The sequence below is a fragment of the Lutra lutra genome, chromosome 6, assembly GCF_902655055.1.
Source record: "Lutra lutra chromosome 6, mLutLut1.2, whole genome shotgun sequence".
NCBI lineage: Eukaryota > Metazoa > Chordata > Mammalia > Carnivora > Mustelidae > Lutra > Lutra lutra.
The window spans coordinates 135,875,139-135,947,227 of NC_062283.1; the positions used below are offsets into that span (position 1 = coordinate 135,875,139).

General features: G+C 34.4%; 1 long non-coding RNA gene across 1 annotated transcript; it reads right to left on the reverse strand.

Moving 5' to 3' along the window:
* Positions 1-25,991: 25,991 nt before the first annotated feature.
* On the reverse strand, positions 25,992-49,517 carry LOC125101866 (uncharacterized). The gene is made up of 3 exons (XR_007127960.1): positions 49,331-49,517; positions 28,043-28,196; positions 25,992-26,014 (listed from the first exon to the last, which is right to left on the reverse strand). It is a non-coding gene; the product is annotated as an uncharacterized LOC125101866 (long non-coding RNA).
* Between the last annotated feature and the right edge of the window lie 22,572 nt (positions 49,518-72,089).

The following is a 72,089-nucleotide window of genomic DNA, read 5'->3' on the forward strand; positions in this document are numbered from 1 at the left end:
AGAAGTGTAGTTAAATACATTTCCTTTTTTAAGTGTTATTTATTATTATTTATTTTTTTAAAGATTTTATTTATTTATTTGACACAGAGAGAGATCACAAGTAGGTGGAGAGGCAGGCTGAGAGAGAGGGGGAAGCAGGCTCCCTGCTGAGCAGAGAGCCTGAGGGGCTGGATCCCAGGAGCCTGAGATCATGACCTGAACCAAAGGCAGAGGCTTAACCCACTGAGCCACCCAGGCGTCCCTTTTTAGTGCTATTTAAGATGTTGTGTTTTTGTTTTTTGTTTTCTTTTTGTTTTCCAAATTTCGATAGCCTATTTCTGATATACAGGAAAGCAACTAACTTTTGTACTTCTGTATATTTACTATATATTGTGTGACCTTGCTGCAATTGCTTCCTAGTTCCAGAAGGGTTTTTCTTTGTTTATTTAGTCAATTCTTTGAGATTTTCTACACTGGTAATCATGTCATCTGCAAATAAAGTTAGTCTTATTTTGTTCTTTATCTTATACAGATGAAGGTATGATCTTTATTTCCTCTTTGTGTCTATATTGCTTTGAATATTGCCAACTGCTTTTTCTGCTTCTATTGGTATGAGGGTATGGTTTGTTTTCTTTAGTTTGTTGATATGATGAATTGAATTAATGGTTTTTAAATCAGATTTAATAAATTTATAGACCTGGAGCTAATCCCACTTTTTATTCATTATTGGATAAATTTGCCATTTTTTTGGGCAAATATTTGCACCTATATTTATGAGATCTATAGGCCTGTAATTTTCTTTCCTTGTAATGTCTATAAAGTTTTTACATTAGTGTAATATTGGCCTTGTGGAATGAATTACAGTGTTCCTTTGGCTTTATTTACTTAGAATGTAGAGAATTGGTATATCCTTTTTAAATTCTAGGTAGAATTCATCATTGAAACCATCTGGGTCTGAAGTTTTATTTTGCTTTTGAAGATTATAAATTTTTGGTTTGATTTTTAAATAAACATAGACTTAACCAGATTAGGTGAATTTTGATAGTTTGTGTATGTCGAAGAATTGGTGCATTCTATCCAGGTTATCAAATTTGTTATCATAGATAGTTATAATATCCCTTTATTACCCTTTTAATGTCAATGAGATCATAGTGATGACTCTTCTTTCACTTCTGATATTAGTAATTTTTTTTATTCTTTCTTTCTCTCTTTCTCTTTTTTGGCCTTGCTAGAGGCTTATGGAGAACACACTGGGAATATTTCAAAATGACTAATTTTCCCTCCCTGCCCAAAACATGAGGGTTTTTATTGGCCTTTCAGCGTGGGCTCTGGTGGTATTCCTGAAATTAAGACCCATGAGAGTGCAGAGTACCTGCAAGGCTGGAGACCCCAGGCATTTATGTTATTGTTATGTTATTATTATGTTATTGTTATTATGTTATTACGTTATGTTATTATGTTATCATGTCTTATGTTAGTCAACACTCAGCTTCTAGCAATTCATCAAAGTTACCATTTATTTATTTTTTTTTAAGATTTATTTATTTATTTGACAGGCAGAGATCACAAGTAGGCAGAGAGGAGGCAGAGAGAGAGGAGGAAGCAGGCTCCCCGCTGAGCAGAGAGCCCGATGTGGGGCTCGATCCCAGGACCCTGGGATCATGACCTGAGCCGAAGGCAGAGGCTTTAATCCACTGAGCCACCCAGGCGCCCATCAAAGTTACCATTAAAAAAAAAAAAAAAAGATTTATTAGAGAGAAAGAGAGAGAGAGAGCACAAAAGTAGGGAGAGGAGCAAAGGGAGAGAATCTCAAGCAGACTCCCAGGTTGCTCCATCTCAAGATCCAGGAGATCGTGACCTGAGCCAAAACCAAGCATGGCACATTTAACCAACTGAACCACCCAGGTGTCCCTCATCAGTGTTACCATTTAAGAGTTGCTACTAGTTTATGAGTCCAGCACTTTCTCCAGGTAAGTTTATTGCAGCTGTGATTCTTTGTATTTGTCTCCTTCTCCAGGTTTCAAGTGGTTTGTCCTGTGGCTTCAAATCTCTGATAGGTTCCAGAAAATGTACTGATTTTGGGGGTGCCTGGGTGGCTCAGTTGGTTAATCATCTGCCTTGGCTCAGGTCATGATCCCAGCGTCCTGGGATCAAGTCCCACGTCAGGCTCCCTGTCCGGTAGGAAGCCTGTTTCTCCCTCTCTTCCCTGCTTGGGCTCTCTCACTATCTTTGTCTGTCCCTCTCTCTCAAATAAATAAAATCTTTTGTAAAAAAAAGTTCTGATTTTCTATTTGTTGAATTTTCATTCTTGTATGGTTTAAAGTGATGACTTCCAAGACTCCTATATGTGAGATCTGGCCGTGGGACAGTATTTTGGCTTATTTTGCAGTGTATTTATATATATTTTAAAATATTTGCTTACCTAATCAAACAGCTGGGGATCTGAGTCATCTTAGGACTGTGTCTTCTTTATGGATTTTTAAATTTAAATTAATTAATTAACTTTTAATCATAGATAAAAATGACCTGAGTTGTTCCTTACTAGTAATGTTTGACTGTATACTTTACATTGTTGATAAGATATGGACACTTTCTATCTTTTGTTTTCCTCTGAGTAATGTTAGCTTTTATTTAAATAGGTAGCTCACTAAATGACAAATCATTCTGATCTCCTGCAAGCTTGTTTATATGTTGTATTAGTGCATATATGTATCAGGATCAAGATGTTCTTACAGCCCTTCTTATTATCACTCAATACAGATATTTTCTGTCCCTTGTGGATATTATGAAAGCTTTCTTATGGTTTATTCACGTAGATCTACCTGCTGAGTACCTAGTTCTATGGCACATTTCTTTTTTTTTTTTTAAGATTTTATTTATTTATTTGACAGACAGAGATCACAAGTAGGCAGAGAGGCAGGCAGAGAGAGAGAGAGGAGAAAGCAGGCTCCCCAAGGAGCGGAGAGCCTGATGTGGGGCTCGATCCCAGGACCCTGGGATCATAACCTGAGCCGAAGGCAGAGGCTTTAACCCACTGAGCCACCCAGGCACCCCCACATTTCTTAAATATAAAGCACACTACTTCTGGTATTTCAGCTCAGTGATCAGTGTGTTTGGGAAGTTTTAACAAGATCGCTACATTCTGGCAGGGGCAGTTAACCAATGTTCTTTAGCACCGCCCAACCTGTACAATCTCCCTCTTTTTAAATTTTATTTTCCCAACACATAGCAACAATTCTACTCAATCTGCAAATGTACAAGAGAGCCCCTAGTAAAGGGCTTATGGGAAAATCTGCCCTCTAATTTAACTCCCTCCTTTCTAATGTTCTTTTTTTTTTTTTTTAAGATTTTATTTATTTATTTGACAGACGGAGATCACAAGTAGGCAGAGAGGCAGGCAGAGAGAGAGAGAGGAGGAAGCAGGCTCCCTGCTGAGCAGAGAGCCTGATGTGGGGCTCAATCCCAGGACCCTGAGATCATGACCTGAGCTGAAGGCAGAGGCTTAACCCACTGAGCCACTCAGGTGCCCCTCTAGTGTTCTGTCTTAACAGATTCCAAATGCTTCTACTATCCTGAATTTTGTTTTCAGTCTTCTTGGATAATGATAATTTCCATGTTCAGGTTTGATTCCTGGGCATAGAGAAAAGGATACTTATTGCAGAAAACAGTGACCCTCCTGTCCCAAATGGAAATATGTATGTCTATCAAATGATCGTGAGTGAAGAAATTGTGGTATACAGTTGACCCTTTAACAACATGGGCATTATGCTTGCTGACCTCTCAAGCACTAAAATAATTGTGTATAATTTAACTCCCCTAAAACATAACAACCTATAGTCTACTGTTGTCTGGAAACCTTACTGACAACATAAATAGCTGAATAACACATATTTTGTATGTTACATGTATTATATGTTGTATTCTTACAATATAGCAGGCTAAAGAACATAAAATGTTATTAGGAAAATCATAGGATGGGGGTGCCTGGGTGGCTCAGTCATTAAGCACTTGCCTTTGGCTCAGGTCATGATCCCAAGGTCCTGGGATCAAGCCCTGCATCGGGGCTTTCTGCTCAGTGGGAAGCCTGCTTCTCCCTCTCCCACTCTCCCTGCTTGTGTTCCCTTTCTCACTGTGTCTCTCTTTGTCAAATTAATAAATAAAATCTTTAAAAAAATAACATATTAAGGGGCACCTGGGTGGCTCAGTGGGTTAAGCCACTGCCTTCGGCTCAGGTCATGATCCCAGGTCCTGGGTTCGAGCCCCGCATCGGGCTCTCTGCTCAGCAGGGAGCCTGCTTCCTCCTCTCTCTCTGCCTGCCTCTCTGCTTACTTGTGATTTCTCTCTGTCAAATAAATAAATAAAATCTTTAAAAAAAATAACATATTAAAATAAAAAGAAAACCATAGGATGAAAAAATACATTTATAGTACTGTACTGTATCTATTGAAAAAAAAAATCCCATATAAGTGGCCCTGCATAGTTCAAATGCTTGTTCAAGAGTCAACTGTATACGCATTATTAAGATGAATGAATTTGATCTTTTATGTATTTAAATGAGGAAGCATTATGATGTAATTATAAGTGAAAATGCCAGATGGAATAATAAGCCAAGTATGATACCATTAGAAATTTAAAAATATACACATACACAAACATCCCAACACAAGTAGAGAAATTTGTTGAATGATATAATCCAAATGAATACATACTTTTGTACTAATGTATGTGAACTCTGAACCAGTAAGGCAATATTTTTTAATGAATTAGAGAACTCTTTGGTTTAGTAATGTATACAGAATTTATCCTGAATTGTGCCATTTTAACAATGAAAGTGAGTGCTATTTATCAATAATAGAGCTTGAAAAATGGGCATAAACTAGAGTTGTCCTGGAAAAATCCCAAGACGTATGATCCCACTACATGTTAGGTCTGTTTGTTATGGGAATGAAGTTTATTACAAGTACTCATGTGTATCCAGTTCTGTCCTACTGTTGGTGCCATAGTGGCCTCTCACCAATTTCCAAAAAGGAAATTTTAAGGCACTTTTTTGTCATTTTAATATTAACATAGATATATTTCTTTAGTCAATGTTGGCTTTGATTATTTTTACCATTACTTTTTTGCTCTTTGTTTTATGCTCATTGATAATGTCACCATTTTAAATCATACAGTGTGGTCACATGCTAAGACCAATAAGCATCAATTATCAATAAGGATAAATGTAGATGGTAAAAAAAAGCTACACAGTCCTTTTAGACACATGTGCTTAATATGTTCCTTTCCAAATGCATTTCTCTATACATAACAGAAATCAGCATACTTCCAGCAACATAAGAAAGGGTTTCTGGTTCCATATGCTTCTCGACAAGTAAAATCACTATGTCTCCAACATCTGGAAAACAATATTCAAAATATTAGAACTTGGGGCGCCTGGGTGGCTCAGTGGGTTAAGCCGCTGCCTTCGGCTCAGGTCATGATCTCGGAGTCCTGGGATCGAGCCCCGCATCGGGCTCTCTGCTCAGCAGGGAGCCTGCTTCCTCCTCTCTCTCTGCCTGCCTCTCTGCCTGCTTGTGATCTCTCTGTCAAATAAATAAATAAAATCTTTAAAAAAAAATATTAGAACTTAAACTACTTGACCAATTTAATCCTTGGACACATTGTAGCTAGCAAGTGATTATCAGATAAGGAGTACCTATGAATAAAAAATTATATATTCATATCATTTAAAAGAATATATGAAAACCAATATATGGATGTTGGTATGATAAATAAGTATTATGACCTATAATAAGTGTTGTAGGTGAGGATCAGAGTAGGTAGGTCTCAAGAAATAATTTTCATTGGTTGAATTTGGTTTTTAAAGAATTGATAAGGGAGATCTATGGAAGAGGGGTTGCATAGGCATTAGTGATGGGAAAGTTGGCTTTGTGGAAAAGGGAACAGTTGTCAGTGATGACATCTATCACTTGTTACTTTCTTTATATGACCCAGGGAATCTACTGAACACTTTAGAGGCACATCTGATTTAATTCTTTTTTTGTTTTGTTTTGTTTTGTTTTTTTTATTTAATTCTTATAATAACCCTACAAATTATGAATTATTCCCATTCTACAGAAGATTTCACTAAATGATTTGCTTGAGTTCACATAGCATTCTGGAAACATCACCAGGATTGAAACTCAGGGGCGCCTGGGTGGCTGGGTGGGTTAAGCCTCTGCCTTTGGCTCAGGTCATGGTCTCAGGGTCCTGGGGTCGAGGCCTGCATCGGGCGCTCTGCTCACCGGGGAGCCTGCTTCCCCCTCTCTCTCTGCCTGCCTCTCTGTCTACTTGTGATCTCTCTTTCTCTCTCTCTGTCAAATGAATAAATAAAATCCTTTAATAAAAAAAAAAAAGATTGAAACTCAGGACAGTTAGGCTCAATACTCTGGTAGCACATGAGAAAATGAGGATGTGCAATAGAGCAAAATAATTATAGTATTTATTTGCCTTGTTTTGTTTTCTGATACTCAGATGCTTTCTCATTCATTATATGCACTTTTCTTTGAAGTTCAATTGTGTTAAGTTTTTTTTTTTTTCCCCTCAAACATATTTCCTTCTTTTTCTTTCATTTCAAAAAGAAATACAGGCCAATCAGATCTTTGGATCAGGATCTCACATATTTCTAGTATCCACTATGTCAGGTCACATAAATGACTCTTCATTAAATTTGTTCTGTGTGTTTCTGGAATAACACATGGATTAACCCAAGAGTTACACTTCCATTGCCTAAGTAATTTCTATTTGTACTACAACATTTAGAAATATTGGAAATATTTGAAGGGAGTATTTAAGAAGATCAATCAAACAAGCTCTACAATAATGAATGCCTGAGGAACATGGGCATTAATCATGAGTGCAGTGGTTTCTCCATAGAGGATGGAGAGTAGAGATTTGAACTAAATTGCAAAAAAGAAATAACACTATTTTAAACACTTGCCTAATAACATAATCCAAGGACAAATTAGAGCAATCTAATATAAAACTCCATGATATTAAAGAATTATTTTTGTATTCAGTACTCTCCTTTATCCTTTCCAGGTGAGAAACCATCAACTGAGAAAATGATATAAGATAAATTATAATGTCTTCTTAGAAAATATGTGGCATTCATGGTAAGCTCACCACTGTCTTTAAAACTTGAGCCTGCCAAAGCAAAATAAATATGCTGAGCAGGATTAAATCTGAACACAGATTGAAGGTATTAGGCTCCTCATTTTGATACATAAAGAAAAATAAAGAAATATGGATTTCATATTTCCAAACCAGAAGCATATGAGAGAAAATGTGACTGTTGTCACTTTGCAAATCTGGCTTTTTTTTTTTTAAATGCCAGTGTCATTTTCTAATCTTACTCCTCCTATTTGTAAATGATACAACTAGAGACATCTAATTATCCTAGAAGTGGCATAGAAAAATATCTTAAAATTTTTAAACTATCTGTGCATATAAATGTAGTAATGTAATAACAATGACAGCCATAATGATTAATAGAAACTTACATGGCAAGAGACAAGATATATAATGATGCATAGTTATGAAATGCTATGAATGTTTTTTTTCTGAGTTCCATGGCTTGCTCAAAGGCATTGTGCAAGCATGGACAGAGTTTGTTAGAGAGAGAGAGAGAGAAACATAATGACAACAATAAGGCAGTAAATCAGAAGTTTAACTTTTGAAAAGAAAAAGGAAAAATTAAACTCAATTGATTTTAAAATTTTGATGTTGTTTTCATGAATTTTCAGAATATATAATTTTTCTAAGTTGTTAAGTAGATGAATTTGAAAGGAACTAGAGTTAACTGGTTCTTATATTTCCTTTGTAGAAAAAGAATGATAAATGCTACATAAAAATAATGGGAGAAGTAAAAAAAATGCGTATTAAAATAAATTCAGTGTTTCACATGCACATATGTATGTATATATGTATATGTGTGTGTGTATACATTTGTGATTGTGTGTGTATATAATTATGTGTGTGTAAATTTCACTATTGTTAATTTTTGCTCTTATTCCTCTTAAAAATCACAATTTTGTAAAAAGCATTGTTGTTTTATTTCTGCCTTATATATTTTTTAAAAGATTTTATTTATTTATTTGACAGACAGAGATCACAAGTAGGCAGAGAGGCAGACAGATAGAGAGAGAGGAGGAAGCAGGCTCCCTGCAGAGCACAGAGCCTGATGTGGGGCTCGATCCCAGGACACTGGGACCATGACCTGAGCCGAAGGCAGAGGCTTTAACCCACTGAGCCACCCAGGTGCCTCTCTGCCTTATATTTTATAATTCCTCAACAAAATGATATTCCACCGTGTTCCACTTATACCTTTTTCATGTGTCCGATCCCATCCAACTTAATCCTTACGTTCTCCTTCTAACACCAATGAATCCTTTACATTGAAGGAGAGGCACTACAATCTATGTCTCTGTTCTCATGTTCATGATTCTAAAGAAAAAAAATGAATGGCTTAGTCATTTGCATGTAATTATTGTATTATATTAGCTATTTCCACAACCTATTCTTTTAAATGACACATAGGTTCTTTTCTCCTCTCTTAGCTTTTCACACATTTTTAATATTTTTACATTTCCAAGGCTGGAATAAGAATTGGAATTTCAAATATTTCCCCAGGTATACTTATGCATTTGTTTTTATTCCTTCCTTGTTCTCCCATCCTTCCCCAAATATATTTCCTTGACTTCTCTGACTTGTGCTGACTTTTCTTCTTAAGAAGTAGAGACCATCTAGTACTCATTATAGATCCTAACATAATAGAATCCAGCTGAAAAGGAGCATAATGGAATTCAAGCATTCATGATAAGGGACAGAGAAGTATAATGAAAAGAGCACAAATTTTGTAGTTCAAGACAGAAAGCTAACCTTTGTCATTCACTGACTTTCAGCAAGTAATTCAAACTTTGTGACTTTTGCTTTCTCAATTTGAGAAAGCCGAATAATAATACATACTTCAAAAGATACTTCGGTGAATCCCATGAAAAACATAACTGCTCAATAAATGAGAGTTAATATTATTATGTAATAAATATGGACTTTATATTTAAATTATTTATTAAAGTTAATGAAATCTCATTTATAATATGACACATTAAAATATTTCATTATATACATTATATAACCCTATATATATATAATGTATGTAATTATATATATACTACAATATTTCATTATATATGTGTGTATAGATATATATATAAATATATAATAAGCATAGTTATTTATCTGTTTATACACCACAGGTTATTTATTTGTTCATCTGGGGATGGGCATTTGGGCTTTTGCTACATTTTAAAATACAGAAATAACAGTGTTGATCCACTAACAGTTCAAGTCTAACTGAGGAGACTGATTTCTGGGTGTCTGTTTCTGTCTCTTTCTTTCCTGTATTCACTAGTAGAAACATGTGCCAGTAAATGAGCCAGACTTCTACCCCAGAGCCAAGCATAGTAAACTAATGAATTTCAATGGTGGTTTCAGGGTTCTTCCCTTTTGAGAACTTACTCTGATAAGTACTTAAGCATTAAAAAAAATTCCTATCTTGTCTTTACTGACCACCTATACCTTTCTATTCTTACACCAAATTCTATTTCCTTTCACTAACCTATCTTCCTTTTCAAGAACTACTGCCCTAGATAGCAATGATTACTGATTAAATTGTGAGTCTCAATTGTGCCAGACATTACAAAGAAGCTTGAGAATCACCATCAAAACTGTAACTTTATAATACATCTTTTAAAATGTAGGAATCTTTTACTTTTACAGAAATGAATGTATCGACTTATCTACTCAGAATTTAATGGTGTTTCAAAAGCATTTCAGTTTGAATGAGATGAGAATGTGGTGTCATTTTGGGTGTGTGTTTGTGTGTGTAACAGTATATCATCTTGAAGCCAGTATGAAACGACTGTTATCACCATTTGATATTTACTTGTTCTATAGGAGTTGAATGATAATAAAATTAAAGAGAGAGAGAGAAATATTGTGAACATGATAACTCATATTTTTGGGGAAAAAGGTGGGAGTTTCTATTAAATTCTGAGTGTAAAAGTTAGACACACTATCTGATCCTCCTGTTAATTATACCTGGTGTACTTTACCTTTGTATGATAACACTAACATGAACAATGTCAATTAAACCTAACAGATTTTGAATTTTATTTTTACGTCCAATGTTCTTGAAGATTTGAATCAGTTGCAATAGAAAAGTATACTTTATTTTAAAATGTTTTTGTCAAAGTTTTTTAAAAAAATTTTCTTCTTTTAGAATGTGAAAATCACTTCAAAATATTTTGAAGATATGTCATCCAAGTAAATATTTAGAACACTGATGTAGTATATATAGTTTTACCACTTACAAACTACAGTATCTTTTTAAAAAACATGTTTTTAGCAATTAACTTAAGAAGGTCTTGGAAAAGTATTATTGCACCAAACACATCAAAGATAGTTGAAATGATATATTAGTCAAATGAAAAAAAAAATGTTTGACAAAAGACAAAGTTTTCATTTCAAATTTCAGATTTTATTAGGAACTTAAAAGAGTCCTTGACAACTTATTTTTTTTCTATAGACTTTAGTATCATCCATATATAAATGAATAATGAAGAGAGATACTCATATATTTATTAATTTTTCTTTCTATTAATTTTTCTTTCTATTAATTAGTAACTCTAATAAAGTTAGAATTTACCAAGGGAGATGTCTCCTAGGAAGAGATATATGAATAATTGCCTCCCCTTAATGTGCACTTTTTCTTTTTGCAAGAACTTTTTCAAATCTTCCACTCCCCTCAAATTTCTGACAGAGAAGCCCCTATTTTACAGATAAGCTGAAAGCCATCAAAACACCAAATGCTTAATATTACCTCTATTAAACATGTAAGTCTGCTTTATTAATTTTACCCACCATTACCCTCTCTGCTGATAAAAGAGAGACATCTTTTTCTCACTGGAGTTTTGCAACCTGAGACCTCATACCTCTCTCCACTACTGCTTATCCCTTCTCTATTGTTCCTGCTTTTAACTTGTTTCTTTTTTTTTTTTTTAAGATTTTATTTATTTATTTGACAGGCAGAGATCACAAGTAGGCAGAGAGGCAGGCAGAGAGAGAGGAGGAAGCAGGCTCCCTGCTGAGCAGAGAGCCCAATGCGGGGCTCAATCCCAGGACCCTGAGATTATGACCTGAGCTGAAGGCAGAGGCTTAACCCACTGAGCCACCCAGGCACCCCTTAATTTGTTTCTTTTAATAATTTTTTAATATAATCAAGTATTCTCATTCAAGCATTGTAAAGATATCAACCAAAGGATTAGTAAAAATAATTAATATAATAGTCCTTCCACCTGCTGCTTCATCTCACCCTACCTCTTCAAAGTTGACTCTTTGTAAGAGATCTATATTAGTAAATATTTCCAAATATTTCCAAAATCTCCATTTTGTCACCTATTGCTGAACCCTCAACCCTTCTAGTTTGATTTATGTTTCTCATTTCAGCTTATGGTAACCTGTAACTACAATATTATTTGGTCTAATGAACATTTTTCATTATCAAATTTATGCTCACTTTCCAAACATTTGATATTGTTGGCCTTGGCCTTTATCTGTAAACACTCTATTACTTTAGTTTACATGATATAAATATTATCTTAACCTTTCTTCTATTTCTTATGTTTACCCTTGTATACCTTCTTCCTCTCTTCTATAGTCTCATCTTTTACCAAGTTGTTAAAGCTGAAGTTCTTCAAGTCTTTTTTTCTTTTTTTTCCTATCTCCTCTCTTTTCACCAATGGCTTAAATGTTCACCTTCATGAAGAAAGACTTAACAACTTTTTAAAAATACAAACCCTTTTCTGAGTATCAGACTCATGTATGCAATTGCCTACATGACAGTTCTGCTAGATATCTCCAGAATAATCTGAATCAAAACTTTTCAGATTGAATTTCATGACATTTCCCCTTTGGTTCTGGGAACCATCCCCCATCCAGGGGCCTTTCTCAATACCTCTCTCTCCTTTTTCATCTATGTATATTTTACAAAATCCTATTTTTTTTAACCTTCTTAGTAGCTCTTGAGTGAACCTACCTCTCTGCTTCTCCATTTCTGTAACTGTGGTCCAAACTACAATAATTTCTCTTATAAAGGACAACAATATCCCCTAATATCACTCACTGGATTGTCTCATGCCACCCTCACTGGCATCTCTAGAGTGGTTTTTCCAAAACACAAGGCTAGTCATATCACTCATATGCCTAAAAGAAATCTAAGAAATAATAAGGAATCAAATCCTTGATACAGTTTAATTTCGTAAGCAACTTCCTCTATCTTTAGTCTTACTTTGCAACTTGCTTTTCACAAGATGGACTTATATCTAATTTTCAAGATGTACCTATACTTCACTATGATGTAAACTGTGACATCTTGTACTTCTTTTAACCTCTGGTTTTTACCTGGTTATTTCCAATACTTCCCTGGATCAAAGTTCAGCCAGATCATCTTCGGGGAAGGCTTCCCATCTTTACTGATTAGGTCAATTTTTCTTCATTGCAACTTTTGTAAAATACTTACTAACTTGTTTGTTACATCTAAAGTTTCAAAAATAACTATTTGATTTTTACATTAATGTCTGTCTATTCTACTAGACAATATACTCCATGAGAGCAGGTTCTATGTCTCTTTGTACTCATCATAGAAGCCCCAGTATTTGGTACAGTACCTAGCACTTAGTAGGCACTCAAGAAATTTTCTTGGATGATAAAATAAATGAATGAATGTTGGATATTATATGTCAGAGAATAGAAATTCTGATACTGAGAAAGAATCTATTATAACTCTTAACCTGACAGAAATTCAAGTTAAAATTAAGAACAATAACCAATTCTGGAAGTGTAATAAGTGTATCACAATTGGATTTTGTTAAATCTAAATCTAAAACAATAGTATCATTTAGGTATAACATGTTAGAAAAGTTGTACGTGATGACAAAGTGGGGGGACTTCTAAGAAAGACAGTGAAAAGGATTAATAAGTTAGAGGGATTGATTCATGTAGGTACAGTCATAACAATCAGCTCAGCACTGAATTTGAAATCACATTCTACATAGACTACATATGACAGAGCTTGTTTTCTATGTTGTAAGTCTTCACTCTTTCTATTTTAATCATGATACATTTCACCAAATTATATTGTTCTTTCCCAAGTACAGTAATTATATTTTTAAAAACAAGACTCAAAAATGGTTTAAAAGAAATATGATAACCATCTATAATTACTGGAAGCACATGAACACCAATTGAAAATAGAAGCTGTTAGAACAATTAGTTCTAGAATTAATATAATGAAATTAGGCTTGAGAAATTTTCAATCAAGCATAAAATTCCTTCCTAAGTATTGTTTTTTCTATTATGAGTGAATGCTTATAATATCTATTTTGCAACAATTTAAAGAAATAGCAGACTGAGATGGTATTGAGGATGGGTGAGGCTAAAACTCAAAAAATAAATAAAAGTAAAGCAACTACTGGACATAGAGTGGTGTTCACAATCTTTTACTTTCAAGTATGAGTGTCCCTATAATCTTTAAACTTTGGGTAATTATAAATATTTACTGTATTTTAAGTTAAAGTTGATTTCATCTTTTAAACATTTTTATATTTGAAAATTAGAAGTATCTAATGACAAAAACAAAATTTACCTCTGAGAGCAAAAAAGAAAAAAAAAACAGCAAATACAAAAACCTGGGTTCATGAGAAGAGACTTGAGATCTTAGATGTTGACAAAAAAAAATCTCAATATTGTTTTAACATTTTATATGGGAATTTTATATTTCAATATTTGATTATTCTTGATTTTTGTGTTCACATGTTCTTTGTATCTCTGTCAGGCTCAATTGAAAGACCTATCCTTTTCTTTGTATGATGACAAAAATAGAATAACTCTGAAAAAAAGATGAACAAATATTCCATGGGGAAAAATTCATTTCTTTGCATTCTTCTCGGATGCTAGACGGTATTTCCTGGAGTTATAGCTAAGTGTGGTCATATAAATAAGATCACAACAATAGAATGTGAGAGAGGAGGATATGTGCAACTTTTCATCTTACATATTAAGAGGCAATCAGACCTCTTCCTTTTTATCACAGGTGAGAATGATTAATCACTCAAATGGCCTTGGAAGTTCTCTGTGACCATGGCAGAGCTGCTCTCCTGAGCCCTAACTGACCCTGTGGATCAGAGCTGGCCTGTGACATTAAACACTTAACTTCCTAACATTCCCTGATTGAGGAACGACCTGGTATTTTTGTAGAACAGTTAAACCTTCTATTCGAATTGATACATAGATAAGCAAGAAAACCTTTTTTTAAAAAATGTATGTATTGTGTATAAATTATAATCTAACAAAACAAAAATACCCCAAAAACATAGTTGCATTTTGGGTTTGTGTCAAGTACCAGCAGGTTACGGGAAGATCATGGGATTTCTGGTTTTGCTGACATTTCCGAACTTCACACTAGTATGGTGTCCTCCTTTGTTGCCTTTTGGAATTAAGCAGCTGAAAATGAAATAAAGATGTCACTTGAAATGCAAAGTCTCCCAATGGAGCTGGGCTCTTGGGGCAAGTACTTGCAGATTGCCTATGATGACATCAGATGGATTTTGTGGTAAGAACTCCCTAATCCTATGTCAATATAAATTAATTCTTCTACAACCGCACTGGTTTCAGGATCAGTAATAGAACCCTTTTTGTGAGAGAACATACTGCAACAGTGAGTTATTAGCCCATGTCCCACTCAGGGTTGTTAAATTTGATGACCTTAGTAACTTCATCAGAGGTTTACTGTTTCCATTTAACTCTCCTTTTACCTTGAAGGAGAGAGACGTTAAATGTTCTTTTGTCTGTGTTGAATGCTTCCTTGGTGCCATTTTGTGGTATTTGCAGGCCTCCCTGACATTATCAAATGGATTGACATTTTAAATATTTGCAGTGCTCAGTGGGTACTAATTCAGCAAAGGTGAACCGCAAGCTTCTTTCACCGTGGCACAGCAAGTGATGTGTGTCTGTTTAATCACAGCAGCTGAAATGAGATCAAAAGCCACTGTGTTGTTAAAGTCCTAAATCTGCTGTCACAGCAGACACACCTGGAGGGGTCCTTGAAGGAAAAAGCTAAGTAGTGAAGAATCTACTTAGGCCACTGGCTTTTGTGACTGAACCCATTAACCCAGCTCAGGAGGGAACTGTCCTAGCATATAACATTTCCATATTTTTAGTAAATTCTTTGTAGGTACAGCTTGATCATTTGTGGGCCTCAGCAATTCTTGATTTCCTTTGTACCCTAAATTAAATTTTTATTTCCTATGTTTTGTCAGAGTTGAGAATCCAAATACTCCAAAAGAGGAAAAATGTAAATTATTCTACATGGTCACTATCACAAATTTTGGTGACTTTATTCAAAAGGGAATATAGAAAGTAAAAAATTGTACTACAGTACTAATTTTTTGGCTATTGAGATATCATACCACATGTATTATTTATAGATTTTTACAATGACCAATGTTAAAACATCAATGAATGGAATGACTCTTTAAAGTTTTATCCTAAATATTTTTTTTCTACAAAACATGAACTTTATATATAATCCCTAGTATTTTTAAATAGTCCATTACATAACTATTTGTATTTTAGGTTAACTTAAATATCTTTAAGTTATTTCAACTTTCTGCAAGCAAGCATTTGTTTGAAGATTTTCAGACAAAATCTCATGACTTACCTCAGTAACATGTATGCCTGTAGAAACTCAGCATTGCTACCTTCCAACCTAGTCTTCCTGAAGGTTTATTGTATCAAATCTTGAGGCAAGTGTGTTAAATGCATTAATAGAGAAAATATTAAGGACTAGGTCCTTGTACTTTAAATTGCTGTGTGTCTATAATATTTAAGATCAGAGTAGAATATAAAGATAAAAAGTTTGTTAAATGTTAATTGAAAAAATCAATATACAGTATAGTTTGGGTATATAAGACTTAGTATGACAGTAGAGAGTCACTGAAAAATTTGGCAGACAGTTCAATGATTTGTCCTACCATTTATTCTACTTCTCATCCTGATATGTAAAATTCTTGGTTGTCAGGAAATTCCTTCTAATACCTTTTCTTTTAGTTAAGGAAAAGAATTAACATAATAGCAGAAAATAAAACAAAAACCATGGAGATTATGGGAAAGGAAAAATAAATAATTGGTTTGGGGATGTTTGCCAACATCCATCCTTTTCCAGTGCCCTGAAATGAAACTGTTTTCACATCAGATCCTCATCATCATGTCCCACTTGGCTACTATAAGACAACATTAAGACTTTCATAAACAGATTTAAAGAGCGCATGTTAGAGGATAGGGTCTGTTGGGTGGGAAGAGAAGGAAAAACACTAAGGTAAGAGATTATCTCTATATTTAAGAAGTTGAAAGAAAATAGTTAGCTGGACAAGCTATAATAAACTAAGTATTTATTGAACATAACTATAAGCATGGCAGCATTCTGGGTGTATGGGTGAAGGAAATAAGGATGTATAGCTTCATGGAGCTTTCAGTCTAACAGGAGAAACAAGAGGGAGGCTGATAATTAGACATAACAAATAAGCCAACTATGTAGTTTGTTAGAAACTGAAAGATTTCACGACAAAAGAGTAAGATGGTTGGAGAGTGTGTTCATGGTTGGTAAGAATTGGTCCTATTTAGGCTGGTGAGATTCGTATAGAGACCTGATTACAAATGTTAACTGGAGAATTTTTTTTTTAAGAGATAGGAGATAAAAAGTGTGTTAGGGAACAGATGGAAAGACATCTATGGAAATACCATTTATTAACTATCCACTTTCAGGCTGGGGCAGTCTTCCCCATCTCACTCTCCCTGTATCCTCAACTTCTCTAAAGTTTAGCGTCATCTTCTAGCTTCCCCATCCACCCCAGAATCCCAGAGGCTACTGCTTCCCTGGCATCTCTGTCAAGTAGGGGCTTCTTTCCCATATCCTTGAAAACTTTTGTTCCAGTTATGATGAAGTACGTTCCTGAATTTACATTTCCTCTTCCAGAACTTTCTGTGTCTTTCCTCACATTCTTAGTTTCAAGTCTCCTGTCTTCAGACTGTACAACTATAGAAATCTTATGTGTATTAAACCTAGATCAACTTTTGAATATTTTATTCTTAGGTTTATTTCTAGTCTCTTTGATACTCTATTTGGATCTTATGACTTTAATATCTATATAACTGGCCCAGATTGTTCAAATCCTTGACCTTTTCTACTCTTAAGACTTTAGGTATCACTGTAACTTAGCCATTCACTTACTAAATCTTGAGATTATCAATAACTCAATCTTTTATAACCTTAATTTTAAGAATTTCAGTCTCTGACTTTTATTTACTCTCCATTTTTCCCCTTTACTATCCTGACACGAACAATCCTTTTCCCCTGGATAAACTTACAATTTATTTTTCCTGCCACATTTTACAATCTCTTCCTCTTCACATGATATGTCTTCATTTTCCTTCATATTCAGCTTAAATTCCATGTGTTATCATTATAATCACTCTGCAAATTTCAACTTCTTTTAATTTCTCGCTTTGTTTTATTTAGTTGGCAGGAAGAAAGAAAGAAAGAAAGAAATGAATTCCAGATAATTTGAACTCTGTACCTATTGTACACTTATATCAATGGAGTTGAGTACAGCAGGAGAAATCATATAATCTTGCTGACTAGTCTCACTTTAAATTAATTGCCAGTACTCTCACCTTGGATAGTTAGAGCTATTTAGCAACATCACATATTTCCTTAATATATTCAGTTTTGTGTTAGATAACCATTCTATACCTTTTCTTCTTTCCTTAGCTTCCAGTACCTCCTCCCCATTTTCTATTTTAGCTTATAAACATGCCTTTTATTCAGCTGAGGAAAGAGAAACAATGAGAAAATTGCAATACAATAAGAACATCCCCAACCTGCCACCTAATTTATCTGCTTCCCATTTCAACAAAATTTTCTGAAAGTGTTGTCTATTCTCATAGTTTCCAAATCATCTTGTCACACTTTTTCTTAAATCTACTTCATATAGGTTTTTACTAATATTAATTCACTGAACCTCTTGGCAGAGTCAACAATGATCTCGATTTTGCTAAATCAGGTGGTTAATTCTTAGTTCTCTTATCTGACCAAACATTTTTCTACCCCTAAAAAATACTTCACATGTCTCCTATCATACTATACTCTCTTATTCTTACCACAAGTTCTTACTTATGGGTTTTATCAAATTTTCATAGGATAGGTAGTCTAAACCCACATACATTGTTTTAAAGGTAAGAGAGAAGAGATAACTCTTCCTAATGTAGTTTAGGAAATTAACATTGCTTTGGCATTAGAACTGGATAAAAGCTATACCAGTAAAATTATAGGCCAATTTCATTTAAAACAAATAGATCTAAACATGCTAAAGAAAATAATAGCTCACTGAATCCAAATGCATATATATAGTAACCAAGTAAAATCTATCACAGATATTTGAGAATGTTTTTCTTTAAAGATTTATTTATTTTAGAAAGAGACAGAGTGAGAGAGTGGGGGTGGGTAGGGGTAGAGGGAGAGAGACAGACTCCTTTTTTTAAAAAATTTTTTTAAATTTATTTTCAGCGTAACAGTATTCATTGTTTTTGCACCACACCCAGTGCTCCATGCAATCCGTGCCTTCTCCAATACCCACCACCTGGTTCCCCCAACCTCCCACCCCCTGGCCCTTCAAAACCCTTAGATTGTTTTACAGAGTTCATAGTCTCTCATGGTTCACCTCCCCTTCCAATTTCCCTCAACTCCCTTCTCCTCTCTAACTCCCCTTGTCCTCCATGCTATTATGCTCCACAAATAAGTGAAACCATATGATAATTGACTCTCTCTGCTTGACTTATTTCACTCAGCATAATCTCTTCCAGTCCCGTCCATGTTGCTACAAAAGTTGGGTATTCATCCTTCCTGACGGAGGCATAATACTCCATAGTGTATATGGACCACATCTTCCTTATCCATTCGTCCGTTGAAGGGCTTCTTGATTCTTTCCACAGTTTGGCAACCATGGCCATTGCTGCTATAAACATTGGGGTAGAGATGGCCCTTCTTTTCACTACATCTGTATCTTTGGGGTAAATACCCAGTAATGCAATTGCAGGGTCATAGGGAAGCTCTGTTTTTAATTTCCTGAGGAATCTCCACACTGTTCTCCAAAGTGGCTGCACCAACTTGCATTCCCACCAACAGTGTAAGAGGGTTCCCCATTCTCCACATCCCCTTCAACACATGTTGTTTCCTGTCTTGCTAATTTTGGCCATTCTAACTGGTGTAAGGTGGTATCTCAATGTGGTTTTAATTTGAATCTCTCTGATGGCTAGTGATGATAAACTACTAGAACTCATACAACAATTCAGCAACGTGGCAGGATACAAAGTCAATGTACAGAAATCAGTGGCTTTCTTATACACTAACAATGAAAATATGGAAAGGGAAATTAGAGAATCGATTCCATTTACTATAGCACCAAGAACCATAAGATACCTGGGAATAAACCTAACCAAAGAGGTAAAGGATCTGTACTCGAGGAACTACAGAACACTCATGAAAGAAATTGAAGAAGACACAAAAAGAATGAAGACCATTCCATGCTCTTGGATTGGAAGAATAAGCATTGTTAAAATGTCTATACTGCCTAGAGCAATCTATACTTCTAATGCCATTCTGACCAAAATTCCACCAGTATTTTTCAAAGAGCTGGAGCAAATAATCCAAAAATTTGTATGGAATCAGAAGAGACCTCGAATCGCTAAGGAAACTTTGAAAAACAAAAATAAAACTGGGGGCATCATGTTACCTGATTTCAAGCTTTACCACAAAGCTGTGACCACCAAGACAGCATGGTACTGGCATAAAAACAGACACATAGACCAGTGGAACAGAGTAGAGAGCCCAGATATGGACCCTCAACTCTATGGTCAAGTAATCTTCGACAAAACAGGAAAAAATATACAGTGGAAAAAAGACAGTCTCTTCAATAAATGGTGCCAGGAAAACTGGGCAGCTATACGTAGAAGAATGAAACTCGACCATTCTCTTACACCGTACACAAAGATAAACTCGAAATGGATAAAAGACCTCAACGTGAGACAGGAATCCATCAGAATCTTAGAGGAGAATATAGGCAGTAACCTCTTCAATATCAGCCACAGCAACTTCTTTCAAGATATGTCTCCAAAGGCAAAGGAAACAAAAGTGAAAATGAACTTTTGGGACTTCATCAAAATCAAAAGCTTCTGCACAGCAAAGGAAACAGTCAAGAAAACAAAGAGGCAACCCACGGAATGGGAGAAGATATTTGCAAATGACAGTACAGACAAAAGGTTGATATCCAGGATCTATAAAGAACTCCTCAAACTCACACACAAAACAGACAATCATATAAAAAAAATGGGCAGAAGATATGAACAGACATTTCTCCAATGAAGACATACAAATGGCTATCAGACACATGAAAAAATGTTCATCATCACTAGCCATCAGGGAGATTTAAATTAAAGCCACATTGAGAGACAGACTCCTTACCAGGTGCAGAGCCCCACACAGACTCAAACAGAAGACCCCCCAGAGGCCATGACCCAAGCTGAAATCAGGAGTCTGATACTCCATTGACTGAGCCACCCAGGCTCCCCTGAGAATATATATATATTTTTAATATTATATTTTTTTGACAGATCACAAGTAGGCAGAGAGGCAGGCAGAGAGAGAGAGGAGGAAGCAGGCTCCCTGCTGAGCAGAGAGCTCAATGTGGGGCTCGATCCCAGTACCCTGAGATCATGACCTGAGCCGAAGGCAGAGGCTTTAACCCACTGAGCCACCCAGGTGCCCCGAGAATATTTTTATATTAGAAAATGTGTTTGCAAAATACACTAATAGATTTATGGAGAAAAAATATGTCTTGATACAAAATATGTCTTGATAAAATTCAGTCTCACTAAGTTTTTAATTCAACAAAGTACTTAACACAAAGAGGTATTTATCAGAAAATTAGAGCAAAAATTTGACTTAGTGATAAAATGTCAAAACATTCTCTAATAATCAGAAAAAAAGCAAGAATAACTACTATCACTGTTTATTTTAGTTTTCTATTTTACTTGAGGCTCTACCAAATGCATTGAGAAAAGAAACAAAAAAAAGTGATGAAAAACAAAATAGAAAAAATAACATAGCTATAAATCACAGACAATATGATTATCTACCAAAATCAAGGGGTCAATACAAACCAAAATTATAATTTGCTGGAAATCAGATCATGGTCAAAATCAGGATTTTCTTACATAAAAATTGCACAATAAATTTATGAATATGTAATTAAGAAAAAGACTACCTTATGTATAATAGAAACCAAATATAAAGAGTGCATACATAAGTTGACCAATAAATAGAATGAATTTTAAATGGAAAATAATCAAAACGTTTCAAATTGTGTGAGATATACTAAAACTTTTACAGGAAAAAATAGTAAAAATTAAATAAATAAGTAAATAAAAATACAAAAATAAATCTACATAACTGTAGAGATAAAACACATACAAGGTCAGTATGTTAAAGGTAACACTCTGTTCTCAACTAGTCATATAAATTCAATGCCATTCCATTCAAAATTTATATAGTTTTTTAATAGAAATTTACAGTACAATTATATATACACATATATAGTTATTAAATGGTCAAGAATAACCAAGTGAATTAATAAAAGGAGGATTATAGGCTTAATCTGTCAGTTCTCAAGACTTTGTATAAAGCTTATACGAATTAAAATAATGTAACTGGCACAGAGACAGTCAATAAACCAATGTAACAGGATAGTAAGACTAGAAGGAATTTTTCATAAAACAAAAATAATATATAACAGATGAACCACAATATTACAAAGGAAAGGAGGGTGCCTTGGCGACTCAGTCAGTTAAACTAACTCTTGATTTCAGCTCAGGTTAAGATATTAAGGTTGTGGAACTGAGTTCCTGGTAAACCTCTGTGCTTGGCAGAGAGTCTGTTAGGATTCTCTCTCCCTCTCCTACTGCTTCTCTCCCTGCTTGTGCTCTCTTTCCCTCTAAAATAAATAATTTTTTTTTTAAAAGAAAGGATGACATATCTGATAATTTAGGAAGCAAAAATTGTCAAATAAATAAATGGTTCCCAACAATTAGATAGTAAGACAAAAAAAATGAAATTGTTTCTGTATTACACTATATACACTTATAAATTTCAAATGAATTAAAGGCTTAAACAAACAGATTTAAAAAAATAAAATGTAGAAGAATATCTCTATGTAGTGAGGGTAGGAAATATTTTATAAACAAGAGACAAAGTGTACAACCCAAGGAAGAAAAATTGATAAATTCAATTTCATTTAATTGTATAATCAACAAAGACACCACAATATATTTTGTTAAAATAAAAAAATATACACTCAGAGAAGATATTTGAAAATTATATCATCAGTTGAAGACTTATTTCCAGAATATATTATTAATTCTACAAATCATTAATTAAAGGAAAAAAATGAAATGAGAAATGAGCAAAGAGAATGAACAGGTAGTGTATAGAAATCAGTATACACAATCAGCATAATAAGAAAAGTTCAACTTTAAAAGTACTAAGGGGATTATGAATTAAAACAAAAATTAAATGTCATGTCACATTAATTAGTTTGAAATATTATGTCCAATGTCACTAATACTGTAAACAAAGAAGAAATAGAGAAACATTGTTGATAGTAATGTGAAGTCATTAGAGAATCATTTAAAAGTAGTAAAGCTCAAGAATCTATATGCTGTGACCCATTTTCTAGGTTTCAGCACCGGAAAATCTCTCATAAATACTAGGACACTTCTAGAGGTCCTATTATTCTGTTCAGAGTTTAGTAACAATGAAAATGTGCACATAAACCAAGTTTTCTTGGAGCTTGGAGGTAAATAAATAAATCATACTATATTTATGTAAATTTGTACTAAAATCCCCCTTTTATTTGTCTGGAATAAATCAGAATAGAAGTTCTCAAAATGATAAATCTCAAAAACCCAATGTTCTATTTCTTAGGATGGTTGATGAATACATGATTGTCCATTTCATTATTTTTATAGTTTTATACATAATGTTAACTATATTTTATGTAGTTGATATTGAGCTAGAATAATATAGAAAAACACTGTTGAATAGAGAAGGAAAACTTGAAAAAAGACAATGTGGTAATAAAAGTCAGTATATAGTAGCCAGTGCTCAGGTTGGAGATGTTGTCACCCAGAAGAAATACATGAGAGTTTTCTGAGATGTTGAAAATGTTTTTAATCTTTATCTGAATACTGGCACACAGGTGTGTGTTTCTGTGTGTGTGTGTATGTGTGTGTGTGTGAGAGAGAGAGAGAGAGAGAGAGCAAGCAAGAGAGAGAGAGAGAATACTAAAGTGCTTTATGTTTCTGGGTGAGAGGAAGGAGCATGGACTGCCTTCAAAGAAGATGTAAGGAAAGAGGTTAGCCCAGTCATAAGACATCATTTACTGCTGCTCATTTCTTCATTGTCTTTGTGTAGTCCTGGACCTCCAAAGGGCCTACATTTGTATGGCTTTCTCAGAAAAATCTCTCCATGTTGTCTACTTTAGTGATCCTTTTTTATTTTTTCTTTCCTTGTATGACCTCCTAAATCCACGTCTTTGCCATATTGCAGATTTTTGTTTCCAGTCACTATCCAGTCATTAGGCATGTTTCTCTGGCTCCTCTATGGGTTCTTCATAGCACTGAGAATCTAATTAACACAACATATTTGGAATGGATAGGTGGATTTTCTAACCTGCAAACCTGTACTTTGTAGAATTGTAAGAAGGATATAAAGGTTGACCAATGCCAAAAGGCATCGAAAGCCTCTTCCATATTCCTGTCTAGTGGTTAGCCATGTTCCATTAAGCTCCTTAGAGAGGGATAATTTGGTATCTCCTGAACCAGAATGACTGTAGATCTAAGGGTTAGAATATTCTTTATGTTAATACCAAAAACTGTAATTGCAGGTTCCACACCATACTATTTATATTTTTAAAGTATCTGGCATATACTGAGTTCAACACATTCAGTTGAATAAGTATTTGCCAAATGACTGCTGTTTTAACAAGAAAAATTTCATTGAATGCTAGATATATATTTTGTCTCTAGATAATAAAATATCTAAATAAAATTAATGGATAAAAAATAATCCAAAATAGTTTGAAAAAATCCAAATGCTAACAAAGTACAAAGGCAACATTGAGTTAAATAATAATTGCACACGTTGAAATGAGTCATTCTCTGCTTGAGCAAAGGCCAGGCCATTTGCAGCATAATGCAAAGCAAGTCTGCTATCCCTCAGGGAGGACACAGCGCTTGATCTACTTTTTCCATGATATATTACCTTTCAGAGCTTTTCTTTCACATAAGTAATCACTTGCAGGGCAGAAAGAATGTCTTATTGCAAGAAGAAAAAGAGGAAAGTAGGTAAAAAGTACATTCCAGAGAAAAATAGAAACCGCAAAATTCAACCACTTAAGTTTATCAGACTTGAGGAATTCATTAGCAGTGAAAAAGAATCAACAAAATTAAAGACATATGAGGAACTGAAAAGAGATTATAAGAAACAAAATGTTTTCTTGCTTGTTCTGAAATATTTTCAGAACATTGCAGAGTATATTGTTCATATTGCATTTTCCCTCTTGTTATACTATTTTTAAATTATAAGATAAAACAAATCTTCAGGGGCAAAAATAAGAGAGACTTATAAACAAACATTTCCATCATCATAAACATGCTCCAAATACTGAAAGCCCAGTCATTTATACCTTCAGAAATAAACAGTAGAAATGATGTTCTGACTACATTCTATGTCAAATATAAAATAATAAACAATATTATTTTCCTTAGATCTCCATTTCCTCTGATTTATGTCAGGTTCAGAAAATGATGCAGTATCAAGTCCAAGACATCACCATAAATAGAAGTTCCCTGCAGACCATGGAAAAATGGAACTATACCTTTACAACCCTTGTATTTCTTTAGAACTCAAAGATAACTTGAATCTGAATATTATGTCTGACATTTGATGATTGCTCCTATTTTGTAAAACGGTGAAGGAAGAATAAAATACCGAGATTTGGCCACTTGTGTTCCATTTTCCTGTACCATTTTTATCTAACCAAAATCTTCACTAGTATCGTATATTCTCTCACAGTTTCTAACTATTATACAGATGGTATGTCAGGATAACGATAGAACATTACAGGAATATTTTATGTTGGAAATAATTTACCTATATTAGAATTGTACTGTTGGGGCCCTTAATAACTTAGGTACTTTTCTGAGCTGAGATTCATCAACTGAAGTTCATTCTGTTCTCTGTGTCCTAGTCAGCAGTTACTGTCCTTACCAAAATACACATTAAACTAAACATGTCATCTTGGAATAGAGCATATCCCTTCCATTTCTACTGTAACTATAATCTGTGGACCAGGACATGGACCCAAGAAAGTTTGTTTGGTTTTTAATTTTCTAAGATGAGATTTGACTTTCCTTTGAGCTGCAACTGGTGAAAAGCTGCAATTTTATAATTAATTTTTGTTTTGGCTAATAATGCTGATTTTGGTTAGTAATACTGATATTTTTCATCATGTCCTCAAAGTTTTTAAAATTAACGATGAATGATGTAATTTGGCTAAATTTTGGTTATCTTTGGTTAAACAAGTCATTTCCGTTTTTCTTGCTAATACAGACTTGTACTCCCCTGAGAAACTTCTCAGTAGCAGATTGATGGGGACTAAGAAACTTTCACAGGTCACTGTTTTTCTTTAATGTAGCAACTGAACATCATTTCCTAATATCTGAAACCACCTCTTTTCAGAAGACCCTATAGAACTTTTCTTTAGTGGGTCTGGAAAAGAAAAGTCCATAGTCAATGGATTTTTTTTTTCATCTTCTACTCAATTGCATATAATAGTTTTAGAGGAATCTGTTAATTAATGACTACCAAATATTTGCATTGCAACAGATCATTCATACTCATTACATTAAGTGTGAAAGACTTCATAATGTCCAACTTTTGGGAAGCTGGAATATATTCTTGACTTGTCACTCAGGAACCAAATAAGTCACTCTATCTCCCTGGAGAGGTAGAAGATGTGGAACAAAAACCATGGAGGAAGTAGGAACACAATCCTTTTTGTAAAAGCAGAGGATGGGGGGAATATATTTTCAGGTTCGGCCTCCTGCCCTCAGGTTTCTAGGTAAGAAATAGAGGGTACTACTGATAAGTTAGCAATTAACCTGATTCGAAAGAGTCTGTGAATGCTGCACTAAAAATAGCACAGCTTGCCTGAGTCTTGGTGGATAAATGGAAACTTTCCAGACGAGAAAGGAGGAGAAGGACATGTCAAAGACGAAAGCAATTTCCAATGCTCAGAAAAAGCTTGAAAGACCATTCAATGCCTCATTGTTCATGAATAAGAAAATAAATGAATAAAAAGAAAGTCATAAGATAAAATAAATATTATGCCATGTTTTATGTCTTATATAATTATACATGGTATACATTACTTAAAAACTCCTTGAAGAGAAGATACAGATGAGATAAAAGATTTGAGCATTATCAAAATTTAACATCAATGGTATTAGCTAAGAGGAAACAAATGAAAATCAAGGGTTTCAGTTAAAAATATATTACCATAAAACAAAAAAATATATATTACCATAAAACAGATTAGTAAATTTCCATGAAATCTACCTATTCCCTAATGACTGAATCAATATAACCATACAGGAAAGCTTTAAAATTTAGGTTCATTGTATTCATCTTATGGAATTAGTTATTTATCTGAGAAATGTTAATCATTATTTAATTATTATTTAAATCATTTTAGTAAAAGAAAATATATATATACACAGGAGTCTTATATACTACTGTTACATAAAAATATGTTTTGAACAGAATATATCTAAAATATTATGCTTTTTAGCATGGTTCCAGAATCTTTACTTAAGCCTATCAAAATGTCTAATTTTAGTAATGGTTCATAGAAATATTTGCAGTGAAAAGAAAGAACTTTCATTAAAAAAATGCAAGATAGTTAACATAAACTAAGTGTTAGTAATATGAGAGACTGTATAAAATTCAGAATCATTCAAAATTCCTGCCCAGAATTTATATTATAAAAGCAATGAGCTATAATTGCACAAGACAAAAAGATAGGCATCAAAAAATGAAAAATATCTCATTGAAGCTTAAACTATTCAAATTTCTCATGGAGATTTGAACAAGTTTTTAATTCTAGGTAAAATACAACTTATTTTTCACTGTCTCTTGCATCCACTTTTATTGTGGCACATATAGCCCTCTATAATGTTCTGGTAATGTTTGGATGTCCTAGGAATTTTATGTCCTATATTCACACATAAAACCTGCCATTGTCTTCATCAAATTTATATATATTTTTTTCTCTTTGACTTAAGTATACCTACTTAGTTTTACAGTTTTCTTTATAAGTGCCAAATTAATGTTATGGTTATTTTTTATAGCACAATTTTTATTAAAAGATGTTTCTTTTTGTTTATTCTTCTCCTATCCCAGACCTCACAAAGGATGGGAGACAAAGTGAAAACTCAAAAATATTAGCTTGATTACTATGAGGTCCAATATAAATACTGTGCTAGATGCCTTTGCTTTTTTTTTTTAAGATTTTATTAATTTATTTGACAGACAGAGATCACAAGTAGGCAGAGAGGGAGGAAGAGAGAGAGAGGAAATCAGGCTCCCCACTGAGCACAGAGCCCAATGTGGGGCTCAATCCCGGAACCCTGGGACCATGACCTGAGCCAAAGGCAGAGGTTTTATCACACTGAGCCAACCAGGCGCCCCTGGTTTTTCAATTAATCTCATCTTTTACTACGTAACAACACTCCTTACCCTTCGATAAACTATGTCTTAGAATAGTCCGTTCCAAGTCTCATGAAAATCAATTGTGGAAGAGTGACTAGAGCCCAGATTTGTTTCTACAGCCCTTGTTTCTTCAGTTATGACAAATTGCTTCCTGATGCTCCAATCTTGGAATTGTAGGCTCCTATTGAAAAGATTTTTATTCAAATTAATTATATCCTACAAAGTGGGCTTCTTTAAGGAAAAATAAAATACAATTACAATGCTTTTTGTTTGTTTGTATTGTTTTATTTTTAACAGAACTACGTAACTGGCTTTCTGAGCTAAAACTTAATTTAAAGATGAATTCAGTACTCTTCCAGGACCAGTGGTGATATGTCAGGTACTAGCTTCTTTCTGTTAAGATAAAATAAGTGTTAAATTGATTTAACTGACTGAAATAAATAGATAAGGACATGAATAGTCAAAAATTGAAAATTCTTTTTTTTTTATTGTTTACCACATTTAATTTGGGATTCTCTACAATTTGTTGCACCAAGTCAATAAAATGTGGGTGTATGTGTGGGAAAACAAATATAAAATAGCTTTATTTTCTCTAAGATTGTCCTTAATCATGCTCTGGAATATCTCCCTTTCCCAGCTCTTACACACATCTCAGGGAGATCCTTAACTCCCTGATGCCTTTCAGATTATAACATGAAATCATTCAGTTCTATCCATTTGTGTGATCTTATCTCCTATATTTCTCTGAGACCTCGCCTTCCCTCCACACTATGCTTCACTCTGGCTCTGGGGCCCACACTAGAAAGGTATGTATGATTGATTATACCCATCCTTATGTTGAGATGCAGAGAAGGAATTGGGAGTGACCGCCATAATTCTGTTCTTACCTGCTGTTGGTGGTGGAAAGACATTGCTGATCTCACTCCAGCCAGATCGCTTTTGCTTTCTCCTAGTAGCTAGTTTCTGTTAGTGTGGTGATCTCCACATAGATGGCATGCCTGTTTTCTTAGTGTTTAGCATGGCATCCAACATCTTAGAGGGCTCCCTAAGGCAGGTTCAGCTTAGTCATTCTCAGTCCCTGGCAGTAAGTAGACCATGCTCTCAGCCCTGACTATAAGTTTTCTCATTCTCTTTCCTTGGCAGCCACCTAGGCAACATTTTATGTTCTTTTACTTTTCTGTTTCCTCAGATAGAACCACAGAAACCATTACTATGTTCTCCAGATTTCCAAGAACCATTGAAAACTTGAGGAGCTATGGGGTTCTTGTTCAAGACATGGAACCCTGTAATCCCTACTTCTCATCATAATGTGGGCTTCTTTAACAAACATCCTACTGTCAGAATTATGCAGAAAGTAGCAAGCACTAATGACCATGTCTATGTACAAGAATGAAATTGCAGGGAATTAGTCTTACTTTGTTGAAGGTGACCACCCCACACTTTACTGTGATGTCAACTCCAGAGAAAGGTCACTTGATTCCTCAGCATCAAGCATCCAGGCAGGGCAAGCAGCTCCTCTCTCCCTTCCTGAGGGTTCCTTTCCTCAAGGGAAAGCCCCTTCTGTAGCCCCTTCTTGCTACATAGTGGGGGCAGAGGTTCAAAGTACATGGAGTATCCCCAGTGTTTATGCAGAAAGAGAAAATGAATGTCTAGCAACTCTAAGGATAATTGAAATGGTCTTTTCTTTCCTGAATTGTCGCCTATAGACATAAAAAGAGTGCTTCTGGGTAAGGGGTCTGGAGGGCAATAACTGCTGGGTTAACAAAGCCAATTATGTGGGCATCTTCAACAGACTTGGAAGGTTATCTAGTCCTAATCGTTTTCTCTTTCTTTAAAATGTCAAAATCATTAAACTTTGTCTTCACTGTTGGATTCTAGATATAAATATCTGTGCAACAGAAAATGTGTATTCACACCTTTACCACATTTTATCACCTTATTTTAGCATTACTTGGAGATCTAAAAATCTATCTTGTGAAAAAAACGACATTATGTCTTTAAGACATACTGAATAAATATGCCTGATGAGCAAATATAAGCCTTCGGTCTTCTTGACAAGTTGATTTCTTCAGGAAGATGAATTTACCAAGCTCTCAGAGATCCAGGACAGAAATCCCTGTAGTCACTTAACTCACTCCCTTTGCTCTATCTTCAAACTCTATGAGCAAGCATTTAAACTTTTTTTTTTTCAAATATGACTTTCTATAGATCTTCTTGACCATCAATATTAAATATTCAGTTTTATGGTGTTGTCTGTGTAATTTTCCCAATCTTTTCCATGTTTCTAATCATGATTTGGGTTGCCTTCTCTTTGCTAATTTATTCTGTTTGTGAAAGGAATGCCCTCTCCATAAGTAACTATTATGTGGTAGTGTTATTGTCCAATTATACAAAGACTTTGACTTCTCAAAGATAGTATGCAGAAAAATCAATCCATAGATGTTACCATTGGCACAGAGAAAAAGCAGAATAAATGGCTCTTTCAAAGAAGTCTCGCTCATATTCTTAGAATTCTCTATGCATCAAGTGAAAGTTAAACATGTTTCTTTATATAATAAAATACTTATAAATAAGCCATCTTCCATTTTCTTTCTAATAGAATAATTTTATGTTAAAAAATGTAAAATTTTCAAAGAAACCTATGGATATAAGGGAAAGTTAAAGTGTTCCCTCTCTCTCCCCTTCCAACTGCCTTTTTGCAGGCCATTACCCTACCTATCATATTCAAAAATAATTTCCACTAGCATTTTGGTTTTTCATAGCATAAAATTAACTTTTGTAATAATCTCTAACAACAGGAACAATGAAGTTCCAAATATATCTGTTAGAGACATACACTTTGTAAATTGTGGTAACATACAAAGAAAAGTAGTTCTTTATCCAGTTTAAATGCAAGTGAACATATGTATTTGGTCAGTTTCTTTATCTACAGAGAAAGACAATTTCATTACTGTGATCTTAGAGGTTCACCTTCTGTTCAAAATCTCAAAGGATTTAGCAAGCTAGAGCAGGTCAACAAATATAACCCAGTAAATGTGATAGCACCCACTAGCTAGTTAGACAAGCAATAAGGAGACCTCAGTTATAAACTACTTAATCTAGACTTCAGTAAGGAAATATGAGACTTGAAATCTGGTTAATTCCCCCCTCCCTTTATTGAACCCTCCTCCTCTGCTTTTCTCTACTTGTGCCTCAGATCCTAATGTAGTTATCAGACTTACAATACTAGACAACATTGACTCCATTCATCTAGCACTTAATCTCTAATATGCAAGGTTAGAAGTAAAAAAATGATCATTCATATCAGTGATTTTGGCAGAAGATAGCTGCCGAACCATGTAGAGCTGTTTAAGGGAGAAGAATGAGTTTCCAGCTATTTCACAAGTCATATACTATAATGGAATCACATTATAATCCTTCACTGCTAAAGGAAACACTGGATCACACAGGACTGATGTTTGCAAAGTATTGTATCTTAAGAAAACATAAGTTATCTCATTATTTTCATTTAAATAGTAGATTTAACAATTGTCTGTGATCAGTGTTGTCTATTGATGAATAAGAAGTAATAATGATTCTTATATTTGTCATCATTTAACAATATTTATGAAATTTGTCCCTATGCCTAGAAAAATAGTTATTTTTTAATTTCGAAATTTGTAAATACATGAATCTTTTTAAATTTTTGGAAACCAAAATGTAGTTAAAATCTGAGATAAAAGAAACCAATTTTTAAGATCTCCCTTGAAATTCTTTTGTGATGTGAGAGAATCTGTTTTATTATGCAAATAATCTTTCATTTATCTTCTTACACCTTTCAGCTTCCCTCTCTCTCTATTTTTTAAAAGATTTTATGTATCTGAGAGAGAGAGAGAGCATGAGAGGGTGGAGAAGGAGACTCCCAGGTAAGCAGGGAACCTGATGCAGGTCTTGATCCCAGGACCATGGGATTGTGACCCAAGCCAAAGGCAGCTGTTTAACCCACTGAGCCAGGCAGGTGCCTCCCCCCACTCCCCTTTCAGCTTCTCTTAAAGTAACATGTTTATAATTTAGCAAATGATTTTTTTAAAACACATTAATTCATACATTTCTTCAGTCAATCTTTAACTCTTTTCCATAAAAAAAAAAAAATACAGTCAGTACAAGAATAAAATAATGCCAACTGCTTCCCACCCCCCTTAGTGTATCACTGCTTTTCTTTCCTAAAGACTTGAGTGCTCTTTACAAGACTGGGGGCATTCTATTTTGGTAGCCTTGTGAGCCTCTGATAATCATCTGCAGGGCATATGGCTTTAGCACAGCCATATTGTGATGGAACATTTCAATCCAACAAACAAAGGATAAGAAGTTTGAAGAAAATGGGAGAAAATCTCCCTGACAACAAAGATATTTATCCATGTGCAAAAATGATAGACAGAGTCACCTTGGCACCTTGACAATTCAGACACTGCACTCCACAGTTTTGCCTTCCTGGCTGCTTTTTCCCAAGTCCATATACAAGACAAGAATGAAAATCATTCAAGTGGTAAATTACTCTTTCTGGAAGGAAAACTTCAGTTTGACCAGTATACAAATGAGATTTGAGAACAGAGATGTAGAATATTTTTTGTAAGGATTCTTTATGTTTAATCGACAGAGATTGATGCCTGTGGTTGTAGGCATACTTATTTTCAACATCTTATAGCTCAGGAATTCCCTCTATTCCCTCAATATTAACTTACTAGAAACTTTCAAGGGAAGTTTGATTTTCCATAGAAAAGTTTCCATATTGGCTTTAGAAAACTGAAAAAATCTTAACTATCATTTTAATTTTTCTGCAAAAACCACTGAGCTCTCTCCATATGGTTTTTACAGGAAAGAGATCCATCATGCATAACTAATGAATGCACCCTAAGCCAGGTGCCAACCATAGACATACTCTTGGCTAGTTAAAGAATTTGTTATTAACATTTAATAATTTTAAACATTGGCACCTCAGTTTATTTTTTTTTATTTTACCTTTTAAAAGATTTATTTATTTATTTAGAGAGAGCACCTAAGTGAGGGGAGGAGCAGAGACAGACTCTTCAAGGAGACTCCCCACTGAGGACAGAGCTCCAGGCAGGGCTTGATCTCACAACCCAGGAGATCATGATCTGAGTCAAAATGAAGAGTCGGATGCTCCAGGGACTGAGCCACCCAGGAGCCCAAGTTGGCCCTTAGGTAGAAAATTTTGAAAAAAAAGTCAGGAAAACAAAGACAAATTTTTAATGATACAATAATCTCTCTTTCTAATGATGGCTACTATGTATTTTTCTGTATTTCTGTATGCATACAGTACATATATTATTGATACTCTTTTCTCATAAAACTGGATCCATATAAAAATCATTAAAATTATGTTTTTTATTAATGACTTTTCAGTCCTCAGATCTATAAAAACATTTTAATATACGTGTAAAGTGCTTAATTTTATTTTTTTCCTATTTAGTTTTAGTGTTATATTTAACTATACTTTAGAAAAATCCCTGCCCTCATCTATAAAATATTTCAAAAGAAAGCATACAATTTGGGAATGTCAAAGAAAACTGCACCAAATAAGTTATACAGGCAAGATACACTTTATTCAACCCAACTGCTTCACTAGAAGGATGAAGGCTGTGATGGTAGAGGAGAGATCTTCAACAGAACTTCAGTGAAACAAAAGTCAGGGGAATTTTTTTTTAATTTATTATTGAAATAATAGTAGTTGGCATACACTGTTATAACAGTTTCAGGTGCACAGAACAGAGATTTGGCTCTTCTATATATTACTCAATGTTCATCACAGTATGTATAGTTATCATCTGTCACCATGCCACATTATTATATTACTGACTATATCCCTTATGCTATACTTTTAAACTCTGTATCTTATTTATTTTGTCACTGGAATTTTGTAGCTCTTAATCTCCTTCACCTGTTTTACTGCCTCCCCTCTGGCAACCACACATTTATTCTCTGTATTTAAGAGTCTGTATTGTTTTGTTGTTTGTTTCTTTGTTCATTTGTTTGTTTTTTAGATTCCACATGTAAGTGAAGTCATATGGTATTTGTCTTTTTTGGGCTGACTTATTTCACTTAACATAATGTCCTCCGTGTCCATCCAAATTGTTGCAAATGGCAAGATTTTATTCCTTTTATGGTTCAGAAATATATATATAAAATACATAATATATTTATATATAATATATATGATATATTTAATATCTTCTTTATTCATGTTTTAATGGACATTTGTGTCACTTCCAAACCTTGACTATTATAAATAATTTTTAAATCTGGTGTGAGCTAGTGGGAAAGTACTGACGGATGTTAGAAGGGGCTTAACTAACATGATTAGTCCACTCTGTGTTTACTAACTGATGTGTATCTTATCAAAATTATATACCTACCTTCACACAGAGACTAGAATATAGGGGCCTTATTTTTCTTGATTGCAATTTAAAATGTTGGCTTTCAGGTCTTTGAGAACAAAAATCTTAAGCTGTAAAGATTTTTATCATAAAGAGGCTGACAAATAGTTACAATTCTGTTTTCTAGAGTGAATTCTCTAAGGGAAGGGAGGTCAGCAGCCCGCAGTCAGGAAGACACTTATCTAAAATTCAGTCAAACTGAGGAGAACATTAAGGCCATCTTTGTCAGTAACAATATATTTTGTAAATTTTAATTAATTCATGAATTTTTGTTATAATTCATCTATTAAATTTGGAGCGTTTGTGGTGAATGTGGAGCTGCATAACATCAGAAAAACAAAAGATAATGCAGCCAAAGCTAGTATAGCTCAAATCCAATCACTTATCAGAAAGTACTTAATTTCTATATAGAGTAAAGATGTACTACATGATATATAAAACAAGTTAGACATGTTTTCAAACCCATAATTTCATAAGATAGCATACAACTAAGGCTAGAAAGTGGGTGTTGGACTATTGAGGCTTTTCAAATACTATTTAAAGAGAAAGAATTCACAAACACGTATCATTATAGAAAACAATTCTTCCACTAAGTAACCAAAACTTAATAGGAAAAAAGAAAAAAGATGCGTGTGAATGAGGTCATGAATCAGCCCTTACAAGTATTTTTATAATTAATTTAAAAGATAACATTTCAAATAAACAGAATATCAATATTTCAATACTGTAAGTTAGTAAAAATGTGCAATTATTTTCAGTTCATTTTCTCTTCCTCTGAGAGACTTGGTAGTATAACATCCATCATCCATACATCCACTCCTTGTTAGTTCCAGAATGATTTAATCAAAACAAATCAAATTATAGATAAAATGAATCCAAATAACATTTCCTCTGTGTCTACTCCTTTATCCAAATGCTCCTGATATTGTAATTCAGGGTCATTGATTCTTGTTTCTCTAGACTATCTCCACAGATCCTAAGTTGAAGAAAACTTGGATATCTTAAGTTTAGGTAGCTTTTACTTAATCGTTTTTTATAGATAGATAGATATTACAAAGATGTATATAGACATAAATGTATACAAGGAAACTGATAAAGATACAGATACAAGTTTTATATATATACATACATATTTATACATATATATTTAAATATAATTTTTCATATATCTTTATCAGTCTCTCGATATATGTTTTCATTCCTTAAATATTTTTGCTTTTTACAACTTAATTTTTCCCATGATCATTTCCTTCCAAAGCATAAGCTGCCAGTTATTTCCTTCATAGTTATTTTTCACTCTCTGTTTTCAGGGCTTAAAAACTTTTTTACTCCCACCAAAGCCATTTCACAAAAATAACCTATTTCTTTACTGCATGTTTTGTTCTCAAACTTTAGTGTTCACTTTCCTGCTTATGACAACAAGAATCACTTCCACATGCTAGAATTTCAAAAAAGGATTGTAACCTACAGGTGAGATTTCTGTATTCATGAACAAGTAGAAAAGCAGTAAAGAACAAAAGGACTCTAGGGATATAATTTTATGTTTTGTATTACTTTGGTCTTGTCTTGATTGCTGTTGCTCCTTTAAACTGTCTTAATGGTTTAAATCTGAGATTTGTGATGCAAGAAACATAATGATAGAGTCATAATCATCTCAAAAACATTTTCACATTCCCCTCAATAGGGGGCTGCAATTTCATGTAGTCATGGAAATTAGTGTTGGCCACAGGCCTAGAAGGGAAAAGAATGGCACAACTAGAAAAAGTTACACTGAGAACTATTAAATGAGCTATTAAAAAAAAATCCAATCCAATCCCCTACAACAAACTTTTTTTTTCCTGGAATTCTGTACTTGCTTACATTGGTGTCTACATAAAACATTAAGTATGAGAAGTATGAGAAAGATATAAGGAAATTTATCCATTTAGTTCTCTGAAAGAAGTAAATAAATTGAAATGTATTTAGGGCTTAATGTAATTCATACATATGTTGTCAACGACTAGTTCTGGTAACTACACCTATCTACACATTGTTGTTCATATAAGACACTCTCAGGATACTGAGGGCAAAAATTAGAGCTGCATCTCTGAGTGGACCATGGAAATAGCCTTGTAATCCAATCTCTGATTTTCCCTCATAAACTGTCAGTGAGTATTTGCTTAAAAAGCCAAAGTCCATCATTCAACTTCCATAATTAAAACTCTCCACAAGCCTCTATTTCTGTGGGATAAGTTCCCATGCTCCTCTATACAACTGTGTGACCATTTGTGTGACAGACCCTGATTTAGTCTTCAGCTTCATTTCACACCACTAACTACTAACGCCCTCATATAGAAGGAGATTCCCCATTCCAGATTTGTGGAACTCCTTTCAGTTCCTCAAAGATGTCCTGTTCTCTCTTCTCTTTTGGACTTTGCATCTAAATCAGAGTACTGGAAAACGAACATGATCTATACAGGCAGAAGGTGTGACGGTTAGGAAGATAGATGCAAGAGCCAGAATGTTAGCATCTGAGTCCTGGATATACCTTTAAATGTTACCTAAGCAAGTCACTTTTCCCCTTCAGCTCTTTGTTTTATGAGCAAACATGGAGATAATAATGGTATTCTACCTCATAGGTCTACGGTGTTGTAAGAGTGCAAGCAAAGTGCAGAGAACAGTGGATGGCACATAGTAATCATCCAATAAATGCCAGCTGTTATTACCATAAAGAACATGTTATGTAAGGGTGAAGAATTTGGCAGGATCTTGTCTTTCCTTGGACGAGGCAAAAAGAGATGTGTTACTGCCTAATACAGCTCTGATGAGAATAAGCACAAATTTACAATATTATGTAAAAAGGGTCCTGTAACTGAAATGTTGGAGTTTCTCTTGTGGTTAATTTACTCATACAAATTTAAAGAAGAAACTAAAGGGATTCTAACTCTCCAAACCTCATCAACATGATTATCTAGAATAAATTGTAATATTAGTGTTCTACAGTTGACAGGGGAAGAACATTCTCAGATGAGCCTCTGGGTAATCAGATCTTTTTGAAATAGAGAAAATTAAAAGGTCAATTGTACTTTGAAGCTCCCCAGTGCTCTTTTTTTTTTTTTTGTCAAACATGCAAATCCATAATGTTGCTTATAGAATCATCTTCACAAGTACTATCAGTTTAATAAAATACCTACCTTTATCTTTCTTATACACACATTATTCCAAGCTCACATCTAAGTCATTCTTCATGGTAAGAACTAATCTCATTTCCTCAGACCTGTCACTGAATCATGTTAAATATCTCACCAAGAATAATTACCTTGCAGCTAAACTTCCCTGGCCTTCCTGGGTACAAAAAAAAAAGGAAATGGATTTATCCATTCAGAAACAGAGTCTTCCAGGATAGCCATTTTTATGTTCTGCAGAAGAGTGAATATATTATTTTGACATAACTCAACTATCTCATCAGTTCCAATGTAACACTTGAGATATTTTGGTTATTTGTGTCCAAGTTACCATTTTGTGGACTTTGGAAATATGGTATCATCTCAGGAACTATTTCAAAATTCATTTTAATCTCTACTTCTCATATAAAGAAACACTTGAAATATTATTATTTTTGTATTTTAGTTTCCTGTCTCTCCCTGTCTCTCTCTCTTCCTATCTCTCTCAAAGAAAGGCAACAGAAAAAAGCTAACTTCAATATCCTGAGTTGCATGTGAGCAGCTTGATTAATGTGCTTGTGAATTCTTAATAAGGGATGTGTGCATATTCATAGCGGTGTTTATTAATTCATAAAGCAGCTGCTCAAAGGCAGCTAGTGGAGGGAGACATCGTCTCCTCTCACAGAAGCCTCTTGGCAGTGATCAGGCCTTTTCCCTGCCTGGCTGTAGATGGCAGCCCCAACATCCTAAACCAATGGCCCTTTATCTGCTCTGGGAAAGGAATCCCTTTTGCCAGCAGGAGGCCTAAGGGATTGGAGGTTCAGATCTAAATCCCCAATGTGTGGTGGAAGAAATATAAAGCTTAATGAGACTAGTAGAGTCCACAGCTCATTTCAATTATTCTTAATTGTTTTCAGATGCTGCCCGGCATGCTTCATTTATTTCTGCAATAAACAGAGCATGCAGTATGGTGGTGGATCTCATTTGAGACCCTGAGGAAACATCCCACAGGAAATGATGAAAAATAATAAGAGAGTTACATGTATTGGAGCATGTACCAGGCAGATGAGATGGGAAGCACAGGGGTGGGAAAAAGTAGTGATTGTGCCTCATCTACCTGGAGATTTATAGAAAATCTCATGTTTACATTCTTATAACCACTCCTGAAATTAAAAACAAATAAAAAACCATCAAGACTGCAGTGAACTCCAGTTGACTGAAAGTTACCCATTTCTAGGCTCCTCTTTCCTGAATTATTTTCTTCTTACCTACTTGAGGTAATGGCTGACCACACCTTAGAAGATTTTAAGAACTTGAGATACACAAAGTTATCAAATATAGTTAGTAATCTGAGATAGCTCGTTATATCAAAAGTATCTCCTAACTCCTTGATCTGAAGTGTGAACGCATATTTGTAAGGTGCTTAATTCCAAAATTTTTCATTGGGCATCATTAAGGAACCGGCCATTTGATGAAATAAACATATTTTATTGTAATGACTTTATAATATTCTACCATTGACTAGAAGATTGTATAGTGAATTTTAATATGTCAGCTTGGCTTGGAAGGGATATACAGATTTTGGTCAAAAACCAGTTTAATTGTTGCTATCAATGTGTTTTTTTTTTTTTAAGATTTAATTAACACCTAAATCAGTAGATTTGGGATAAATCAGATTACCCTTCATCACCTTGTTGACCTCATCCAATCTTTAGAAGGCCTTAAGAGAAAAGACAGGTCCCTGAGGAAGAAAGAATTCTGCCTCAGATGCCCTCAGACTGAGGACAACGTCAACTTCTCTCTGAGTCTTCAACCTATAGGCTGCCCTGGAGATTTCCGACTTGCCAGTTCTCACAATAGGGTGATCCAATTCCTTAAAATAAATCTGTTTTTCCTTCTATATACAAATTTATTGGCTCTGTTTCTTTGGAAAATCTTGACTAATACAAGGACCAAGAGAGAATCCTTAGAGCTCAATTGAAACACACATTTCTAATAAAAATCCAAATGTACTACAGGGCTTATTAAACAAGATATAGAAGTATGTGTCCAAGAACATCCTTCTTTGAGTCTATGCTCAATTATTCCTAGCTTTAAGCATGAGTAAACAGCAATAAAGACTTCTAAACATGATGTCCAATTCCCACTCAGCCTGATTAGAATAGTGTTGCATGAGACTAGGGTATATTATTTTTTTAAAATATCCTAGGTAATTCTGATGTTTAGTGTCTGTAACAACCTCTGACTCATGGATTCAGTAATTTAAAATATGTACACATGATCCCGGCCCCCAACACACATCTACACATAACAAAACACTATTTATGCTTTATATACACAAACATGCACACACTCATACACACTCGTGCATATATAAAGTATATGATAGAGTTAGAAATATTATGTTAAAGATGGAAAATATAACAAAATGATTATGAGCTCTGCTCTACAGAGCACTGTTGCTCTGAGGTCCTTACAAACATGATGGCACCCACAAACAATGGCCTCTGTAGGTGTTCTGGGGGCAGCTGAGGCCCATCCTGGTATGAGTCTCCTGAATTGTGTGTCTTTAGAAGGTGGTTCTCCTTTCCATCTCATATTATCTTTATTTCCTGATATTTATATTTTATGTTTTTTTTTCTGATAACAGAAGTATAACACGGTAATTAGGGGTAATTACGGAAAGTATAAAGATGAAAACATAAATTACTTACAATCTCACATTTCAAGAATGATTATCTATATATTGAAATAATCCCTTCCATTTTGCATTCCAGATACATATTTATATATATATGGTTTTGGGTGAAAACTCCGATTTTTTTCCACTAAATATTACATAATTAACATTTTACCATGTGATGGAATACTATTCTGACATAATTTTGATGATACTTAGTTTTCTTTTATAGCTATGTTCTATAATTTATTTACCAAGGTTCTATTGAGATTGTTCCTAATATTTACTTTTATAAATAATACTCTAAAAATATTGTTATACATTTAGGTCACATATATACATCTGTGCCCAATTTTTTTCATTAGGAAAAATTGCAGGAAAAAATAGTCAGGTCAATTGAGGACATCATTAAAGCTCTTAAAATATGTTTCCCAACCATTCAAAGTTCTTACAGCAAACACTCTCACTATGAGGGCATAAGAGTGACTATTTGATCTTCTCTTTCAGCCATATTGACAATTATAAGTTTGTAACATTTTAACCAATTCATATTGAAGCAATGCCACTGCTGCTGTAATTTTAAACTCCTTCATTACTAATGAAGATGAATACTCTGGGAATTATTAGTTCATGGCCTTTATATTGGTTTATTAGTGCTTTCCCATCTATTTTAGGATTCCTTTATGTATGGCACTAACCAAGTGTTTATCATACATGTGGCCCATATGTTCCTAGTTTTTAAATCGCCTTATAACTTAGTTACGATAGTCTTCTGCATTGAAATGATGCTATTTTTATAGTGCCAAGTTTAGTGATGTACCTATGTATAATTTCTATCATTCTTCGTAAACTTAGAAAAACTTTTTTGCATTGTAAGATAAGATCAATGAAAAAAATCACTTTTTTTTTTCTAGTTTGTGTGGATACTTTTTTTTTTTTTTGCTTTTAAAATGTTTAAATGACTCAGAATTTATTTTGGGTGTTGTATGAATTGCAAGCCAGCTAACTTGCTCCCCTCCAAAACTCAGTTTATTAAATAAGCAGTTGCTAAATTTTTAGATTTATTTAATTTTATACACTTACATAGGTATGTTTATATAGAGACTATTTGATCTATTTTTTTAACTTTTATTTCATTATCAAGTTAAAAGGAAAATGGTCTAAGCTTGAATATTTAAAAATAGCTTAGTTGAAAATTATCCTCTTGTTTTTCCCCCTTTAAATAAAATTTTTTCAGTTCTTCAGAATTCAAGTATAATTTTAATTTTTCTGTAACATGTGATGATGTGATGTTAATTTGGTCTCTTTTCACCATTGTGTACTTGGATCATTTTATTTTTAAAACCCATTCTAAACAATTTAGCCATCTAATATGAGATTAATTTATTTAAATTCAAGGTCACCTCTGAGATGTTTGAATTTCTGTCATATTTTAGGCAAATTTTCTAGTTCTCCTTTGTTTAACTTCCTTGCTCTTTTTGTTTTGTTTTCTAATTTGTTTGACTATTATGTGTTTCTTATTACTGTCAAGATAATATGACACATGATTTTCCATCATAAAGAATAAGAAGTTAATCTTAATATTTTTCAGGCTTTGTTTATTTAATCCACTGTTATATACCCAATCTATTACACATAATTATTACTTCAATGATATGGTTCTCTTTTTCTGAAAAATACCTTTTGACTTCTTTATCAGCAAGCAAAACACCAATGCATATCCTGAAGAAGTGATAATTCACAAAAGAAAATAAATTGCTACTAATCATACAAAAATATCAGCTTCACAACTAAAAATTTAAATAACAGCATATCAATGTTGCCTATTAATCACAAATTTGTACTTAAATTAGAATAATCATTTTCAAATGGAAGAAGGGAAAATTTATCCTTCACATGTTTTCAAATACTCTGTGGGTAAGAGTACTAAAAGTATTAAAAGCCTTTGAAAAAACCACCTCACACCTGTCAGAATGGCTAAAATTAACAACTCAGGGTACAACAGATGTTGGTGAGGAAGTAGAGAAAAGAAAACATTCTTACACTCTTGGTGGGAATGCAAACTGGTACAGCCACTCTGGAGGTTCCTTAAAAATTTAAAAATAGAATTACTTTACAACCCAGTAATTGCACTACTAGGTATTTTCCGAAGGATACAAAAGTAGTTATTCCAAGGGGCACATGCACCCCATGTTTATAGCAACACTATCCACAATAGCCAAAATATAGAAAGAGCCCAAATGTCCATCAATTGATGAATGGATAAAGAAAAGATGGTACACACACACACACACACAGAGTCACACACACACACACACACACACACACACACACACACACACACACAGGAATATTATGCAGCCATCAGAAAGAATGAACTCTTCCTATTTACAACAACATGGGTGGAGCTAGAGTGTATTATGCCCAGCAAAATAAGTCAGTCCGAGACAGATAAATACCATATGATTTTACTCATATGTGGAATATAAGAAACAAAACAGATGGACAACGTAAAGGAAGGAAAAAGAAAATAAGATGAAAACAGAGAGACTCTTAATAAGAGACTCTTAACTATAGAGAACAAACAGGATTGCTGGAGGGAAGGGGGTTGAGGGGAATAAGGTAACTGGGTGAAGACCCTTAAGGAGGGCACTTATTGTAATAAACACTGGGTGTGACATGCAAGTGATGGATCACTAAATTCTACCCCTGAAACTAATACTATACTATATGTTAACTAACTTGAATGTAAATAAAACCTTGAAAGAAAAAAAAAAAAAAGACTTATCTAGCTTTGTGGGTAGCATTTTCATGCAAATAATAAGGGTTTTATATTTTGTAGTTTTGGGTCCTATTTTAATGCTCTTTGTATGGCAGTATGTGTATAGTGTGTAAAATTCTTCAAAACACTCCTTAAAAAGGTTGGATAAAGTTTTTTTTTAATAAAACCATGACAGTGTTAAAAACAAACAAATAAATGACCACAAAAACAAAACAAACAAAAAGCCTTGAAATGTTCACATATTCTGACCTAGAAATTCTACTTGTAGGAATTTTTCCAGGGGAAACAATGGCATCCATATAAAGAGACATCCAAATGAATCAAACATTATTTATAATAATGAAAACAATAAAATATTTAAAGAGCTAACAGTAATAGTGTCTATCATTTATCAAGGACTTACTATGTGCCAGACATAATTTTATATGCATAAGTTTCACAGCAACTCATGGAGGCAAGTACTATTATATTTCTGTTTGTCAGATTTGGAAACTATTATATTTCTGTTTGTCAGATTTGTTGGAGTTGTAAATCTAGTAATCGTTCATACCCAATTTGAACCCAGGAAGCCTAGTGTCAGAATCCAGGCCTAAACCATGGTACAACAGATGCTTCTCAGAAAGGATGAATTTAATTTAATTTTTTGGCCTCAGCAACATGAGATTAATTACCTATTCCATGTCTGTACAATGGAATAATGTGCTTTCACTTGTGAGTTCCTGACTTTGATTAGTTTAAAATTATGTTTGGTCTTTGGGTAGACATTTAAAAAATATGCATAGGAGTTTTATATATTCTGAGTCATGTCTTCTGTCCTTTTATACACATCTGGCAATTTGATTCAATGCAAAATTCTTGGGTCACAATATTTTTCTCTCAATAGATGTAGCTCCATTGTCTGCTAGCACTTAATGTTGTATAAGATACTTACAGCTAAAAAGCTGTGAACTCTGTTTGGACAAAAACATTTCTTTAAAGTACATTTATTTGGCTTATGTTCTTAACATGATTTTCAAGAATGTGTTCCTTTTTTCATCAAACTTTCTTTTTTTTCTTTCTTCCTTCCCTTTCTTTTCCTTCTTTCTTCTACCCTTCTTTCCTCTCTCCCCCTTCCTTCCTTCCTTCTTTTCTTTTCTTCTTTTCTTTCTTCTTTCTTTCCTTCTTCTCTTTATTTAATAGCTTTCAAGGCTCCTGTGTTGTTATGTGTCTGATTTTGTTTTTAGCCTTAAATTGAAAAGAGATTTTCCAGATCTCATCAGATTGTTACAGATTAGAAAGAATGATTTTATTCCTTACCAATCAATACCATTTACTCAATATTTTCACCTGTTGCATTATAAAATAGTTCAGGTTAATGAATATACTCCACTTGCAATATTTCAGCATCAATAATATACTTTGAGGCTGCTGGATAAAGGAAAAATCTTTCCTGACTTATATGGTCAGATATGCTAAGTTAAGGGTACAGATAGTCAACTTCAGTGCATGAAAGTCTACACCCTCAACTGCATTGCTCCCATAACTTTTCATGCTTTTCTTGTTTTCAATTTCCCCCTAAAAGAAACATGTTGTCAGTGTGCCTTTTTCTCATTTTTCTTCTCTTTCATCTGTGTTACATCTGGTAGGTCAAGTCCTAGAAGAAGAGGTAGCAGATTTTTTTTTCTGGTTCTTAAAATGCTTCAGCATAGCAAAAGGTAATTATATAATATTCCATTCACTGTGTTAACTGTCCTGAGGTAGGGACAAAGGGTGGGAAAGTGTTAATGTCTTTTTCTATTTCCATTAAAAATACCTGTCTTACCCCCTTAACCCCACATGTTGCATCTCCTCTCCCTCATATCAGGGAGATCATATGATAGTTGTCTAACCTGGTGATTCACAGACCTGTACCCCTGGGGATAAAAATATATTATATGTTTATAAAAAATAAAATTAAAAAAAGAAAAAAAAATACCTGTCTTATCCTGCTTCAAAGAGTGGAGCCCAAGGCCATAGTCTAGGGAAGTGTTTCACAATTTACACCTTCCGCAATGGAAGCAAAATAAGTGTCCCAAATACTGGCCAATACCTTTGTCGTTAGTTCTCAATGCAAATGTCAGTTTTTCAGCAATTTCATGGGAAAAATGGAAAGAGGCGTATGAAAATCATTTAGTCTATAACCACATTAACTCAAAAAGACTTCCTACACTGTTTTTACAGTTGCAAAAAACACCCAACAAAACAATCAATGACAGATACTTTATTTCTTTTCATGTGCAATTTAGATATTTACTCTGTCCTTGCCATCTTTTTTTAAAATTCCCCCTTGCATTACTGGCAGTTGCTGATGACATTTTAAGGGACATGTGAGAGGCAGATTACAATTCACATCAAATAGCAAAAAATTAGTTTTCTTTTATTCAATTTCCTTTCCCTGTGCAATTCCCAAACCAGGATTCCCCTTTCTGCCCTTAGACAATACAGCCCCCAGGTTTATTGCTTTTAGTTGTCTTGCTTTCTGATTCCACTTTCCTCTACAGCAGGGAGGATCTATCCAGCTTCTATCTCCAAATGTCATAATATTACCTCAGCCCATCTTTAATCTTCAAAACAAAGACTTTCAGATAAGTGCTGGAACAATGGAAGAAGAGGAGAGTTGTTACCTGTTCAGTGAGGATAAAGTTTCAATAACACAGGATGGGGATATTCTGGGGATTGGTTACACAACGTGCAGGTGCCTAACAGTATTGTAACTGTGCACCTGGGAGGATGAATTTTATAAGTGGGTTTACTTTTTTTGCCAGCATTAAAATAAAAGACTATCTATTAGACATCTTATGTAAGTCCCTTGATGAATCATACCTTGTTACTCAAAATATGTCTTTAAACTCTAACCCTCATCCTACGATACTAATCAAAATAATTCTTCAAAAAATAATAATTCTTCCAAACACATACGACGTCGTCTTCAAGAGAAAATCAGATGAATAAAACTGACTCCATCTTTCTTTACAGGCTGTTTGTTACATTTATGAAACATGACTGTATTTACTGTTTTCAGTACTGGCCAATTCTGCCTCTCCTTCCAAATTCAGGTCAGTTCCTATTTTCAAACTATTTCCAGTCTTCATGAACCCAGAATTGCCTTTTCTTCTCATGCACTTAGAATATTTATTGTTTATAGCAGTTATTTGTTAGTTAGATGTCAAGGCTTTCTAATATCTCTTATGTTAGCTACATTGATTGAGATTAGCAATTTAAAACTTTAATAATTTGTTCATCATAAAGCTTTGCATTAATTTGGTTAAAATACTGCATTAAGCTGTTGTTTAATTAATATTTTGACTTTCTCTTAACTTTTTTCACCCAGACAAGTGCCTTGTTGGCCTCATCCTAGAGCTCATGACTTTAAGTCAAATGTCTGCTAATTGTGCTCTTTGGCTCTCTTCCCAGTTGAAACTGAAATCCAAACTTGAGTCCTTCTCTTGATAATGTATTCCAAGATCCCAAGAATGTTATCTCACTTTCTCTAGAATGAAGTATGTGCCTGGAGATGAGATTCCCTGATGTTTTACTCTGATGCTTAGTGGGGGTCTCATCTCTGACTTTGAACCATCTGCCTGTTTCTTGAGTATCATTTGTCATGGGGAGTGTACACGCTGGGATAGTCCTCTGTTGATGGACCACCTCAATAATGTCCACCTGACAACTCTCACCCACTGCTTAACTTTGTCTTTACTGTACACAAGTCTTTCTGATTTCCAGATCCATCCACAAAGCCTGCACTTGCCTTGCTGGCTATCTCAGTTTGGCCCATCAATTCCTAACTTTCAATTTGGCCCATCAATTCTTAAGTAAGTTCATTCTGCCAAATCCTGTTTTGACCAATAGAATGTGAGTAATTTCATGAAAGTCAATAGGAAAAAATATTCCAAGGAGAAGGTTATGGCTCAACAGTGCCAAATGCTATACTAAAGTTGAAATGACAGAAAATTCAGCTAGGACCGTTGATTTGATTTTTTTGAGGTTTTCTTGGATGTCATAGATAAATAATTTTGTTTCATTCAATTCAGCACATATTTATTAAAAAGCTAATATGCTATACTCTGTTCATTTTTATTACAAGATTACATAGGTTAAAGCAGATATACAAAAAATAAATATCATTGTGGCTTTTAACTTTCACCTATGATCTTTAACACAATTCCTGGAGAATTATTAGTAAGACCTTAGTAAGCTTCAGGGGATTTTCAGTATAATGGCTGAAGAAGAAACTGAAGTGCAGAGTAAAGAGTAAATGGTGATAAAGTAGGGCTTTCAGGTAGATTATTTTTCAAGAAATGTGGTTATGAGAGGAAAATGGCCATTGTTTTAGAAGGAAAAGTACTATTTGTTTATTTACGGCTTTGGGGTTACTGCTGTTTGTGCATGTTTAGTATAGCTATAGCCTGAGCATGTTTTCTGATAATAAGGCCACATATAACTGATAAGAAAAGCATGATGGATGTGACAGGGAAAAAAAATGATAAATCAAACCCTAGAGATGGGAAGTAGTATATATCAGTTGTATGTGAAAATATTCACCTGAACAAAAACTTGGCCTATCCTTCCACCAGGAGAGAAGGAGATAAACATGAAGAAAGGGGTATTTTGTTTGTTTCAGCTTTACAGAGTAAATTGGAACATTTGTTGAATGGCCTTGATTTTTTTCTTGTCATGCACTACAGATGATCTGATCTCCAAATGGTGAAGTGTTTGGGGATAAGACTCAAAGCTCTTAAAAATCAGAAACTACTGGGAATAATCTTCAGGCAATATGATAGGGAAGAGATGCATAAAATATTTGGCAAGGATAATTGAGAGTTTATTAGTTCCAGGTAGCATGAATTTTGGTAGACTCCATCAATGATTGCCCATCAACCCACAGCAGTGACAGATCAGAAATGGAGTGATTAGTTGAAAATGTCATTACTATCTCATTATGACATGCTTAATGACTTTTACCTCAAACAAAATTTAAGTTTCTTGAGTGCTGAAGCCATATCATATTGTTCATTATTTTCAAATTTCCATAACACTTAGTATTTTGTAGATGCATATCATATACCATTATCATTGATAATGACATCTTTTCATAAATTTCAAACATGATGTTCTTTACCCTAAATCTTATGCAAGTCCTGATACAGAAGTATATGTTTAAGTCTCTGGTATCAGCTCATAATTTCCAAAGGCTCAGAACAATCATTCTCAAAAATTCTATAGTAGTGCTTGATATGATGCACTCCAAGTTAGCAAAAAGACTTATGTCTATTTTTATGTATTTAAAAATACATAAGTCTATTTTTAAAATAGCTACCAGATATGTAAGAGAGAGGATGTAGCATTGCATAAAGTTCTCTCAAATTATTTATGTAGTATTTACAGGAAAAAAAAATTATAACACATCATAAACCACTCAAGTTACTTTAAGGATTATACATCATATCGTGAAGTGTTTGTTAAATAATTGCAGAGCTTTTGTATCTGTGTACAGTTTTCTATTATTCGGATGGCTTAGGAGATGGTTACAACTACTCTCAAATCACCCTAAACACATTTATATTATTTTAGATTGTATATTTTTTATTGCAATATGTTCACTGAAAATACACTATTTGTAATATAATAGAAAATGCCTATAATCAATAAACACCTTTAAACTGATAGCCTGATGCTATTGCATTTTTTAAACCCACTACTCTCAGGTAAGCCTATTTACCCTTAAGTACTTTAGAATCTATTTCTAAATTTAGAATCCATTTCTAATTTTAAAAATAAGTGTATAAAATTACAAATGTACAAGTTGTAAGGAGTTGAAGTACAAGATTTTTGAAATACCTCAGCCTTTGCTCCATCCTCAGGATTTCCTGTATTCTATTGTTTAAAGCTTAAGGAGACATCCCTTATATAATCAGGTAAGAGAAGAGCCTCTCTGTCTGGAAATATTAGCTCAGGCTGAAGTTCACTCAGCTTCACCCCAGCACTTCTCCAACCAGAGCAACCCTCGAGCTGCTATAGCAAAATCCCTCAGGCTCCAAGGAAGTAATCTTGAATCCACCGTTTTGGATGATGTACAATTTGTGAATTCTTATACCAACTATTCATGGCCTTGTTGGAAAAAGCCCTGTCAAGAAAAACATTATTTTTGAGATATGAAGATGTTGTTTTCAAATACTGACCAATATTTAAGGATTGTATGGCAGTTCCTTGGTAATGGACAAGAGTATTAAGATAACAGAACTTCTGCTGCCATACCTTCAAGATCTCATCTATCTTCATGATGAATTGGAAACTGAATTCTTCTTTCCAGTTCTATGTAATTAACCTTGGGAGGATTCTTCACAAAGAAGAAACGTTTCTGGTCTACAAGTCTGAATTTCTTCATCTTTAGCATCCCAGCAGCATTTGACACTTTACAGGCTGTGTATCACACTGCGGTCCTTAACAGGTCTCATTATGGTTTATTGATGAACAGTTGCTAAGAGCACTGCATTCTTTTGTCACCAGGGAGTTCTTATTCCACTAGCCTTGTGATGCCTGTGGCTTGGAGGCTGATATGCCTAAACTGTTAAAAATAGAAGTTGAAATTGAACCTTGTCAGACTAGGTTTAGGTTTTATCCTGAAGGCAATACAAAGTTATTGAGAGATTATAAGCTGGGAAGTCATATATCAGTTTTTATTTTAGGAATAAAATAAAATTGCTCATCAACCCACAACAGTGTGATCTTCCTAGAATAGACAAGAAAGCAAAAACGGAGGAAATAGGGAGTAGTTGAGCTGTTCTTGCAGTAGACAAGATATGTAACAAATATAAATGGCGATTAGAGTGTATTAGAGAAGTAGATTGGGGGCGTGTCAGCTGATACAATTGGCAGATTTTGTGTTTCAGCCAGATAGGGAGGGTAAGAGAGCTGGAGTGAACTAAGATTATTTCTGTATTTCTTGCTTGGTAAATAGTGATACAGATGATTTAAAGAGTGCTTACACTCTGCCATTCTCAAGGGATTACATGAATTACTTAATTCATATAATCATCCCAGGAAATTTATAAAAGAGGTATTTTCATTATCATCATTCTATGGAAGAGAATATGGAGCCACAAAGAAGTTAAGCAACTTTCCCATAGGTGATCAGTGGCAGAAATGGGTTTTGGATCTATTCAAGTTCAAAGTTCATATTTTTAAGTTGTTTTGCAAATCATGACAGAATGAATGGGCCTTATGTATATCATGACAGGGAATATAAGAGGAGTAAGTGACATAAAGAGATGAATTCCTACTGAGATTTAGCTGGTGGTGATTGTTCCAATAGAAATTTGGGTGTATAGGTCTGAAACTCATGTGTAGGCTAGAAAGAGAAGATGTAGATATTTAAGTTGAAAATTTATTTCATTTCATAGTTTTTATAATGACTTTTCCTATGAATCTATTCTTAAATTTATTCATTCATTCAATCATTGAATATGAGTGAACATTAAATGTGTGCCATTTTCCAGGCATAGACCTTGGTTCTGGGGATACAGTGATGAAAACACAGACAAGATCTCTATCCTTGATAAGCTTAAATTCTAGTGAAGGGAAACAGAGGAAGTAAGTAAATGTCAAAATAATTTCATATAGTTTTCAGTTCCATGAAGGAAATGAAATAAACACATATGACAGTGAATGAGTAGGGCACAGTAAGGACTTGTTAAAACTTGGTAAAGGACCGTGCCTCACAGGGAATGCAATTATCTGAGACACTACATAAATGACAAGAAATAGCCAGCCATGGGAAGATTGTAGACAAAGGAAATCTTTGGAAGAAGGACAGCCTGATTGTAAAAAATGAATAAAGGTAAGAATGGATTTGTAGCATCTCGTAGGTAAAACTGATATTCCCTATTAGGGACTGCTTCAGCATTATACATTGTGGCCAGTATATTTGCTGAAATTTCCCACCATTTGTTAAATATTTACTTCATATACCCCATACACAGACACAGTAATAACCAAGAATTTCTCTCTAAGTTCAAAATAAAGAAGCATAGACATGAGAAGAGCATTGACATGACCTAAGAAGCTTAGACATGATTTGAAGGGCATTGACAAAGATTTCTCCAAGGCTAATATTAGATGAATTAGATTAACTAGGTGCTTGAATTACAGAAATCAGGTGATGATTGTGATGGTAGAAGAAGATTATAAGGGGCTTAGCAAGAGTGGTAGCAATACAGGTGAAGTTACACAGACAGAGTTAACAAATTCTAGAACTTTCAAAGTTAACTCTACTTGCTGATGGCTTGTTTGTGGGTTAAAGGGAAGAGAAAAATGAAAGTTGGCTATTTTTCTTGAGTGAGGGGATATTCTCAATTACTAAAAAGAAGAACAGTGAAAGAAGAATAGCGGTATGAAGAAGTCAAGAGCCCTGTCTGAACATACTAAGCTTGAGATATTTATTATACAAAACAAGTAGAGATATAAAATAAGCATTAGGATAGATGCATTTGGAATTCTGTGAATAATTTAAAATTAGGGCTAGACAAATGCATTTGTAATTGTCTTAGTTTGAGTTCCCCAGAAGCAGACTTTGGAATAAAGAATTATATGCTAGTAATTCTTTAAACAATTTCTTCTCAGAGAAGCCAGTAAGGAGGTAGGAAAGGAAATCAGGACAAGAATTCCACTGGGAGCTCCAGAGGAAAACTTTCGCTGTTACTCTGAAAAGTTTCCTTTTGCTCATTCTTAAATAATGCCTTTACCTATGTTTAGAATCCCCTTTCCTACCACTATTTCAACAATTTTATTCCTTTCTCTGTTTTTAGCCTTTTTTTTTTAATTTACTGGTTCCTTGCTGTTAATATTTTCTTTTAAGTACTAAGGCCACTTTTATTTTTTAAAGATTTTGTTTGTTTGACAGAGAGAGAGAGCAAAAGCTGGGGGAACAGGAGGCAGAGGGCGAAGCAGGCTTCCCACTGAGGAAGAAGCCTGATGCAGGCTCTGTCCCAGGACCCTGGGATCATGACCTCAGCTGAAGGCAGATGCTTAACCAACTGAGCCACTCAGGCATCCCAACTGAGGCCACTTCTAATATAAGAACAAAAAACATCTACTAAAATAAAACTTAAGAAGAAATCTCTCAGGGTGCCCAGATGGCTCAGTTGGTTGAACCCATGCCTTTGACTCAGGTCATGATCTCAGGGTCCTGAAATAGAGTCCTGTCTCAGGCTCCCCGCTCAGTGGGGAGTCTGTTTCTCCCTCTCCCTCTGTTCTCTCTGGCTCTGAGTATTGGTCTCTCTCAAGTAAATAAATAAAATAAAATAAAATAAAGAGAAATCTCTCAGTCCATCAAAAATTCTTACTCTAGATCCTGGCCTACCTCCTTCTTTTCACAGCCAAATTCATTTTGGCATTGTCCAAACTTGAAATATCTACTTCATCTCCCACTTACCAGTCAAATCACTATCATTTGGCCTTAAAGACTCTATGTTCTTGCCAAGGTCACCAATGATATCTTTGCCCTGAAATCAAATGAATGCTTTTCAGATGTTACCTTTCTTGATCTCTGAGTAGAATTTTAAAATTTCACGTTTTTCTTTTCTTTTCAAAACTTCATTTTTCTTAGCTTCTGTGGCATTCAACATTATAGGTCTGAGACTTCATACTCTGTAATTTCCTTGTAACACACATATCTCTCTCAACCTCCTCAGTCTGTGTTGCATGCTTCCCTGTCTTCAAATGTCACTTATATGTTGCTAATGCCAAGATTCTCTTCTCTTATTTCTTCACTCTGCACTGACCACTTGGGTACTCTCAGCCACTTCTAAGAATTAAGTTACAATCTACTTATATATGAATCTCAAATTGAACCCAATGAGAGTCTTTGAGATCCAGATTCATATGGCTAACCAGAGGTAACCACTGGGATCTCTCACAGGTTCTTCAAAATCATTTTGTTCACTTCCAGTGCTCATCAAGATGGGGTACGCCCATTACAACCTATCTCCTCCATTAATTACAACTGCAAACTCTGGACAGATGTGAAAAGGAACTAACTGAAGACATGAAAAATAAGCAGTAATAATAAGAAGGTTAGGGAGGAAAGCCAAAACTTGAAAAAACAACAAAATCAGTGGTGAGTTTCTTGGTTACTTTTTCCCCTTTAATTTTCAACTTTGAATAAGTTTAGCTCTTGAACTGCACTACCTGCACTACTACTGCACTACCCTAAAGAAAACAATAGTGTAGGTACCAAAATCTGGAAAGAAAATAAATTCCTCTGGCCAGGAGAATCAAGAAAAGGGTTCCCTGAGGACCAAATAGTATGTTTCAGGAAACTCATTTTTCACACTTTTTTCTTGTGCTGTTGCTTTAAGGGCAGCCCCAGTTTGCACACACCTATACAAGAGTACAGAGGCTAAAACCTTGAAATAAACCAAATTCTCTACCTAGATGACCTAGTAAAATGGGTCTCAGGGAGAGCAAGCATATATAGGAAATCAAAAACAGGAGAGAGCTAAAGAAGTCCATAGGTGCACCAAATCGTGAGGCGCACATGCATGCAACTGACCCAAAGAAACACAGCATAGGCTTTGAGACCTGAACTGTTTTATAAACCACTGACCAACCACATTAACCTCAGAGTGATACATGTATAGTGCAAAAATAAAGAGCATAGCAAGGGATTTGAAAACTGAAGTTGACATTGGAACCACTGCACACAGAAGGTGGGACTAGGCTTGTATTCTAACAGCAAAAACACACACATGCACACACACATACACAAATCAACATTCTCCAGATGCTTCTTATTTAGGATATAATCCAAAAGAAGGAAATGTCATCAATTTGAAGAGAAAAGAATATAAGCAGATGTCAAAAGCAGAAAATATCAGACTATAAAAGCAATTATTATAACCATACTTTATGATGTAAAAATGAAGTTTCTAGAAATGTGTGGAAATACATGTTTTCAACAAGAGAGACAGAAGCTATAAATGGAAACCAAATGCAATTAAATATCTAAAAAGTATAACATTTAAATAAAATTCACTTATTGGGTTCAATAGTGGAGCAGAAGTAGCAGAGAAAATAATCAACAAATATGAAGATGGACTGATAGAAACTAGCTACTCTGCAGAGCAGAGACACATAATAAAAGATTGAAAAAAATGAACAGAGACTCAGAGAACTGTGGAACATCATCAGAAGTTTTAATATTTGAGGAAGGTAAAAAGGGATAGATGCAGAAAAAAATATTTGGAGAAATAATGGCTGAAAATTTGGTAAAAGACATATATATATACAGATTCAAAATCTCAGCTAGTCCTCAAAAGGATAAAGATAGGGAAAATCACACTCAGAATCATCAAAATAAAACTGCTCCAAAATGTAAAGAATAGGGGTGTCTGGGTGGCTCAATTGGTTAAGCGACTGCCTTTGGCTCAGGTCATGATTCCAGGGTCCTGGGATTGAGCCCTGCATCTGGCTCCCTGTTCAGGAGGAGCCTGCTTCTCACTCTCCTGCTCCCCCGGCTTGTGCCCTCTCTCCCTCTCTGTCAAATAAATAAATAAGATCTTTTTAAAATGTAAAGAATAAATCTTGAAATGCAGAAAAAATGATCCATTTATGTGTAAGAGAAGTGTAATTTTTCCTAGAACAAATGGAGAGCGGAAAGCAGAAGAACACTGTCCTCAAAGGACTGAAACTAAAGAAATGTCAATACAGAGGTCTGTATTCATGGAAAATAGCTTCTAGGAAAAAGCAAAATAGACATTTTCAGCTGAAGGAAAACTAAGAGCATGTTACCAGCAAACTGATCTAAAAGAAATGCTCAAGAAAGTTTTTCAAACTAAAGGGAAACTTAACAGAGGGAAACTTGGAATGGAATGAAGGCAGAGCCACAGAAGTGGCAAAAATCTAGTTAGAATAACAATTTTCCCTTCTTAAATTTTTAAAAATATAAATAACATTTCAAACCAAACTATATATAAAATAAACAAACAATATATATATATATATTTTTTTTTTGATGATGTTTCCATGTATGTAGATCTAATACATATGCTGTAAAGGGACTGTCTAGTTGTAAGATTTTTACATTTTAGCTGAAGTGGTAAAATATTAACTCTGAAGAAGTTATAAAATCCTGGTATATATATATATTGTGTTTCTCAGAGAAAATATTAAAAACAATAGAAAGAGGAAAAAATAAAACACAAATAGATAAATTAAAATTGAAGGCTAAAAATAGTCCAACAAAAGATGGGAAGTTGGGAAAAGAAGAACAAAAACGAGAGAGAAGACAACAAAAAACAAAAAGTAAAATAGTGAGCCAAAATCCAACCATTTCAATAACTACATTAAAAGCAAATAGTCTAAACACACTAAAAGACAAAGACTTTCAGGCCATGCAAAATTACAATATCCAGTGATGTACAGCCTTTAAAAACTAAATTATAATACTATAAGTAAATTAAAGGTAACAGCATGGGGAAAGTAGGCAAACATTAATCAAAGGAAGATGAATAGCTATGTTAGTTGCAGAAAAAGTAAATTTCAAAACAAGAAAACTCATTAGCTAGGATAAATAGATTTTATAATGATCAAAGTGGTAAATGCACCAAGACATAATAATTCTAAGTACTTAACACAGAAGTTCAAAAGACGTGAAATACAAACTGAGGAAGCTGAAAAAGAAAGTAAATATATCCACAATTACACATGGAGACTTCCACAGTCCTCTCTTCATGATCAATAGTTTGATACAAAAGAGACACAAGATTTTAGAAGGCCAAGTAACATCATCAACATAATTTATCCAACTGACCTGTAGCAGTTATACCTAACAACAGCAGAATACACATTCATTTTGAAGGTACATGGAATATTCACCAAGGTGGATATCATACATTATAAGACAAGCCCTAACAAATTTAAAAGGAATAAAATTATACAAACTATATTTCAGACCATAATAAATTGAACTCGAAATGAATAAGAAAATTGTACGTGGAAAATACCCAAATACTGGATATTAAGCTACATTCATCTGAAGCTTTCATTGATCTAAAACTCATCCCTGGACCTTCACACTTATTCTGAATAAAAAAAAAAATCCATGTCTGTTGCCTTATTTTGCATGGCTAATTTTAACTTACATAAGAAGTATCATTTAAGCTTTATTTTCTCAATACATCTTCTCTGGTCACCATGGAATGAAAGTTGTGTCACTGCACGGTGTTTTTGTTACATTTTTATTCCCTCTTCCTTACTTCCATAGTGTTCTATGTAATCAAATGTTAGGGCATTTTGTTGGACCCTCATATTCGAACCTAGAGGCCAATCTCTCCATAGAATAACATCACACACAATAATATAAAAATAAAACATAAGAGCCAAAATCTGATACCAGTTACCACCTTCCCAATCACTTGGCCCAACAAACAAAAAACTTCTCTTTCTTTAGAAACAGGTAGATGAGATATTCATTACTTATAATTTATTATTTTATTTTCATATTAGTTCAGTTGCTTGTTTTCCCTATAACACTCATGAGGGAGAAGACATCTATCTTACTCACCCTTTCTCCTGGCCAAGTGCCCACGAGCAGTTTGTTTTTACCATCTGCTGCTTCTTCCTTAGTGGTCGGAGCCACTAGTGCTCTGGGGCAACTTAGAAGAATCAAGGAAAGTCCAGTGCATAGAATCTTTGGAGAGATGATGATGATGATGATGATGATGATGATGATGATGATGATTTTGGTGTCTTTGGACGTCAAAGAAATTGTTCAAAATGATGATCCACGTAGCTCTAAAATGCTCATATTATAACCCTGTCTGCAAAGCCAGTTTCTCTATGCAAAGCCCTATTGTCTTGAGACATCCCATATCACATTTTATTGTTTGTATCTTATCTCCTTGTCCAGTATTAACAAAGTATTTCCAGAAGGCAGAGCATTTCTTATTTGTTCTTCCTATATCTATAGCCATACTCAGCAGGAATATAACTGCCCCTAGCAAAGAAGTGTCTGCTGAGAAGAAAATGCACTCAGGAAAGGCATTATGTGAGCAGAGACCTTTCACTTCAGGGAAATTCAGACTTTAAACTTATACAAGGTATATGGAAGGGAATGGCTTCAAATTACTCCACCTCAACAAGCAGGATACCAAGATGGTTCAGGTAATAAAAGTTTCACAACCAGTGAAGCTTCCACCAATGTATTCTGGAAAGACAGGAACTTATAAATAAAAATAGGTGAATAAGAGGACATTTTTCTTATAAATATTTTAAAAGCATTCGATGATTGAGATATAGGAAACATCTACTGAGAGTCAATAGCAGAACCAGAATCAACAAGGAAAGAAAAATGGTGTATCTCGTATGACACAACCATATTGTATCATTTTCGTGACAGTAATATGAAATCACTTTTCGCCCTCAGCATTAATATTCTTACTCAATTGATACCTTACGAAATTTTATATAAACTTTAAAACATGACTTAGGAAGTATGTAAATATTGTCTCCAACCCTTGTCCCCCTCCTCCATATAATTACCATAATTTGATGGTGGGGGAAATCTTCTAAAATATCCCTGAAAAAACAAAGGTGTGCAATATAATTTGTGAACATACTGCATTAATATCGGTTAAAACAAGGATCTGATTAATGTGGCTTAAGAATCTCAGACAATTTATTGAGCAGCTTGCTGATTACAATCTATGATGCTTTCCCTGTCCTGTGTAGATATTGATTTGATAGATAAAGTGGGAGCAATTTTTCTTTTGGAATGCTGACGTTAATGGCCACTGAACTCTCATTGACAACAGTAGTGAGCCACATTTATTGGAACTCCAGTAGTTGTTTCAGTTATTTTTCCCTTCTCTTTTGTTCCCTTCCCCCTTTTTCTCTTCCTTCTTATGATTTCCACCTTTTAAGGATGATGGGAAACCTAGAGGAATGTAAGCCAGGATTTTAGCCTTTCTTTGAAAGACAAGATTAATTTTTAAAAAGGGGGGGGCGGGAGGGGGATAAGACACGACTTCAGGGTTTATCATATGAAAATCTTGGTTAAATCTGACTTCACAATTGTTTTGTTTCTCCATTGTTTGAAATCATTTCCTTATTTTCACCAGGTCATATACCAGGGTTCATGATGTTGTTGACAACATCAATTAAGCTATAGGTATTATCTTGGAAAAGGAATTCTGTCAAAGCCAGGGAAAGCAGGAAAGAAATATGCATATCCCCAGTTTCTCATCATATCGGGGCATCTGTTATACAAGACATTTCAGTGAAGACACCATGCTTTCCATGAGTTCCCCATCTTATATAAAAAAGTATAAGAAATTATCTTTGTCAATGGAAGAATAAATAAGCTGACAGTAAACTTGGATGTTTGCTGTCAGCTATTTGCGGGAGACTATTGGGAATGTCAGTTGCCCAGCTCTTGCAGCATTTGGGCCTGAAGAGTATTGTTTTCAACCCTGTCAGAAGGAAAAATAATTTCAGTTTCTTGAGAAGCTGAGCCTCATTGAGAGGAGAGCGTCCCAGGTAGCTCAACATCTTGGCAACCCGGAGTGGGCCCCTAGGGTCATTTTCAGGAAATTTTATTTTCCTTATATAAGAAAAGAAAACAGAAGGCATATGTAATTTATACATGCTTAGATATAACATATCACAATTACGCAATGTTTATCATGTTTACGACATATATATTATATATGTACATATGTATATAATGAGCATGATATGTGCAATATAATTGTGTGCTTATATGTGCATATGCACACACCATGTCGATGGGTAATTTACTAAAAACAAATGTTATCTAGGCACTTCACTGAAGGCCTTTATGTTTTAATAGCCATGGCACAAACTGGGGAATCAAATGTGTTCAAGTGTGAATATTTACTCTGCCTCTATGGGAGACCTAGGGAGACTTATGTTTTCTGAGCCTCAATTTGATAATAAGTTAATGACAATCATTACTTCTCTGCAGAGTATCTTGAGGTCTCAAAATAGTAACTGTAAAGCACTTAGTGTACTATCACACATAGTAAACATTGGCATCTCCAGGTTATTACGGTAATATATTTCAAGAAATTGTTAATTTAACAGAGAATCAACTTCACTCAGGAATTTAATCAAGAATAGTTTATTATAATCCATAATATAACAATCTACTTGGAGATATAAAGATGAAAAGGCCATAGGCCCTAACTTTGCTTACACTCTAGGGTAGCTACCATGACCATGAAGGGCATGATTCTGCAGCAGGTGAACAGTGGTATGAGATAGGATTGAAATCTACCTGCCCCAGAAGTTTTTATTTTTGTTTTGTTTTTGTTTCTGTTTTTGTTTTAAATAGTGTAGAGAATATGAGTATAGATAGTTTTCCCTTGAATTATATAGGGGACCTCATGCTAGCCATGAGAGTCTTTAAGTGGAGGAAGAATGGTGTGCTAGTTTGGAGGTCTCTACCTAGAGAGGCATGTGAATGGAGAAGGAGCTTGGGGTCCCTTTGTGTAAATATATCATTCTGAAAGAAAGGTTATTCTCTTGTCTTTCTTCACCATCCTATCAATTAGGTGCATAGGTTCAACTGGTTCCCATTTCTAAAGAAAGGGAGGAGGTCCCCAAGGAATCACCTATAAAGTATAAATGAGGATATGGAAGAAGAAAGTTAATTTCTCATATTCTGGTTAAGAAATACATTCACAGGTGCCTGGGTAGCTCAGTTGGTTAAGTGGTAGCTCTTAGTTTTGGCTCAGGTTGTGTCCTAGGATCAAGCCCTGCATCGGGCTCCATGCTCAGTGCAGAGTCTGCTTTAGATTTTTTCTTCCTCTCTCCCCATCCCTCCCCTACCCTCCCTGCTCCCACATTCTCTCTCTCTCTCAAATACATAAATAAAATCTTTAAACAAAGATATGTGTGTGGGGGAGGGATGGCTTAAATCTTTGAGTATATTATTTTATGAAATCGGAATGGAAACATGATTTTGTAATAGTATACAACTCAGAGAAAGAAACATTCAATAGAGTACTGTTAGCAACAAGTATAAGAAAATTAAAATAATTTTATGATGATAATCCCAATAAGTTCAACCTGCTCAGTTAGACAGTTGTATTTATAACACACTAAAGTAAGTATAAGCATAAAGATATGCAGAGTTTTATTGTTGAATCGTTGTGTCATAGAAGGCCCCTTACATTAGTTAAAGCCCATCCAAAATTTTAACACAGAAGTAGGCATTATATAATCAAATCTAGCTTGGAAGAATATTATAGATCATTTCAAGGAAAAGATGAACTAAAGTACTGAAACAAGAAACAGACAATGACAAATTGTGTTGCATAATTTGTTACATTTATTATCTGTGATATGTTTTCTCTTCATCCTAGTAAATCACAGATAAGGGAAATTAAGCTATTTCTCACACACTCATAAACAAGATGGAATTATTTTCTCCCACATGGAATGAAGCACTTTGCAGTAATCTTTTCTTTGCCCCAGAGTAAAAGTAAAACAGTAATTTTGTTCCAATCTTTTTCTAATAGGAGGATCTTTGGGTAGATATCCAGTTGGAATGGAGAGCTAGGACACTTGTCAAAATGTTTTGTTTACTCTGCTTTTGCTTAAATTATATAAGGATTTTGGTGGGGGTGGGAGGGGTGTGGTCTTTCATTGAATAGCAATGGAAATAAAGCAGTAAATTACCCTGCAAACCATTTATTTGCTGCTGACATTGAGAACTTGTTCTGTATATCTCTTCAAATCATTCTTTAATACATTGTATATAACCCACTGAACATAGATGACAGCGCTTTGCTTTGAAGATCTATTAGTTGCTTCCAAATTTGTTCTCAATGTATTAGTTCTTTCAAAAATAATTATTAACTAGAACATCTCAAAATCATTACAATAAGCCTTGGAGATACAAGGTCAAACAAAGTAGATACTACCTTTGTGTACAAAGAGTAAATGATTGAAGTAGATTTAATTTCTTTCAGGAGTGGAGTGAGAGATACATTCTTTTTCCTTTAGAATCTTTCTCAACCATCACCAATCACTTCCCCAAAGCAGTGACGTGCTGACTGATGTATTAATACCATATGCCCTGCTCACTACGGACAGAGGGTGTAGGGAAATGAGGGCGTCTAGTTCTAACTTGCTCATTTATTCTTGATAAGGAGGCCACACAATATGCTAGTCATCTATGCAGTAGTGAGGGTTCATTCAGATTTTAAATTCCTCTATAAGCTTCTCTTGTCAAAGAGAATTATAATAGGTGGTCCACGATCATGGTCACTTTGATGCCTGTGAGTAAGCTGTGTTTAATACAAGTGTGAAGTTCCTTTAGACATCCATATATACACCACTGTTTTGTACCTGTGAATATATGATTAGTTCAATAGAAAGAAAAAAATGATAATGTTTATGAATGCTACAGAAAAAACCTACCTTGACAAACTATTGCAATTTTCAAGGAACACTGTTTTAATGGAATATTGGGGCGGGGGGAGAAAGAGGGAGGAAGGAAAAGAAAGAAAGAAAAAGGGAGGGAAAGAGGCAGGGATTGGGAGAGGAGGAAGGAAGGAAGGAAGGAAGGAAGGTAGGAAGGAAGGAAGGAAGGAAGGAAAAGGAAGAGAAAAGAAAGAAAGAAAATTCTTTCAGTGAAATTCCTCCATTCCAAGTTACATTAAGTTGAATTTGAAATAATTCATTGTAGCTTCTGTCTTCGTTAGAGTAAAATAGCACCACCACTAAAATTAACACTAGCATATAAGTAAACACTGGCAACAGGAGAGAAATTTTACTGTTTATGAATGAGGCATGAAAAGACTATAATTTTGGCTAAATGTTCAGAGGAGGAAACCACATGATCCATACAGCTCCCACAGTAAAACCAGTAGTTTCTCTAAAGTAGGCTGATTGCATTGAGATCCCTAAATTTAGGTTGACAATTTTCCAATCACTAAGTTGCTCCCCCAGAAGAAACTTATTTTTAAAAATAATAATAATTGTGTAGAATTCTAAAAAAAAAAATTAAATTGCACCTCTTCCAATCATATTAGTCAGTGGCATGAAAATATGTCCACTCTTTTGAGAACATATTTATTTTACCAAAAGATATTGCAAAAGAGAGATAAAGTAGTGTTTACTTTGTATCTTTATGAAAGAAAAGAAATTCTTAAAAATATATTAGAATATTCTTATCCTTATTAGGAACAGAATAAGCTCAGAATGTTGAAAGTATTACTGGGATTCTGAATAGTTACCTCCATTAATAAAGCAGTTGGAAAATAAAGTTTACCATTCATTAACATAAGAAGAATTTTCTCATATCTGATATTATCTGCACAATATGTTGTCCAGAAAAGGTAGGCAACCCTGAAGCACAGAATTTGTTCTGCAGCTATATTCTGGTTTTCTTTTTATTTTTTTAAATTTTTTAAATTTATTTTCAGCGTAACAGTATTCATTGTTTTTGCACCACACTCAGTGCTCCATGCAATCCATGCCCTCTCCAATACCCACCACCTGGTTCCCCCAACCTCCCACCCGCCGCCCCTTCAAAACCCTCAGATTGTTTTTCAGAGTCCATAGTCTCTCATGGTTCACCTCCCCTTCCAATTTCCCTCAACTCCCTTCTCCTCTCTAACTCCCCTTGTCCTCCATGCTATTTGTTATGCTCCACAAATCAGTAAAACCATATGATAATTGAATAATTCTTTTTTTAAAATGTTATTTATTTATTTGATAGACAGAGATCACAAGTAGGCAGAGAAGCAGGCAGAGAGCCTGATGTGGGGCTTGATCCCAGAACCCTGGGATCATGACCTGAGGCGAAGGCAGAGGCTTTAACCCACTGAGCCACCCAGGTGCCCCCATATTCTAGTTTTCCAGTGTACAATTTGGTGAATTACAGTTTTGATATTTAAAATTATTTCAATTGAGTACACTTAATTTCTTGTTTTCCTCTCACATAAACTGTACTTTAAATGCTATTAATAGATGCTATTTATAGATCCTAGAGATGCTATATATATTCAATTTTCTTAATGAGAAAATCTATAGATGTGTTTGGTAAATATATGAATTCATAAATCAAAGATTTAAGTTGAAAATTAAAATAAAGAAATAGAAGATGATTCATATATTTCTATTAAATTGGTTCCTTAATATTTAACATAATATAAAAAGGATCTTCAAACTGATAATTCATGATTTAGTGGAAATATCAATTCTATGCTAAGGTTCTGAGGCTTGATTTTTTTAAGGGAAAAAGAATGAAAGTGCTGGAGAAGTCAATCTTAACATCAGCAGTGGGAGTCAGGGATTGTGTTCAAATTAAAGGTGAGAGACTATCAGCAAGTTATTACAATAGTCAGAAGAAACAGTTAAGAAGATCTACCCTGGGGTAAAAGCTGTGGGAATGGAAAGAAAAGCACAGATGTAGAAAGATGAGGAGATAAAAGAACCAGCATGGATGGGAGTTGAAGCCTGATTACACGGTTGTAAGAGACAGGGAGGAACGAGGGACACTGCTGGGGTTCCCAGCTTGAGTTACTTGAAGTAGGATATTCAGGGAGAATTCCTGAGCTTGTGTGTACATTGGCACAGCTCCTGGGAATGCTGATGCTCATGTTCACAGAATTACTGTAGCGGTTGAAACTGTCCCTTTGAAGATACAGAAACAAGCTTAAAACTGATAAATGAAGATGATATTTTTTTTAAAAAGGTATGCAGTTATTAAAGCATAATTACCTTTCAGGCAAAGCAGAGGAAATGTAGAATTTGGATTGGTAAGTGGTGGGAACAAGCATGGGGATAAACAAATTCCATTAAAGATGTCTTTTGTTTCAAAAAAATCAAGTAAAATCTGAGAATGTGTTATAGATTTGTCCTGGGAAATTGGCCTCAAACAGAGGTTGACTTCATAAACCTTCTACCAGCATATACATTTATATCTAACTTGCAAATCAAGCTCAGATCTTAGAAACACCACTGTGGTCTTCTTCGAGGGGTTTCTGAACACCGCTGTTAGATATCTACTCAGTCACAGCTGCTGTACGATTAAAAATTCTGCATTTGAGCAGTCAAGCAGGTGCGGAGAAGATTCCAGCGGCCCTTAACACTACTAATTATTAAATGGGAAAAATAGTTGGAAGCTTAAGTCATTCGAGAAATATAAAACTTACATACACTAAACCTCAATCCATTTTTTTCCCTGTTGTAAATGAGTTAACCTAATGTAGTTACACATGGTTTTCTGAATTCCATGGCCCTGTGGGTGTGCCTCATTTCTAGTAAGGCATATGGCCTTGATCCTCACATGGCTGTGCATCAGGAAGCCTAACACGGGAGCAGTTGCTATTAATTTAGAATTTATGCCCTGCTTACTTGCAGAAAAGATTTGATTTGGTGGGGAAAAAATAAAACACAACATTAAACAGAAACACACTCACATGTGTGTCAAATATATATCAAAGCCGTAGAGACATAAATATTACTATTCCAATGGAATGACTAAACCACTGCAGTCTCCATGAAGACCCAGCACAGGCCCTGGGGGGTTTACACCGTGTCCTGAAAGGGAGGGACACAGAAATATCAATCTTTATCTTCTTGGTTTTTCTGGTTCATTAATAGCCCCAGTCCTGCTAGCGTTGCCATTACTACAATTAATAGCAGAAGAATTACTAGTGCGCGTCTTATTTCCTCATTTGGAGGAAGAAACACAAACCACATTTTATACATATTGTAAACACATAGAATGTTATAAAATCAGGGTATATTATTGATGAATAGAATTAAACACTTGAGTAAACAGAATATGCTCAGCAACAGATGACCCCCAAGGAAATGTTCCATTCCACTGAAAAGCACATACTTTTTACAAAGAATAAAGAGACTCATAGACATTGTTTCCTTTTTTACCCACTTCAAGTATTTGGAAATATTTTAGTGATGCAAAAAGAAGAGAGAAGGAGAAACAATATAATAACTATACTTACCTATAACCCAATTATATCAAATCTTGACTTTTAATCTTCTAATCATTTCTTTAAAAATTAAGCGTTAGAAATGCAGCTGAGAAATCTTTCATCACTTTTTCTTTCACTTCTAATGATAATCGATCACCTAAGAGGCACTTGATATTGTCATCACATTTTGTGTACTCCTCAACAATAATCTTAGTTTGCATTATTTTAAAAATCTATATAAATTATATTATATGTCTACAGCATCTTTTTACAGTCTACATTGTTTTTGAGATTAATAGTTGTTGGCCCAGTAGTTCCCCCTTATCCACGGGAGATGCATTTTTAAGATCGTCAGTGGATGCCTGAAGTCACAATAGTACCGGACTCTGTATAAACTGTGTTTTTTCCCTATGCATACATACCTACCATAAAGCCTTAAAGTTGGGGACAGTAACAGATGAACAATAGTAATTAATAAAATAGAACAACTGTGACAAAGTAGTGTAATAAAAGTTATGAGAATGTGGTCTCTCTCCCAAAGTACGTGCTGACCCTTCTTTCAGTGATGATATGAAATGATATAATGCCTATGTGATGGGATGAATCGAGGTGGGTGACATAGGCATTGCGACATGGCATTGGGCTATTATTGACCTTCTGACAATTTTTCAGAAGGTAGGTCATCTGCTTTGGGACCATGGTTGACTGTGGGTAACTGCAATCAAGGAAATAAAACTACAGGTACGGAGACTACTATGTATATATTTCCTAATACAGTTACCTTAACAACAGTATAGTATCCCACCCTATGAAGATACCAAATATGATTTATTATTATTATTTTTTAATGAAGTAGGCTCTGGGCCCAACGTAGAGCTTTAACTCATGACCCTAAGTTGCATACTTCACTGACTGAGCCACCAGGTGCCCCCTATCCATTTTATTATTGGTGGACAATTGTATTCTAATTTTTGTTCAGTAATAAACAGCATTTCGATAAATGTTTTTGTACATGTCTTTTTTGCACGTACGTTAAGGGTTACTCTAAAAGTAATCAAGACTTAATGTAGGTGAACTTATTTATGCAGTGGCAAAGTTTTCTTCAGAGTTAAAAATGATGTTCATCTATCTTTTTAAACAGTGATTAATGAGACTCTTACTGCTCTAAATCCTACAAAAAATATAGTAGTGTTAAAGAATTAAATTTTGCTATCTGGTTGATATTAAATGGTTTCATCTTATGAAATTAATTTGCATTCCCTTCATTACCAGCAATATGTACATTTTTTAAAAGATTTTATTTATTTCTTTGACAGAGACACAGAGATCACAAGTAGGCAGAGAAGCAGGCAGAGAGAGAGGGGGAAGCAGGCTCCCTGCTGAGCAGAGAGCTCGATGTGGGGCTTGATCCCAGGATCCTGAGATCATCACCTGAGCCAAAGGCAGAGGCTTACCCCACTGAGCCACCAGGCACCCCAATATGTACATTTTTAATATGTTCATTGGCCAGTTGGGTGTCCTTTTCTGTGAAATACTTACTTGCTCATATCCTGCCTCATGTATCCATTGTGTTGTCTTTCTGTACTCACATATATATTATGTAATATTATATTACATATATATATGGGTTATTAAGGTTTTTGATTAATTTGTGGCTTCCTTTTTCACATTAAGTGTGATGTGTTTGGATTAAAAGATTTCTATTTGGTTATTTGTTTTGATTTTGGTTAAATTATCTAAATGACAGTGTAGTCAAATTTATCATTTTTAACTTTTTTAGTTTGTGTTTTTTATCTTATTTAATAAGTTTTTTCAATCGGTCTTAAAGATAATATCCTATGTATTTTTCTTAAAAATTAAATGGGTATTTTTCACATTTAGAACTTAATCAGTTAGAAATTAGTATTTCTATATGGAGTAGTGTAGTCATGTAATATTATTTCTTTCAATGGCTAAAGTCTTTTCCAGCCTAGTTATTCAATAGAAAGTGGAAAAGCATTTCCCTATTAAATGTAATACTATTTGTGCACTATATCAAATTCCACATACAAGACTGTTGTTGTGATTCACATATCTCTGTTTAGTTGTGTGCCAAAATCACACTATATTAATGATTTTCTCTAATATATTATCTCTGATGATTTTCTCTAATGCTTTTCCTCTTCAATATTAAGACAGCTAAGAAATGAATGTCTCATAAAAAGGAAACTTGCCTGTCTTTTTAAAAGATTTATTTATTAGAGGGAGAGAAAGATGTGGGGGAGAAGGGGCAGAGGCAGATGGGGAGAGAAAGTATCTCAAGCAGACTCCACATTCAGCACAGAGCCCAACTTGGGCTGAGCCCACGACCCTGATAACATGACCTGAGCTGTTAAACAGCTGCTTAACAGACTGAGCCATCCAGGTGCCCCAAAACTTTCCTGTGTTAACACTAAACTTGAATAGGGATAAGAAAGACGTTCCTATATAACTCATAATCACAAATTCTCACCATTTGTGTAATGACTGAATTCAAGTACTGTAATGGTACAAAAAACTAAAATTGAGAATCTAGTTTATTTCACCTAAGGCACTGGCAAAAGGAAATGCAAATATTCCACATAAGAAATTATTCAAATTATGTGTCAAACAATTTCCAGAGATAATGTGTCCAAAAAAATTGGTGTTTAAAACTCGAACATACAGGCACACATACACACATCCCAAACAAAAACCAAGACATCTGTGGGAATTAGCTAAAACAAAATTATCCATGTAAGCCTCACAAAGACTTAAAAAATTTGAATGATATAACTTAGAATATGTTGAAAAATAACATTTGGGTATTGAATGTATTTAAAAAATACCTTTCCAAAAGCCTATAATATGTAAATAACAACACAAGGTAAAAAGCTAGCAGATTTTTGAAGCTATATAAATTTTAGCCATGAAATAACTGCAAAAATTCCAATTAAAAATTAAATGGATACATTCTGCAAAAGTTTAAGCACAGGTAAAATCAGTTATTGAATATATGATATTGCTGAAGAAATTTTCCAGGATAGATTTCAGATAATAAAAGATGTGGGAAATAGTGTTTTTATAAAACAGAGGTTTAGAAAGTTGTAGGAAAAAATGAGAAGGATTGGCACCCAACTAATCAGGTTTTAAGAAATATATAACAGGGATGATCAGGAAAAGCTGATATTTACTCAATAATGGTTGGGAATTATTCTTTTTTTAAAAATGTGGAGAATAAAAAGCGTATATCATATCCAGGAAATTGATCATAACTTATTTTGCTTATAGATATCAGAATTTATAGACTTTTCTTTCTTTAGTTACAGAAATGTTCACCACATGTTTATTTAGCATAAAACACTTAGTTTTTAATGCTCAAATGCTTTATCAAAAGACATTTTCAGTAAAATTATAAAGGTTCTGAATGTATGCATTCTGGAGACCACAGAAATATATTGTATAAAGAATGCAAATAGAACACTAGGCAAGTGGGCAAAATTCCTATTTAAATTAAAATGTTTATATATTTTATTTCTTCTCACAATCAGGACTTAAATCACAGTCTTGAGGCCCAGTGAAGGGATCAAGAAGCTATCCCATTCATTCAGTTGTAACTAAAATTTTCAGGTTTTTTCCTGTAACCTAACTTTTAAACTCAAGTCTTGTCATCACTAAAAACTTAAAAGACACATCTACTGTTGGAATTATATTAATCCATTCAACTATGGAAACGTATTTATTTCAAAACAATATGAATAAGTTAGTTACTGCTTCTGAGTGGAAATGAATGCATATAGACAGCAGAGTCCAAGTTTAAGCTGCAAATGACTCTCGTACATAAAAACTGGTGAAGGAGAAGAATATGGCAAAGGAGAGCATAAGGGGATCAGTTGAAGTTGGGGTATGGTAGAGTCCTAGAAGCTATGAGAAAGAATTTTCAATGATGTGAATGTGGCGGATCTCATTGAATATTGAGTAAGCTACATGCAGAAATATCATTAGCAATATAGTGACATTGACCTTGAAATATCATTAGCAATATGGTGACCTTTTTTAATAGAGTAGTAGGAAAATGATGAGTTTGGGTTGGATCAAAGTGTGACTGAACACATAAAATTGGAGATAGCTGTGCAGACAAATCTTCTGGGCAGGTTGGCTCTAGGATAGGTCAAGGATAGGGCCCAATAGTTGGAGATAGTGTGGAATTGGATGTTTTATAATTTTTTCTCTTTTACATAATGGCGGAAGATACCAGAAGATGCTGTTACAACAACATAATTGCCATGGAAAGGAAAGAGAGAAGAAATTAAAAAGCAGAGTTGTGTGGAGAGTTAAGGGGAGGGGCTTCGGAGCACACATGGAAGACCTGCCTTTGGTAGAAGGAAAGACACTCCCTTGCAGTGAAGAAAGAGATGAATAGAGGCAGGATCATAGATTTGTTGAGGAGAAGATAAAGATGGTGAGAAATTAGGTGAGGTCAGCAGCTGGGAGTGAATATTGAAAAAAGGCTAGGGAAAACTGGGGGAACTGAGTAACAAAGATAATCTAAAAAATAATCTCACTTTGTTTTTTTTTCTTTTTGTTTTGTTGTTCTTCATGAATATGAGTGAAACAAATAAAACCATTTTAAAAATACTTCCCTAACAATAGTCAACATTTCTGCTTTAGCTATTGCTTCTGTACATTGTAGGGTTTATCTAAATTTGGTGTTCGTGCCAAGAGGTGGTTGACAAAGATCAATTATAATGGATTACTGTAGTATTTAGTTTGGTCAAAGAAAAAAAAAAGCAGAGAGTATATTGCTAGAGAGGGAGTTGTGAGACTGTAGATGAAGTTGATTGTTTTTGATGAAGGGGATATTTGAATGGGCAGCTTCCAACTGATAATTGCAGAAGTGTTACAGTGGTTAATGGGGGATACCACACAAAATATAAAGAACAGAATTGTTAGGCAAAAATGAGATGGTAACTCAGTTTGAACATAAGAAGAGCCTGAAGGTACATCTACTCATTCATCACGGCTTAGTGACTTTGTCTAGAAAATCCAGAAGATCACAGTCAAATAAATTTCCATAACTGAAGCCAAGAAAAACTATAGGTTGGCAAGTTAGAGAAAATTGGCAAAAGAACAGTTGGAAAAGTGTGATTGTAACAGCTGGTTATAAGGTTTTAACTTGGAAGAGAGGCAACTGATGCTAGAATTAGAATTGGGAGAGAATATGCTACAAAAGGGACAACTGGAGATCTCTCCATCTTGGTAAGGATAAAAATCTAGTTTCATAGAAATTTAGAAATGGGAAATAGAAAGCATCAGGGGGCACAATCAGACAGTGGGATTTTGGAATTGATCATCCTAAGGAAAAATTCAAATGATAGTGATATGTACACTGTAACTACTCATGTGAGCGACTGGAACCTATTGGTATGGAGGTCACTGTTCCCGAGAAGCTAAATTTAAGCCAGAGTGAAAGGAATATCAAATAGTCAAATGAAACACCACATATTCCTTCTGAGCAGCACCAAGAATTTTCACGTGTTATTTTTAGTGCTGAGTGACAAAAGTTAAATAACCAATTTATTTTCCTAAACTTTTGATTAATTTCCTTACTGGAGGCTATCATAAAGAAAATTGACAATTTTAGAATTTGAGATAAAGGTCAATCATATATTAAATGTCATTTCTAAGACAAGAAATTGAGTCTTGACAGTAGAATAGATTCAAGGAGAACCACCAACTTTGTCCCCTGTTAATGCAGGTTAACTGTAGATTCCCTTGCCCCCCTACACCCCAGAAAATAATTCTTAGCTACAGTAATTACTTGAAATAAGTAAATAGAGACAAAGTCTTCTCATGGAAACTGTTAAAACTATCCTGAAATTGAGTAGGAAAATGTGTGTGTGTGTGTGTCTGGACATGTGCTCACACACATGACTTCAGATTTTGGATTAGTTTTGGGTATCAGTATGCATATTGTAGACAGATAAACCTGAATTGACAGTAATGAAGGACAACTTTTAAATGTTTTTCAAATTATAGTCCAAAGGGACATGCCAGAAAAGCACACATTTGCTATGAACAAATCTAACATTTACAAAATCCTTTATACAAGTAGTAAATTAAACAGGTTTTTGTTTTACAAAATATCTGTTATATTATTCCTTTAAATGTCAAGTGTCTTCATTGAGCTTTAATAATTGGATAATTCTTATGGAGCTCAATTATTTTGTAAATCAAGATATTGATATATGTTAAAATAAACTTAAAAATAAATTCTTGGAAAAGAATAAACTTTTCAAAGACATCAATAAGAACTTAGTAATTAGAGAAGCAGATATACTAAAGAAGGGGAAATTCCATGCACTGGATAAAATAATACATAGTCTTGGAGATCTAGAACTGACATATAGATTCTCAAGATGAAAATTAGTAAGAGAAACATAATTGATGAGAAATTATGAAGAATTCTTAATGGAAAATATGCCATGTTAAAAATATGTTCCTTTAAATATACTAGTTTTATTATATATTAATATATGTGTGAAAATACAAAATACTGTTTTAAAATTAGTATTTCTGAAGCTTACTATGACTAATAAAGAGAAAGAATAAAAGTTAGAAAGTATGGTATTCCCAGAATCTCCTACCTGTGAGAAAAGAATAATTATGAGTGGAAAAAGAAGGATGTGATGGTCCGTGGGACAGAAGAGCTTTTCCTTAATCTGATCTAAAGGCAGGCATTCTTAGGCAATTTTTCAGTTAATGTTAAATTAAGTTAAACTACATTATAAGTAGAAGATGTGGGAGCATGTAGACTATCACTCCCGAGGGTCCACAAGTACTATCAACAGAACTTTGACAACCTCTACTCTATTTATAGCCTAAAATGAAAAATACATGTGTTTGCTTAGACCAGTGTTTGGAACCTAGAGGTTTATAAAAAGCAGTTGGCATGCAGATTACTTTTGCTTGACCTACAGAGATTTAAAAATATGTAAACATTTAAAAATTGGGAAATTTGGGCGCCTGGGTGGCTCAGTGGGTTA